The sequence below is a fragment of the Megascapheus bottae genome, chromosome 12, assembly GCF_031878675.1.
Source record: "Megascapheus bottae isolate mThoBot1 chromosome 12, mThoBot2.hap1, whole genome shotgun sequence".
NCBI lineage: Eukaryota > Metazoa > Chordata > Mammalia > Rodentia > Geomyidae > Megascapheus > Megascapheus bottae.
Window position 1 is genome coordinate 9,553,567 of NC_143520.1, and position 60,948 is coordinate 9,614,514.

At 38.5% G+C, this 60,948-nt stretch overlaps 1 protein-coding gene and 1 pseudogene across 1 annotated transcript; one reads left to right on the top strand and one right to left on the bottom strand.

The window, feature by feature from the left end:
• Positions 1 to 7,040: 7,040 nt before the first annotated feature.
• On the top strand, positions 7,041 to 60,344 carry Sp3 (Sp3 transcription factor). Its single transcript, XM_090342618.1, has 7 exons — positions 7,041 to 7,389; positions 7,971 to 8,134; positions 8,599 to 8,727; positions 16,633 to 17,992; positions 47,646 to 47,838; positions 54,299 to 54,495; positions 58,622 to 60,344. Exons 1-7 carry the CDS (start codon positions 7,383 to 7,385, stop codon positions 58,936 to 58,938), a joined length of 2,367 nt encoding a protein of 788 aa, XP_090198744.1. The 5' UTR covers positions 7,041 to 7,382; the 3' UTR covers positions 58,939 to 60,344.
• On the bottom strand, positions 34,665 to 34,911 carry LOC150056193 (small EDRK-rich factor 2 pseudogene; annotated as a pseudogene).
• Positions 60,345 to 60,948: the final 604 nt, after the last annotated feature.

Genomic DNA, 60,948 nt, shown 5'->3' on the forward strand with positions numbered 1-60,948 from the left:
AAGGCTTTCAACTCCACTAGCACCAAGATTATGAGGTTAAAATGAGTAGCATGTGAGACAAAGAAAGCAGTATGAGAATATAATAAAATAATCACAATGTAGTCAAATCTATTTTTTTTGTATCAAGGGTAATTGCACAATTTAGCATTTGTCTACCTGGAGGTATGACTTGGGGGTAGGGCCTGAGTACAAAGATGGGAGACCAGAAGTGAGAAAAAAGTATTTATCATTGCTTTGAAAGACATTACTAGTGTGGCTACACTTTTATATCCCTGTATAATATGGGATATAACTTGATCTGTTTCAAGACTTCACATAAATGATACAGTTATCATTCCATAGCTAGATTTCTTCAGTTTTTCAAATATTCTTGAGAGGATTATCACTCATTTCAGTTTAAATTTCATTTGTTTATGCCAAAATTTGTCAGTTCACAATGGATTGTATGATGCATATTTATACACTCATGTATTTGTTGTTTGTATATCACGCATATATAGGTGGAATGATTTGAATGATTTGAATATGGTTCAAGTAAGTCTTCCATAGGTTTACATGCCGGAAGCTTGGTTTCTATTGCTGTACTATTGATAGGCAGTAGAACCTTTAAAAGTTGGGAGCTGGGAGTTTGGCCTAGTAGTAGAGTGATTGCCTAGCATGCATGAACACCCAGATTTGATTCCTCGGTACCACATACATAGAAAAAGCTGGAAGTGGTGTTGTGGCTCAAGTGGTAGAGCTCTAACCTTGAGAAATCCCAAGGACAGAGCTGAGGCCCTGAGTTCAAGCGCTACGACTGGCAAATAAATAGATAGATAGATAGATAGATAGATAGATAGATAGATAGATAGATAGATAGTGTTGCTCTTTCTGGGAGTTTGGCCTAGTGGTAGGGTGCTTGCCTACCGATGCACAAAGACCGGGGTTTGATACATAGAAAAAGCTGGAAGTGGTGCTGAGGCTCAAGTGGTAGAGCTCTAGCCTTGAGAAAGTCCCAAGGATAGTTCTCAGGCCCTGAGCTCAAGCCTAGGGCTGACAAAAAAAAAAAAAGTTGGGAATGGTAGGAAGTAATTAGATCATAAGGATGTCACCCTTAGAAGAAATTAATGTTCTCAAAGGGGAACCCAATTAATTTCCTGGAGAAAGGATTGTTACAGATAGAGTCTGCATATCTCTATCTCTCTGGATTTTTGCTTTATCATATGATCTCTTCTGCACATAGTTCCTCTTCCTCTTTTCTGCTATGTTGTAACAAAGCAGGGGTGAGACCAAAAAGATAAGCCTGTCCAATCTTGGATTGTCAGTCTCCAAAAATATGGACTAAACAACCTTTTTCTTTATAAGGTGCCCAGTTTCAGGTATTTTGTTTTAGCAATAAGCAAATGAAGGGCCGGAAGTTTGGCCTAGTGGTAGAGTGCTTGCCTAGCATGCACAAAGGTCTGGGTTCAATTCCTTGGTACCACATAGATAGAAAAAAGCTGGAAATGGTGATGTGGCTCAAGGGGTAGAGCTCTAGCCCTAAGAAAGCTCAAGAACAGTGCACAGGCCCTGAGTTCAAGCCCCAGGACTGGCAAAAAAAAAAAAGCAATAAGCAAATGAAGACAATAGGTATATATACATACACATATATTTTACTGTAGCTCTTGGGTTGCAGTGGAGCGATGACATAATGTAGCATTTTAGCTATTTTGGGGGAATGAGAAAAATTCTAGTCCTTTAAAGCAATTTTAAAAGCCATATTCAATACTATCTAAAGTTTAACATGATTTTCTATTATTTTATTTTATTTATTTATTTATTTATTTATTTATTTTTTTGCCAGTCCTGGGCTTGAGCTCAGGGCCTGAGCACTGTCCTTGGACTTTCTCAAGGCTAGAGCTCTACCACTTGAGCCTCAGCACCACTTCCGGCTTTTTTCTATATGTGGTACTGAGGAATCGAACCCGGGTCTTCATGCATGCTAGGCAAGCACTTTAACCACTAGGACAACTCCCGGCCCAAGAAGTGAAGAATTTTTTTTTTTTTTTTTTGCCAGTCTTGGTTTGAGCTCAGGGCCTGAGCACTGTCCTTGGATTTTTCTCAAGGCTAGAACTGTGCCACTTGAGCCTCAGCACCACTTCTGGCTTTTTCTAAGTATGTGGTACCAAGGAATCGGACCCGGGTCTTTGTGCATGCTAGGCAAGCACTCTACCACTAGGCCAAACTCCCGGCCCCTTTCTATTATTTTATTAAAAATTCATCTAGTGAGGCTGTGGCTATGACTGGGCCATTTTATGTGTCTGATCATAATTAAAAGAAAAAAATACATTTTAACAGAGATTGGATCATGGACTAAAATATGAATATACTCTATACTGAAAGTTGTTCTTCATCATGTAAGGACTTTATACTTTAAGATTGTTAGGCTATATTATTATTTAAGTAAAGTTTCTTCCTGAATTTGCTAATTTACAACAGGATTTTAGTTTTCTATATTCTTCTAAGACAGGTGATTAAAAAGTTAGAAATATAAAACACCTTTTCTTAGAAAAATATCCTGAATTAGAATGCTAGTATTGACTGAATCACTGCATGGGTGATGTGTGTATGTATACATACATATATATATATATATTTAATTTTTAATTTAATTTAATTTTGTCAGTAGTGAGGCTTAGACTCTGGGCCTTGGCGCTATCCCTGAGCTCTTTAACTCAAGGCTACTGCCCTTCCCCTTGAGCCACAGCTTCACTTCTGGTTTTCTAGTGGTTAATTGGAGATTTGTAGTTTATTGGCACTCACTTTAGTGCTCAGGCTGGTTTTGAACCACAATCCTCAGACTTCATCCTCCTGAGTAGCTAGGATTACAGGCATGAGCCACCATGCCCAGTGGTATAGATAATTTTTTATCCCATTGCTGGGGTTTGAACTCAAGAGTTTCAAGCTTGCTAGTCAAGTGATCTATGGCTAGATCCACACCTATGGCAATAGAGAGCTTTGAATACAGAGGAATGTCAATGTCAATAAAGAAAATGAGATCCCTTAAATGCTAAGAACATCACTCCTTTTGCATCATAGTTTAAAATCCTTGATGTGAAGCTTGAATGGCAATGAGGGTCTAACTCATTTGAAGAAGGTGATCTTGTAAAAGCTGAACTACTACAAGGTTAGAGGAATTTGACTTGAGTATTTATCAATTAATTTTAATTTGCATTCATCATTTTCCCACAAGAAAATTGTCTTGTCAGTTTTTCTACTTAATATTAAACATCTACAACATGTCAAGTATTGGTCAAAGGTTATGGCTGCTAACACAGGGAGCTCATGTTCTAAGGAAGATATACTTGAGGTAGGTACTGATTGCCTTTTTTATATTTCATTCTGGTGAGAGAACCTAAGGTGTCTGTTCTACCACTGAGCTATAATCCTACTGTATTTACCTCTCATTTATTTTTCAGACAATGGGTAGTAGAATCTTTAAAAATGATCATTTGGGATTTATGTTGATTGGCGAAGTGGATTTGAATTCTTTTTGCCACTTATCGAAATGATATGACCTTGCTGAACCTGTTTCCTCATTTGTAAAATGAAATATATCTCTAATATTTATCTCAGAGGTTTTTGAGGATTAAATAAAATTAAAGATGTGAACTACTTAGCCCATAGTAAAAGCTCAAAAAAAAGTCACCTCAACCTTTCTTAGATTTAAAAATAGATATGGAGTGCTCAGGCCCTGAGCTCAAGAAAAAAAAAAAATATATATATATGGTTTCTGAGGTATGTTCTTGAGAAAATAGGAAAAACATGAAATATGAACGGAAAGAATACTCAAAGTTGAATGCTTCTGAAATGTGACAGTGATTATGTAAGTAACGAAATGAATGGTTCCTGAACATGGTTAGAGATCTAGGCAAATGAAAGTAAGAAACCTGTAGCCTTGTTCTCATCTGTAATCCCAGATCTGAGGAACAGGATTTCAAGCCAGCCTGGGCAGGAAAGTTTGTGAGACTCATCTCTAATAAATGACCAAAAAAGCCAGAAGTGGAGCTGTGTGGCTCAAGTGGTAGAGCGCCAGCTTTGAGTGAAAGATCTCAAGGAAATGTTCAGGCCCCGATTTCAAGCCTTAGGATTGCTACAAAAAGAAAAAAAGTAGGAAACCCGTCCTAACAACAAAGGTTATGTTCATGAGATATGGAGTTAGATTGAGCTATGTAAAACTGCCACCTTTTTGGATAAAAACAGTTGAACTTCAGCAACTTTCTATGGTAAACTTAGATATTCAGAACTGAAGAAATGTAGAAGTAGGGACTGTGCCTGGAAGGGAATAGTCCCACCTGTGGTCCAGTAAATCTGGATGGCCTGGTTTTTAGTACACAGTGGGAGGTCCTTTACAGATGCAGATCACCTCTTGGTAAAGGAGAAAGCAGTTAAAGACTCTTGGTCATTAGGTGCTTAGATACCTTCCTTTCTGTGACAATGAACCCAGGGCACCAAGCTTGGGAGAGCAGTATTATACCATCTGAGCTAGGCCTCAGCCCACCTTTAGGGATTTTCCACTTTTATTACATTCCAAAGAGTTAAAAAAAAAAAAACAAAACTTATATTAATACTTAAAGAAGATGACGGTAAGGTAAAAAAATCAAGTAACACTATATCTCTTTACATGAAGTAAACAAATAATGGCTCAGTCACAAAGCTTTCTGAAATTATCTTGGAAAGAATATATCAATAAACAGCATTTTGCTTCTTAAGCAATTTTGATTTCCTATGTAGATATAGCAGCAGGTCCTATTGAAAGCAGCACTCTACTAAGAACAACTTTTTCAACTAAAGTATATTGTTTCTTTTAAATTAATATATATGTATGTATTAGCAGTGCATGATCAAACCTGAGGCCTTGTGCCTGTTAGACTGGCATTCTATCTTGAGCTACATGCCCAGCTGTACTTAAAGATCTGACTCCAAGAGTTAAGAAAACTTATTTTTTCAAGAATGTATTTTCATTTTCAGTTACCTTTGGATATTCTAAGGAAATTGCTCTTTCTTGTGTGGTCTGAGGAAGTTTTTGGAATCTGACTGTAGTGAGTGGTGCTTTTGCTATGTGTATGACATACACACACATGTATATAATATCTATCCTAAGGGTCTTGCATCCAAATCCCAATAGTTAATTCAGGTATGTTATTTTCTTTTTCTAGGAAGAAATGTTTTTGCATGTCGCAATGGTCTACAGACCAAAGAAGACAAAAATAATTTCTTCCTGTCACTGCAATTAGCTTCAATAAAGAGATGAATTTAATTCTTAGGACCAAGTGGTTTGTTTACTATGATGACTGGAATGACCCTTTGCAAAATGGACATGCTATATCCCTACTCCTGGAAAAGCACATGAAAATTCCTGACATCTCTTTCAAGGAATGAGCTACCAGCTGTCCAACATTAACCAGGCCAACCAGGCCAGAACAGAGTGATCATAGAAATATTAACCCCCTTTCTGTGGGCCTATTTATTTACATCTTTGTCCTATTTTTTTTTTTTGCCAGTCCTGGGCTTAAGCTCAGGGCCTGAGCACTGTCCTTGGACTTTCTCAAGGCTAGAGCTCTACCACTTGAGCCTCAGCACCATTTTCAGCCTTTTTCTATGTATGTAGTACCGAGGAATCGAACCCGGGTCTTCGTGCATCTAGGCAAGCACGCTACCACTAGGACAAACTCCCGGCCCCTTGTCCTGCCTTTTAAACCAGCCATTCCCTTTTCTACCCACCTGAGGCCAATTTCTATTAAAAGCTAGGAGCTCTATTCTTGGTCTTAGAATTTCAAGTCTTATTGTGCATGTTTGTTGTGTTTTTTTTTTTTTTTAGGTCAGCTCCATGGTAATCTATCAGGTAACCATACTTTCCCATCCACTGAACCCAGATGACAAATTTAAATGTTTTGGAACTGAGAGGCAAACTTAAGTCTTACAAATGGACTAAGACTTTTTTGGTACACACAAAATCTAGTTTAAGTGCTTAGACAGCAAAACCTCTTCTTGGGCACAACCTCATGTATTACACAAAATAGACTTATAATAATGGAACACTAATTCTTGCTTGAATCAGATTTCTAATGAAAGGGATATTGTGGACTACCACTCACATTCAACCTCTTTCTTGGCAATCAGATCTAAAGGTAATAGGCAGAGATGTCTCTTACTTGGCAGAACACAACTAAAATAAAACTTGCACATCCCACTCCGGATTACAGCAAGATTAGCGAGGATGCCAAAGGAGGAAGGAATGTGAAACTTAATAAATGAAAAAAAAAAAAAGGGATACTTCCATGAGATCCATTGTCTTTAAAAAAAAATATTGGCAATTGCTGATGGGCTTTTCCTGGGGATACCTACTTGCTATCAACAAGGAATCCTATGTGTGCAACAAAATTGATGGATTAAAGAAATGGACTGATCCTGCCCCACTGGCAGGATCATATAAAATCGACTTTAAATCTGCCTGGGGTAGAACGACAGCTTTCGGGCTCCCAGGCTCTAAGTGCCATCCTCTGGTGGGGCAGGAAACCTGGGGGAGGGGGAGGGGAGGAGATGGCTCCGACCGTGAATCCGAGCTGAACCCGAGGAGCGTGTGAGAGAATATCCTCCTCCGGCCTGGAAGGGGGTGTCTCCCCCCAATACCAGCGCCCTCCCTCCGGGCTCGTGGGGCGGGTCTGCTTTGCTCAGCGGCGGCGGCGGCGGCGGCGGCGGCGGCAGCCCCGGGGCGGAGCGGCGGCGGCCTCCGGGCAGAGCCGGGAAGCTGCAGCTTCGGGAGCGCGAGGCCCAGGGGAGATCCCGCCGCGATGGAGGGGGCGACGACCGCAGCCCTAGCTACCCGGGAAGGCTCTCTTCCCCAGCTCAGCTCCCCGACAGCCTGGAGGGGCCGGCTCTGCAAACCAGGGAGGAAGAAGAGGCCTGCGCTTTGGCCTGACAGCAGCAGCCGGCGACCTAGGCCGGCGCAGCGGGGTAACGCGCGACCCGTAGCCGCTGACCGAGAACGTACTCCGCCTCTGCCGCTTATTGTTTCTCTCCTTCCACCCAGGGGGCAAACAGGAAGCGCACTGCCTAGCGGATCGACGGACAGGCGTCCGGACCAATGAGAGCAGCCGATGGAGAGCGCGGCAGCAAATAAGAGCGGAGAAGAGGGGCGGGACTTCCGGGCGGGCTGTCACCCTCTTCCCCCCTTTTGGGCTGGAGGCTCCACCTTTTGTGTTTCCCGCACAGTCAATCAAAATAGGAAAAAAAAAAAAATCCCCGGACCGCTCCGGCCGTGTCCGCCGCCGCTTCCCGCATCCTCTCCCGTCGCTGCCGCCTTCGCTCCTCACCATGTGTAAGGCGGCGGGGAGCCCCGCCTGAGGTGCCCTAAACACACTATGACCGGTACGTAAAGCCGAGAGAGCAACCCTGCTGCCTCCGCCGCCGACCACAGCCTGCTCGGGGCCGCCGCTTCCTCCCGGCCCCAGTGTGCGACCGAGTGTCTGAGAGGCAGAAAGCCGCACTCCCCTCCGCCTTCTTGCCCTCCCCGCCAGCCACGGCCCGGCCCTGAAGCTCCGCGACGCCTTCTCCCCGCCGGGTGCGGGGCGGGCGGCGCGGTCCGCCGGGAGCGCGTCCCCCAGTGTGCGGGCGCGGGCGGCGGGCGGGCGCGTGTGAGTGACTGACGGTGCGAGAGGAGCGAGCGCCGCGGAGGGAAAGGGGAGGAGAGGAGCGGCGAGGAGAGGGGGCAGGGGCAGCGCGGGGAGGAGGGAGGAGGAGGAGGAGGGTTACAGCCGCGGCGGGCGGGGGCAGCAGCAGGAGGGGAGGAGGGAGCCGCCGCCGCGCCGCCGCCGCCGCCGCCGCCGCCGCCGGGGGCGGAGGGGGAGGGAAGGGGCCTGGGCCCGGCGCGGAGGAATCGCGCCCGGCCCGCGGGCCCCCTCCCTCGCGCGCTCCCGCCTTCCTCCCAACCCCCCCTGCTGTGCCTGCAGCTCCCGAAAAGCCCGTGAAACAAGAGGAAATGGCTGCCTTGGACGTGGACAGCGGCAGCGGCGGCGGCGGCCACGGCGAGTATCTGCAGCAGCAGCAGCAGCAGCAGCAACAGCAGCAGCAGCAGCACGGAAACGGCGCGGCGGCGGCGGCGGCGGCGGCCCAGGTGAGGCGCGGCGGAGCGCGGCCCGGCTCCCCCCTCGCGCCGCTTTCTCCTCCCCTCGCCTCTCCCCTCCCTCCTCCCCTCCCCTCCCCGCGCCGCCCCTCCCCCGCCCCGGGAGCTGCCCGCCCGAGGCGCCAACGCTCCGACCCCGCCCGCGCTCCCCCGCCCGCCGCCTTTTTGTGCGTGTGTGAGTGTGCGAGTGTGCGCGCCCTCCCGGGGTGGGTTCCGGGCGGAGGGGACCCGGCGCGCCGCTCGCCGCCGCCGCGGGCCGGGTGCGTGCCAGCCAGCGGGCGGGCTGCCGGGCGCTCGGGAGCGCGGGCCGAGGAGGTGCGGGAGCGGAGCGCGGGCGGGCTCGCCGGGGCGGCCGGGCTCGACCCTGCCCGGGCCGCACTTCCTGTGCGAGCGCGCCGGGCCCTAACCGCCACCCCCTCCCTGTCTCCCTCTCTGCACCCGCCCCTCGGGGGTAGGACACTCAGCCGTCACCGCTCGCTCTGCTGGCCGCTACCTGCAGCAAGATAGGGCCGCCATCGCCGGGCGACGACGACGAGGAGGCGGCCGCCGCCGCCGGGGCCCCCGCCGCCGCCGCCGCCGGAGCGGTAAGTCCCGCGCGCGGCCTGCCCGCCTTTCCGCCCGCCATCCCGGGCCTGCGCCGCCCGCCCAAAAGGACGCCCGCGCGCGCCGCGCCGCCGCCACGCGCGCCCTGCCCGCCCTGCCCGCCCTGCCCTTGCCCGGCCCCGTTTGGATCTCGAGCCAAGCCCGGGCTTTCTCAGAATTGTCTCGGCGGCCCTCGCTCCGAATTCCCCACAAAATGAGGCCCGGGAGGGCGGGGGCGCGCGCTCCAAAATGGATGTTTGAGCAATCCCTGAGCTGGGCTGCAGGGAGCCCTGCGCGCTCGAGCACAGCCCGCCGCCCGCCGCCCGCCCGCCCGCCTCCGGGCCGCCCGCGGGCCGCACAGCCGCGGGCCGCACAGCCGCGGGCAGCGCCTGCAGTTTCTTGGAAGCTGCTGGAGCTGAGTCGAGTCGGAGGTCCTTCAGAAAAGGGCTTGTTCTCGGGAGGAGGCCTTCGTAGGAAGGGATTGGCTTTTTACCCACCGTGCAGAATTGTTGAATTGTACTGTGCACACCACTACGACTTTGCAAGAATTTCCCAAGTAAGGTGAACGGAAACCTTTAGAGGCTGCTGATGTCAGTACAGTAACCATGCTGACACAAAGCACGTTAAAGCTCACACTTTTACTGTGACTGCTACTCTTCTTGGAAGTCTTCTCACGGAGTGAGTGTAGGGGACCTTAAGACAAAGTGAGTAGCGGATGGTAGATTTAATTGTGGATTTTATATCGGATCGTTTAGCAGTGTTCGCCCAGTGAAGTTGAAAGCCTTGTTGAGGTGGAGGATGGGAATTGGTCTGTGTGGTGAGGGTTTGTGTAGGCACTGTGGTCAGCCTGTGTTTGATATAGCTTTGATGTTAGACATAATAGCAAATACTTATCGTGTCTAGGCATTAAAAGTTAATTTTTGGTGAAGCTGTATTGTTGATAGATGTGAGTAGTTTTAATATTTTAATTGTGCTGTGGTAAACATTAAAATATAGGGTATGACGTTTGAGAAGAAACTATTTTTTTTTGTGCCAGTCCTGCACTTGATCTCAGGGACAAGGTCCGTACTTGGGATTTCTCAAGGCTAGCACTCTACTACTTGAGCCTCAGCACCACTTCCGGCTTTTTTCTATGTATGTGGTACCAAGGAATCGAACCCGGGTCTTTGTGCATGCTAGGCAAGCACTCTACCACTAGGCCAAACTCCCGGCCCCAAGAAAAGTGTTTTTAATCTAGAAATTAGTAAACTTTTAATAAACTCCCTTTATTCCCCAAGTTCCAAATACATGTTTTGGTTATCTTAATAAACTATTGCACAAGTCAAGTTGAAAAACATTTTTTTTGCCTTATTTTTTATGTTTCAAATAGAACGAAACTTTTTTATAACTTAATTTACTAGGTTTAGGGATGCCTTTATGAATGGGGGAGGGGAGATGTGAAGAAGGAAAAGGAACTTAAAGTTGAAAATGTTTTGTATGTGAGTCTCACAGCCAGGAGTAGAAATACTCGCCAGTGGTAGCTAACTATATTTATAGCCACATGTATTTTTGAATTACCAAATCTCTACTGACATTACATTTCTCAGATGGACATGAATCAGTCTAAGAAAGTGAGATTTATCAAACACCTTATAATTTGTCAATCAAAATTAAAATACAATGCCACAGAAATCCTATAAAGTGTACATTTGAAAACATGGTACTGTGTACAGATATTTTCATTGTGAGTGAAGATGGAAGATCAGCTTGCATCATTTCCCTGAACTTTGGTGGGGAAAAAGTTGTTTTCTGGTTGAAAAGTTAATTTCTGACATTTTTTTCATTGTATCTCAAAATGTAATGAGGTGAGTTTATTTTTTCCATTTAAAAATGGACTTAGAGAAATTACTGGGAATTATGAGAGGGCAATTAGGATTTGTTTTGTAATTTGTTAAAATTATATTTTAGAATAATTTTACAGTGAAGTTGGAAATACAGAATCAAATTACCTTATATCCTTCATCCAGCTTCCCCAATGTAAACATTGGGTAGTGTTTGTCCAAGCTAGGAAATTAACATTGATTAGATACTATTAACTAAAGTAACAAGTTTGCTCGTTTTTCCATTAATGTCTGTTTTCGAATTGAATTCAGGATACCTCATTCTAAGTAGTGTGTGTTTAAAATACATGCAGCTCAAATTTATGCTGATTTAGTTTGGTAATCAAGAGTAAGAGGTCTTAAAAAGCTAGTCAGTGACACTGAAGATGGGGTTTAAATATTTTGAATTTGTTACAGAAATATCCTAGCCAAGGATGCTTGTTTACCCTTAGTGTAGTGCTTAAGCAGCCCAATCACAAAAGTCTTACCTATAATGTCCTGCAATATAGACTCCCAAAGGTGATGTTACAGCAAGGTTTCTTTATACTTTATTACTAAAAGTTGTGATTCTTTTTTGTGTGTGTGATAAACCAGGAAATAGAGTAGCAGTTATTAATTTGCCCAAATTGCATGTGTGAACTTGTGGATAAATTTATTTCATTTGTACTTACGTGAAATACTGAGCAAGCAAACATGAAAATGATTGCTTAATGTTTGTTATAAATTTGGTGTTCATTAATTTAGCAAGTAAATGTGAACTAAAAATGGACATTCTTATTTTTAAAAAGGGGCATTTTGCAGTTCCTGGGCTGTAGCTCAATGGTTGAGTTGCTTGCCTTAGCATCCACAAGGCCCTGAGTTTCCTCCCTAGCCTTGCCAAACAAAACAAAATAAAAAAGCCCTTCTTTCAAGTCAGCTAAAATCTGAGTTCTTCTAATGTTTCGTAGAGCTTTTACTTGAGAGTTTGCTTAAGAATGGTTTTTTTAAAAAGTTTGATTCTACTTTTTAGCTTCATGCTTATTGTTCCTGTCTTTTATAAAGTCCATTTGTGGGGGCTGAAAGTTATCCTTCCAAAATGGTGTACAACTATTATGAATCCTTACCCCGCCCCCCATGTGTATTAAGAAGACACACTCTTTTTTTTTCAACCCCACAACCATTTTTATAACCAGTTGTATTGGAGTCCGCTCTTTTTCTGTAATGAATTGTTAGAGCAAAATCACTGCTGGTGCCACCAGCCACCCAGGACTAATGTAGGTTCTGGTCCTTTGTAGGTTATGTTTTCATATGTAGAGGGAGAATTGGAGTGCCTTGTTACAACTTTTTACAACATCATCAGCTTTCATGATAGTGTTTTGTTATTTACTTTTTTGTTTTGTTTTGCTTATAATCTTTTATAAAGGGTTGTCTTGCTCTTAAACCAATAAACACTTGAATTTTTTCCTGGGTCGTGTGTTTTTAATGTTTGTTTTTATTTCTATGAAGTTTCCAATAGTCAGCATTTTCATAACTTTGTCAGGTAATTTCCTAGCTTACCCTTTCTTTGATATGCACTATATTTTGTTCCATTAGTATATTGCTGATAAAATTTCTGTTACAAATGGGTGTGCTTAGAGTTTTATAGTTTTGAAATATCTAGGGCTTATTCTCTAGAGGATTATGGAAGCAAATGGGTTTAATTTTTTAATTTTGTTATTAGGAGACTCTTACTACCTCCAAGTCAGTTTTATTGTATTTCTATCTGCCATCTCATTTTTTATTTTCCTTGTTTAAAAATGGCATATCTTCATTAAGTGTGTATTGAAATTATTGTGTTAGGTTACAATGTTTAGTAATTATAATGTCATCTTGGGAGTTATGTGGTGCTTCATTAGTTTTCTTTTTTGGAGGCAGAGTCACGTTCTGTGGCCTAAGTTGGCTTAGCACCTGAGATAATCCTGCTTCGGCCTTCTGAGTACTAAGATTAAGATTATACCTGTGCACCATTCTACCTGGACTTGTTTTTTTAAAAATTTATTTAATTTGCCCTTTACTGTATGTTTATTCACAGAAGTTCAGAATACATAATTTTATCTTAGATTTGCTTTTTTCTTTTTCTTTTAATGGCTCGAAATGCTGGAAAAAATGGTTTGACAGTTGAGATCTGGGGAGGGGATGACTTGGGCAATATTTATTCACAATTGTTAGTTAAAATAGTTATTTTTGAGGAATTTATTGAGTAGACAGCTATGTTTGTACATGACTAGATATCCACTTTAGTATTGTTTCGTCAGAAAATCCTTAGGTACTGTAAGTTTGATTTTTGTTTTTTAAAAGGAAGAGGAGGGGCAGGGCCGAGTTTGGCCTAGTGGTAGAGTGCTTGCCTAGCATGCATAAAGACTGGGGTTTGATTCCTCGGTACCACATACATAGAAAAAAGTTGGGAGGTGGTGCTGTAGCACCAAGTGGCAGAACACTGGCCTTGAGAAATTCCAAGAACATTGCCTAGGTCCCGAGTTCAAGCCCCAAGACTGGCAAAAAAAAAATAAAAGGAAGAAGAGAGGGAAAATGTCATTCTTGTTGAATTTATATAGAAGACACTTTTTTGGATCAAAAATTTAGAAATTTAAAGCAGGCTAGAAAAATTTTAAAAAGTTGGTTTTCTAGTTGAATAATACTTAATATAGATCTTGATTTACATAAAGTATACTTTAAATCTTTGTTTAAAATGCCAAATGACTGAAAAGTTTATACATTTTTTGAATTAAAGACTTCCTGTTGTAATTTTAATACCAAACTTAAGTGGAATAATGACAAGTGACTTTAATGTCTGGTGCTTCATTTCTAAAACTTAAGGTGACTAAGTTCTAAGTGTTTGGATTTTATTTTAGGTTTAGAGATTTGTATAGGGTCTCTGCGTCTGTGTCTCTTTTACCTTTTTTTTTTTTTCAGTCTCCACTGGGCCTTAGTTTATCTATAAAATACAGATGTGATTGCACCATTCATTTTTATAGCTTTTGTTCACTGTCTACAGGATAAAGTCCAAACAATTTAGTGGGATCTACAAAGCCAAAGCCATTTACAAGTCTCAATAAAAATGTCTGATGCTGTTCTCCATTACTTTTGTCTATGAATATGAGCCTTTTCTGGATCAAATTGAACTTCAGACTGCATATTGTTCTAGGATTTCTGTCACTGTATTGTTTGTGTGCTTTTTTTGTGTTTTTGTTTTTTGGCCAGTCCTGGGCTTGTGCTCAGGGCCTGAACACTGACTGTCCTTGGACTTTCTCAAGGGTAGAGCTCTACCACTTAAGCCTTAGCACCACTTCTGGCTTTTTTTTCTATGTATGTAGCACCAAGGAATTGAACCTGGGTCTAAGTGCATGTTAGGCAAGCACTCTACGACTAGGCCAAACTCCCAGCCTGTTTGTGTGCTTTTATTAATCTATTTTATTCTGTTACTTCAAATGTCTTTTATGTCAAATTCTCCTCTCCCCTTTCCAATCTTCTCTGTTCTCACATAGTATTTGTATCATACAGCTACAATATATGACTTTATTCATTGTACTAGGGTGTATGCTGTGTTTGCTTGGATAGAGTCTGAACCATTGAAGAATAGGGATTGTATTGTTTACTCATACTTAATTTTGGCAGAGATACCCAATTTTTATTGAGTCGGGGATGAACAATGGCTCATCTTTTAAAATACAAACTTTTCAACTACATGAAAATTAGGTGAAGAATCTCTTAAGTGGTTTTATGAAAATTAGAGAGTTGTTAAGAAATTTAAGATCTTTTGGTTTAGTATTTGCATTAAATTTTGTGGAATGGTTAGGAGAATAATAATTGTTTTAACAACTCTTTTATGGTCATAGGCTATTTTGGGAATAGAATGAAACCCTAGGTTCTCTGCCCTCTTTCTCAAATGATAATTTCTCAAAAAGTTAATATGTTATTTTAAAGGATACAAAAACTCCATCAAGCTATTCTATATCCTTGGTTGACATTGTTGGGCCAGATGTTTTCTTTGTCTAGTGGAGCTATAGAAAATCACATACAAAGCAAGAAATAATAGTAAATCATTTATGGTCTCTTCCTGGGGTCTTTACCTCTAGCGTTAGTAAGGGCATTAGAATGGCCTAGGTTTTAGAGATATGCTTAGGCTTGGGTTTTTGTTTTGTGTGTTTTCATGTGTTCCTGAGTGACCCAGGAAAACACACACATACACACACACACACACATTCAAACTCAGAGCCTGGATGTTGTTTCTGGACTTTTTTACTCAAGGCACCACTAGAGCTACAGTTCTACTTCTGTTTTTCTTTTCTTTTCTTTTTTTTTTTGGTGGAGATAGAGTCTCATGGACTTTCCTGTTCAGTCTAGCTTCGAATCATGATCTAAGTAGCGAGAATTACAAGTACGAGCCATTGGTACGAATCTTTTTGTTTTGTTGTTTTGGTGCTGGTCCCGGTACTTGATCTCATGACCTGGGCATTGTCCTGAGGTTTTTTTTGCTCAAGGATTGTGTTTGTTCTACTTGAGCCACAGCTTCTATTTCTGGCTTTTTGGTAGTTAACTGAAGATAAGAGTTTCACAGACTTCTGCCCAGGCTAGCTTTGAACTGTGGTTCTCTGATCTTAGCCTTCTGAGTAGCTGGGATTACAGGCATGAGCCATGGTGCCAGGCTTATTAGTTTCAAGTATTAAAATCTTGTCTTGGTCATGCTATCTTGATAACTATATGACTTTGCCCCTCAATTTTCATGACTGTGAAAAAGGAGTGATAGTAACCCCAGCCATATAGAGTTAATTTCGTAAGCCCTTTGTCATGGTATTTAGCATGTATAAGAACAAGATAAAAGTGTTAGGTATTGCAACTATTCCCTTAAAATGATTTTTTTTTTTCTGCCAGTCTTGGGCTTGGGCTCAGGGCCTGAGCACTGTCCTTGGACTTTCTCAAGGCTAGCACTCTACCACTTGAGCCTCAGCACCACTTCTGGTTTTTTTTTTTATGTATGTGGTACCGAGGAATCGAACCTGGGTATTCGTGCATGCTAGGCAAGCACTCTACCACTAGGCCAAACGCCCGGCCCCAAAATGATTACTTTTTAATGTTGACTTGCAGGCTTTTATTTTCTGCTTTCTTGCATTGGCATTTTCCCAGACTCACATAGTCTATAAACTATGGGATGACACGTCAGATTCTATCAGGTTACAGAATGTAAAAACACCATGTCTAGTATTTTACCGCCATATTAAAATAATAAATGAAGCAAGTATATCCTGCAACTTTTAGATGCGAGAAAAAAACTTAATGGAGCGCCTTTGTTGTTATCATAGGACAGCAACCTTTTGCACTAAGTTGTTTTTAAGGTTTCTCTCTTTCTTTATAATAGTTGAAGAGAAAAGTAAAAAGTGTTATGGCTTGCTAATGGAATAATTTATGTATTATACCATAAAAAGAATTGTTTGAAGATTTACAGCAATATTAAACAAGTCTTCCTTTCCTAATTCACCAATAATATGCACATCCTACTTTCCTAACTCCTAACATTGTGCTAATGTTTCTTTTTTGAATAGAAATATAGTATACCTGATTTAGTCATATTTTTAGTGGGTTGTATACTACTTGAACTCTCCAGTAGTTGAGGTTTGTTTGATTTGAACTGTTCATAATTTTGTATGGCCACCTCCACCTTTTAAAAGGTACAGCATTAGAAGTTATAGATGAGTCAGAGATGAGTTTGTGTAGCTAGACACTACACACTACAGTTCCAGCTTCTTGTAGGCTAGGCAGAAGGATCTCTTCTTATGTACATGAATTCAGGCCCAGTGATATTTTGTCAAACACTCCCATCTCTGAGTATTTTACCGTATTCCCATTAGGACAATCCCTTCTTCCTGTTTAAATAGGTAAGGCTGTCCTGGCAAAAATACTAACAACCAGGAAGTGATAATTCTTATAGGTGGTATAGTACTCCTTTTGTATTTGAACCTTATTTGCAGGTAGCAGGATTGAGGATTGCTTTAAATATGCCACAAGCATCACATTTTTGTTTTCTTTATCCAGACAGGTGATTTGGCTTCTGCACAGTTAGGAGGAGCACCAAACCGATGGGAAGTTTTGTCAACCACACCTTCAGCTATAAAAGATGAAGCTGGTAATCTAGTACAGATTCCAAGTACTGCTACTTCCAGTGGGCAGTATGTTCTTCCCCTTCAGAATTTGCAGAATCAACAAATATTTTCAGTTGCACCAGGATCAGACTCATCAAATGGTACAGTGTCCAATGTTCAATATCAAGTAATACCACAGATTCCGTCAACAGACAGTCAGCAGGTTCAGATTGGTTTCACAGGCACTTCAGATAATGGAGGTATAAATCAAGAAAATAGTCAAATTCAGATCATTCCTGGCTCTAATCAAACCTTACTTGCCTCTGGAACACCTCCTGCTAATATCCAGAATCTCTTACCACAGACTGGTCAAGTCCAGGTTCAGGGAGTTGCAATTGGTGGTTCATCTTTTCCTGGCCAAACCCAAGTAGTTGCTAATGTGCCTCTTGGTCTGCCAGGAAATATTACCTTTGTACCAATCAATAGTGTTGATCTAGATTCTTTGGGACTCTCGGGCAGTTCTCAGACAATGACTGCAGGCATTAATGCCGATGGACATTTGATAAACACAGGGCAAGCTATGGATAGTTCAGACAATTCAGAAAGGACTGGTGAACGAGTTTCTCCTGATATTAATGAAACTAATACTGATACAGATTTATTTGTGCCAACATCCTCTTCATCACAGTTGCCTGTTACAATAGACAGTACAGGCATATTACAACAAAACACAAATAGCTTGACTACTTCTAGTGGGCAAGTCCATTCTTCAGATCTTCAGGGAAATTATATCCAGTCGCCTGTTTCAGAAGAGACACAGGCTCAGAATATTCAGGTTTCTACAGCACAGCCTGTTGTACAACATTTACAACTTCAAGAGTCTCAGCAGCCAACCAGTCAAGCTCAAATTGTGCAAGGTATTACACCACAGACAATCCATGGCGTGCAAGCTAGTGGTCAAAATATATCACAACAAGCTTTGCAAAATCTTCAGTTGCAGCTGAATCCTGGAACCTTTTTAATTCAGGCACAGACAGTGACCCCTTCTGGACAGATAACTTGGCAAACATTTCAAGTACAAGGGGTCCAGAACTTGCAGAATTTGCAAATACAGAACACTGCTGCGCAACAAATAACTTTGACTCCTGTTCAGACCCTCACGCTTGGTCAAGTTGCAACAGGTGGATCCTTGACTTCAACTCCAGTTAGTCTAAGCACTGGTCAGTTGCCAAACCTACAGACAGTTACCGTAAATTCTATAGATTCTACTGGCATACAGCTACATCCAGGAGAGAATGCTGACAGTCCTGCAGGTGAGTGTTAAATGATGTCATGCTGTAATAAGTGTAATAAATAATTAACTATCATTAAGTAGTTGCACAAAGGGGTTTCAGTTCAAAATGTCAGTTTATGATTACTGTGTCTTAATGTCACCAAATGGAGATTTTTATTTTTTTATTTTTATTTTTGGTTGGTTGTGGGGCTTGGACTCTGGGACTAGACTCTCTGTCCGTGAGCTCTTCAGCTCAAGGCTAGTGCCCTACCACCTTGAGCCATAGTACCAGTTCCAGTTTTCTGGTGGTTAATTGCAGATAAGAGTCTCACAGACTTAAGTGCTTGGGCTGGTTCTGAACCATGATCCTCAAATCTTAGCCTTCTGAATAGCTAGGTTTACAGGTGTGAGCCACCATCACCCAACTAAATTGAAAATTTTTTTTACTTTAGGAATTAATTAGCATCTGTGTAACTCAGGTGATATTTCTATGTGTATATAAAAGTACACATCAGCTGTCTTCCAAGTTTGTAGGTTTTTTTTTTTTTTTTGCCAGTCCTGGGCTTGGGCTCAGGGCCTGAGCACTGTCCTTGTTTTTTTTCTCAAGGCTAGAGCTCTACCACTTGAGCCTTAGCACCACTTCTGTCTTTTTCTAAGTATGTGGTACCGAGGAATCGAACCCCGGTCTTTGTGCATGCTAGGCAAGCACTCTACCACTAGGCCAAACTCCCGGCCCCCAAGTTTGTAGTTTTTGAAGTTAAGGATTTATTTTTGTATGCCAGTTAGATTTCTTGTTTTTCTCTTATAATAATTCTATTTTGACTGATATTGTCAAGTAGTATAACATTTTTATTTGTATAAAGAATAAGATGTCTTGGGGTGGGGGCTGGGGAGCATAGCCTAGTGGTAAAGTGCTTGCCTAGCATGCATGTAGCCCTGTGTTCGATTCCTTGGCACCACATACAGAGAAAAAGCTGCAAGTGGTGTTGTGGTTCAAGTGGTGGAGCACTAGCCTTGAGCAGAAAGTACCAGGAATGGCAAAAACAAAAAACAAACAAAAACCCAAAAGAATAGGATATCTTGATTGGCTTTGCTATGATGATATAAGTTAAACATTTTATTTTATTTGGTTGGGGAATTAGGTTGGCATAGTAAAAATACAGCACTAGGAGTAAAGAGTACTTATGTAGTTACATAGTTATCTCAGCCACTAGTTGTCTGACTTTTTCGTTTTTTGGTGTGGGGGTGGGTGGGTTATTTTTCTCTTGCAAATTCACTTGAAATGGAGGTGTTGGAGTTGGACTAGGGTACCTTTTACTGAAGTTCTCTTTACTTTTTTTTTAAATGATAGTAACTTAAGCTGTGCCACAATGGTTATTATTAGTAAGTATGGGAGGTATTTCAAAAGTTGATTCTTTAAATGTTATACAAGAATTAAATAATAAAATCTTAATGGGGCACTGGTTTCTCCTGCCTGTAATCCTACTTAGGAAGCTAACATTGCAAGGATTGCAGTTGGAGGCCAGCCTACGCAGAGCAGTTAATGTGAGACCCCTTTTTAACAGATAGCTGGATATGAAGCTGTTTACTTATCTTAGCTACTGTGGGAATCCTAAAATAGATAGATTACAGCCTAGGCAAGGGCCCAAGCAGGAAATGGAACTGTTTTGTAAATAATTAACACTGTAAGGATTGAAGATGGGGCTCAGCCTATTTAGCAAGCATGAGGCCTTGAATTTAAGTTCTACTTTGTATTTGGATTTCTGTGAAGATTGTACTATTATTATTAGGTAATAAAGTTGGACTGGTTGAAATAACTTCCTATTGTCACTTAAAGATTACTTTTAATTCTATCCTTCAAATTCCCTTCCCCTTCTTCCCTTTCCTTTTCCTGTCCTCCTTTCCCTTCTCTCTGTCTCCCTCTCCCTCTCCCTCTCCCTCTCCCTCTCCTCCCCTCTTAAGAATTTTTTTTATGTAATGCTTAGAACAGTACAATTGCCCTGGAATCTCAGATCTGTATTTGGAAATTCTTTGGTTGCATTTCAGTTTTGTGAAGTTGTGGTTTCGAATAACAGTTCTCAAAGTGATTTGTGGATCTTTGGGGATCCTTAAGACCCTTTAAGGGTCCTTTGCATCAAATTGCTATTTCTAAAAATGCTAAGAATTTGATTTGCTATTTTCACTGTGTTCACGCTTTCAGTGATGGTAGTATACCTATAACTGTATTAGTAGTTGCTGTACTCTTAATGACTATGCACTTATCAGATAAAGTAAAATTCCAGTTTCACTGAAAAATAACCTGATGAGCCAGTGAAATTAATTTTTACCAAATCTTAAATAGCATATCTTTAAAAAATAAAGTTACTAGGATATAATTTGCATACTACAAAAATCATACTTTAAGGTATACAACATAGTTTTTAAATGTAGTCATAGACTAGTAGAGTCATAAACGTTATCTCATTTTAGAGTACTTTTATGCCCTTAAAAACAAGCAACTCATACCTTTTAGCAGTAATTCTCTATTCCCTCCTCCCCTTAGTTCTTGACAACCAAAATCTACTTTGTATCCTTTTGGATTGGCCATTATTTCATATTAGTGGGATTGTACAATGCATGACCTTTTGTTCCTGGCTGGATTTAAAAAAAAATATTTTCAAGATTCATCCATGTTGTGCCTTGTATCAGTAACTCATTGATTGATTGATTGAACTCTGGGCCTGGACATTGTCCTTGAATTCTGCAGCTCTAGGCTAGTGCTCTATCACTTGAGCCGAAGGTCACTTCCTTTTTTGTAGAGGTTTAATTGGAGACAAGAATCTCATGGATAAAGCCCAGGCTGGCTTTGAATGTTGATCCTCAGATCTTGGCCTCCTGAGTAGCTGGCATTATAGGTACAAGCCATTAGTGTGTGACTCTCAATTTATTTTTCTATTATATTTCGTTGTATTTCATTTAAGTTCTTTGGACTTTTTGACTGTTATGAATAATGCTGTAAATATTTATGTATATATAATTTTTTGTTTTTGACACAGTTTCTTTTGAATATATCCACAAGATGGATATATTTGTAGTTATTCTATGTTTAACTTTTTGGGGAATTACCCAACTTTTTCTAGAGAGACAGGAACAGTTTTTGTTTTACCAGCAGCAATGAGGGTTCTAATTTCTCTAAAGCACCACAAATGTATATTTTAACCAACTTTTTAAAATTTTGACCATCCAGTTGAGTGTGAAGTGATACCCATTTCCATATGTGTCTTCATAATGATCTTTGTGACAAAATGGGAAATAGGACTTAACAAAGCATTCCTGCTGCATACCATAACAAGTGTTGGAAAAATTGCTGAATTTTACTCTTAATTTACATAAAATATTTTTTCCCTTTTGTCAGAACTACAGACAAATTATGGTTTTTGATATCTAATGTATTAAGTGACAGATATTTTTGAAAAAAAAATAAAAAAGAAGTGAGCTTGTCACTTGACTGGCAACTCTTATCTTGCCAATGATAAATTTGAGCTTTCTATGGAAAAGAGAGTTTTGGATAGCTCTGATCTACACAAGATTGATAGCTTCTTAATACTTAAATTTTTTCTGATGAGATGGATGGTGCTATTAACAAATAGAATTTTTTGATATTGTAATAAAATGTGCCAACACTTGGAAGATCTATATGAAAGCTCTTATGAACCAGAAGTTTTCAAATGATTTATTGTGTTACAGACTCATACATGTATGAGTAAATTATCCATTTAAAGCTCAATATAGACCCAGCAGTATGGAAAGTTTGAGGATTTCATATTTAAACTGACTTTTAAGAAATTGCTACTTGTCAGAATTGATGTAGTATTTATCCACAATTGATTAAATGGCTATTAAATTATTTCTTCTTTTTCCAGCTATATAGCTCTGTGAGATTAGATATTAACATCTTTCAGTCTAAAGCACCCATTCCAAGAGTAGAATTCTCAAACAGATCTAAAACTTTACTTTCTCTTTACCTAGGCATTGATTTGTGAAAATGTAAAAACTTGCTTATTCTTTTAATTGAGCTGTATTGTTTTGGTCAGTAGTTTTTCATAAAATGTAATATATAGTAACATGCAAAACCTTAAATATTACTATATATTAACATGCAGTGGATTTATTTATTTACTTATTTGATGGAAACTAAATCCAGATCTTTACATATGCTAGGCAAGTACTATCTTGGACTTATTTATTTATTTGTCTTGCCAGTCCTGGAGCTTGAACTCAGGGAGTCTGAGCACTGCCCTTGGGCTTTCTCAAGGTTAGCCCTACCATTTGAACCGCAGCATCACTTTGCAGCCTTTAAAAAAAATTTATTTATTATTTATTTATTTTTTATTCTCGAGGAAATGTATAGAGGGGTTACAGTTCCATTTGCCAGGTAGTAGGTGCATGACTTCTCACACATTGATACCCCTTCTCATGTTTTTGTCTCTATTTCCCTCCCCCCACGCCCTCCCAATCATCTTGTTTTTCCCCCTTCTCTTTCCTATTTTCAAATAAACATGTATACAATATACCAAGTAACAATGTCAGATACAGTAACAATATGAGATTAACCAAAGGGCAAAACAAAGGAGAAGAGAAATAACATAGTACATTAAGAACAGCAATCATACAAGATAAAGCTGTTTCCATCTTTTTCTCAGAATTAAAACTGTGTGTATGCATGTATGTTTGTATCCTTTTAGTTTTTTATTAAATTTGAAATTTCTTATTAGATACCCAAATTATTAGTTTCAGTAAACAATTAGATATCAATATCTGGTGGTTAGGTTGGTCTGGAGATAAAATAGGAGTGTCATTAGTATATGTTGAGGTGATTAGATTAAATTATAAAAGTCATTTAAGTCAAAGTGTTTTTCCCCCCTGCTTGGCACTAAGATTTGAATTCAGGGCCTCATGCTCCCTAGGGTAACACTAAGGCACATCTCTATCCCTGTCCACTGGTTATATTTAGGATAGGGTCATCTTAACATTTCACCTTCATGCACACCTGAGCTGTAATACACCTACTTGGGACACTTGGAGCTAGGATCACAGGTCTGACCTACTGTCTTTCTTGTCAGTCGTTAAGCTTGAACTCTGGGCTTGGATGTTGTCCCTGAGCATTTCAGCTCAAGGCTAGTGCTCTACCACTTGAGTCACAGCACCATATCTGGTTTTCTGGTGGTTAATTGGAGACTTTTAGTGCCCAGGCTGGCTTTGAACCGTGATCCTCAGATCTCAGCGTCCTGAGTAGCTAGGGTTGCAGGTGTGAGGTACTGGTGCCCAGCGAGATTTGTATCTTCAAAATAACCAACAAAAAGCAGGGTTGGCGGTGTGGCTCAAATGGTAGTGTGAAAATGCTCGTTAGCATGGAAAATTAATTGAATGGAAGGAAGCAACATCTTATATTATGGAGGGTAGTGATGTGTCATTGGGTTAATTATGAAGAACTACTTTGAGGAATGCTGTTAGTATGAATAGTAATCTGAGCTAATTGGTTAATGGCTGACATAATTTGAATAGTTGGGATAAAAGTATAGAGCACTGAATCTTAGTGAGGATTTTAATATTTAACCTTAGAAGAGGAGGAAATTTTTTTCTAAGAAGGGTAACACGATTAAGTAGTGTTGGAAGATGATTCAGGACTAGATTGTAATTGGGAATAGCACTACAGTAGGTAGAATGTTACTTCAGTTGTATAATGATAGTAATAGTGCTAGGTACTTCAGTGAATTATAGGATTGCTCATTAATAATACCTAGAAATTAGGCAATCTGTTTTTAAAAGAAGGTCATATCATTGACAGAGTTTAAGGAGAATTTGATCAAGGTGGGTAAAGTTATTTTTTTAATAGATTGAATTGAGTTTGTAGTAAAGATAGACTAAACTCAGGATGTAAGATGTAGGCTACAGGTTTTAGACACCATTGAAGTCAGGAGAGTAGACTGAGCAAGGAAATAATATGTTTTGGGAAATTTTGAGGGTGGTTGGGCCCTATTAATTGCATACTATCTGAAGTTAGTAAAACATGAAGGAAAAATATTTTTGTCATCCTGAAGTATGTAAAAAATGATAATGTTTTAGTGAAAAATTATTTCTTTAGCTAATAAGATTTCTATTTTCCTATTTCTTTAGTTAATAAGATTTCTCTTTCCTAGACATCTGGCATTAGAAAGTTTAGAATCAGTAGCCTTAGTTTTTGTTTTGTTTTCCTTCAGGAAAATATCTGCAAAATGGGCCGGGAGTTTGGCCTAGTGGTTAAAGTGCTTGCCTAGCATGCACGAAGACCCGGGTTCGATTCCTTGGTACCACATACATAGAAAAAAGCCGGAAGTGGTGCTGAGGCTCAAGTGGTAGAGCTCTAGCCTTGAGAAAGTCCAAGCCCAGGACTGGCAAAAAAAAAAAAAAAAAAAAAAAAAAAGAAAATATCTGCAAAGATTCCCTAATCAGTTTTAGATATCCCTGCTTTTTTTTTGTTGTTGTTGTTGTTTTGCCAGTTCTGGGGCTTGACCTCAGGGCCTAGACTCTTTGTCTTCAGCTTTTTCTTAGTATATGGTACCGAGGAATTGAACCCAGGGCCTTTTTAAAAAAAAAAAAAAAAGTTTTTTTAATCTTAGACTGGTAAGTTAGAGTATCCAACTTTTAAGATTTGCTATTGTATTTATGTAAAGTTCTTCCTTCTGATGTCTTTTTAAATTAGTATGCATTAATTGTACAACAGGGGTGTACTGTGCTACTTCTGTACATTACAAAATGCATTTCAATCAAAATTTCTCATCCTTAATCCCCTTCTATCACTCTTTCTGACCACATCTACTCAATTTCATGAAGTTTCATTGTTCTGTTTTCATACATGCAAATAAACTACTTTTAACCATGTTTATCCTTATTCATTCTCCATTAAACCTCCTCTGCCCTGCTAAGACCTAGCCCAACAAGAATGTTTCACTTTCCTGTCATTTTTCTTCCCTTTTTCTTTTGTTTTTCAGTGCATTACTTATATCAAGTGGTTTCACCATAATATTTCATGTGCCTATTTGTGGTGATGCTTTTTAATTGACTACCACTTACAAATAGTTAATTCCTAGTACTTAATAAATTCTCAAATATGCCAAAATTCTTTTATGAGTGTTTAGTGAAGATAGAATAGCATCTAATGGAGCCGAGAGTTTGTCCTAGTGGTAGACTGCTTGCCTAACATGCAGGGAGACTAGGGTTCTACATACATAGAAAAAAGCTGGAAGTGGTGATGTGGCTCAAGTGGTAGAGCTCTAGCCTTGAGAAAAGTCCAAGCACAGTGCTCAAGCCCTGAGTTCAAGCCCCATGACTGGCAAAAAAAAAAAAGTGTCTTTAAGACTTTTCTGTTCTTTTTTTGTCAGTTGTGGAACTTGAACTCTGGGCCTGAGCACTGTCCCTGAGCTCTTCAGCTCAAGGCTAGCACTCTACCCATTGAGCCACAGTGCCACTTATTTGTGGTGGTTAACTGGAGAAAAGAGCCACGGACTTTTGTGTCTGGTCTGGCTTCGAACTTCAGATCTCAGCCTCCTGAGCAGCTAGAATTACAGGTATGAGCACTGGCTTCCCGGCTTAAGACATTTTCTTTTAAGGTAAAAAGAGGGTTTAGCTTTATACCTGTGAAACAAAACTGATTCCAGATACTACTTTTTATATTTTAAGTAGGTTAGAAGTTGGTTTTTAGCATTAAATGGCAGAGGACTTAAAAAAAGCATCAGAAATCACTTGAAAATTGGTTTTAAAAAAAGTACTTTTAGTTTTGATATTTTTCCCTTTTCTCTCGCTCTCCCCCCTCCCTTTTTTTTTTTTTGCCAGTCCTGGGCTTGGGTTCAGGGCCTGAGCACTGTCCTTGGACTTTCTCAAGGCTTAGCACTCTACCACTTGAGCCTCAGCACCACTTCCAGCTTTTTTTCTATGTATGTGGTACCGAGGAATCGAACCTGGGTCTTCGTGCATGCTAGGCAAGCACTCTACCACTAGGCCAAACTCCCGGCCCCTCGCTTCCCCTTTTGAGATAAGTTTTCACCATGTAGCTTAGGCTGACTTTGAACTTGGGATCCTCCTGCCTCAGCGGCTCAAGTTTCGAGATTCAGATTAATATCACAATGCTCAGACATTTCTTTATTTCCTTCTTTAAGTTTTCTTTTGAGGAATTAATGTGATTTTTTTTCCATCTTATTTTTCTTTAATCTGCAAGTGTAGACTTAAGTGTAGACTTGTTGCACCAACAGTAACTATTCCTCAAGTCTGTAAGAGAAGTTTTAAAGAGGATTGAAGTTCTAACTGGAATAAGATTTGAGCTCTACTTACATGTTTTTAGTTACTTTTCCAAATCTTAGAAATGTTGTTAAAAGGAAAATTATGTTCCATGGTAAAGAAATTTTGTCATAGAATTACTGTTTACTTAGCTATAGAATAATTTTATCCAAATGGTATAGCTTTATAAGTAATTTCATTTGCTTTGTGTCTGTTTTTGTTCTTTTTGGGTGAAGAATGTCCTGGGTATAGAACCTTGTTTCATCCCTAGCCCTTTCTTTGCTTTTAAAAGCATATTTATATGCGGATGAAAGAAAGAAAACTTTAAATACCATGAAAACATGGTTAATAAAAATTGTGATTGGGGAGGGGTCAGTATTGGGTCCAAATCCAGAATCTATATAGTCACTGATGCTGCTGCTTATTATTTCTGGTTTTCTTCGTAGATATACTTAGTTGAATAGAACTGTGTAGTTGAATATTCAACTTAAGTTGAATAGAACTTTGCTTTGGTCACTGATACATGTTATAGTGACAGCTCTATTACCACTAGTCTGTAAGTGAGGAAAGAATGCAGTATTTCTTTTTTCTTTTTTGGGTGGGTCATGGGGCTTGAACTCAACCTGGGCGCTGTACCTGAGCTCTTCAGATCAAGGTACCTCCATACCCTTGAGCCAAACCCCACTTTCTGTTTTCTAGAGGTTAGTTGGAGATAAGAGTCTCAGGTCCTTTTGTGCCCTGGCTGGCTTTGAACCTTGATCCTCAGATCTTCAGATCTCAACCTCCTGAGTAGCTAGGATTACAGGCATGAGCCACTGTGCCCTGCAACATTTTTTTCTTTGTTTGTTTTTTGGCCATTCCTGGGCTTGAGCTCAGGGCCTGAGCACTGTCCTTGGACTTTCTCAAGGCTAGAGCTCTACCACTTGAGCCTCAGCACCACTTTCGGCTTTTTTCTATGTATGTGATACCGAGGAATTGAAACCAGGTCTTTGTGCATGCTAGGCAAGCACTCTACCACTAGGCCAAACTCCCAGCCTGGAATGCAGTGATTTCAGGGGTTATGGTAACTGTTGTGGTTAAACATTTCAGTTGTGGTTAGGCTGAATTAATACAGGCATTAAGAATAATAAAAAACCAAATTCATTTCCTTCCTTCCTTCCTTCCTTCCTTCCTTCCTTCCTTCCTTCCTTCCTTCCCTCCCTCCCTCCCTCCCTCCCTCCCTCCCTCCCTCCCTCCCTTCCTCCCTTCCTCCCTTCCTCCCTTCCTCCCTCCTTCCCTCCTTCCTTCTCCTGGAGCTTGAACCCAGGGACCTGAACATTGTCGTGGGTCTTTCTCAAGGCCAGAGCCACAGCACCACTTCTGGCTTTGTCTATGTATGTGGTGCCGAGGAATTGAACCCAGGTCCACCACTAGGCCAAACTCCTGGCCGGAAAAAAAAAACCACCAAATTTTAAGGATTTTTGTATAAAATAGAAAGTAAGTTATCTGTTTAGCAATTTTGTATCAATTACTAGTTAAATGAACTGTTATTTTTGCCTTTTATTTCTTAAAGGAAGTGTGAAATTATATGTGACTTGTATATTTAATACCTCTTAGCACCTGTAATTTATCCCATTATAATTAAATAAAAATTTATACTAGGAATATGTGTTGTGATACAAAATCATTATAAGCCTGCCTCAAAAATTAGGCAATATAGAAACTTACTAGAGGGTAGGAAGATAGGATTCAGAGAAGCGTTTGGTGAAACTTAGAAGGCAAGTAATTTACTTTAGCTTTATGGGATGTGATTGGAAAACATTGTATTTTTAGCTTTTGTAGGCTCTAATCACTAAGGAGATATTGTACAAAAGAGATGAGCTAGAAAATAATTGGCTGGTTTACATGTAGGAATGAGAAGTTTGAAAGTTATGATATTTGGGAATTGATAGGGTTAGAAGAAGGAATTGCTTCTCAGCTAGTCACTAATGCATGAAACAGAAGGCATTTTAGCAAATAATTAAAAAATAAAGGTTTTGGAAAGAATCCTTTATTATCACTCAGTTACTAAGACTTAGGAGAAAGATTTAAGGGGACTGAGAGTAAGGTATAGTTAGTGCCTTTAGTTGGAGAAGGGAAAAGAGACTAAAAGTATCCATTGGCTGTCACAGGTAAGCATGATGAAGTAGAGAAAAAATAGTCTGGGGGCGTGAAAATAGAAATGTAGTAAACTAAGAAACATGCAGAGGGAAAAGTGGTGGTTCTAGATACTGGAATTTGGGACTGATTAAAACAAATAGATAAAATGTCCTAAGTTTTTCGTACTTGTACCGCCGCACTGTATATATGAAAGTTGGGAAAGTGTATTTTTGAGGTTTAATGATCTAGCTCTTACTTGTAGCCTGAGAATTCTGCTTAGCTGTACAGACCCTATCTGATATGTACTTCATTAGTGGAGGAAGAGGATAGATAATAGGTAAGGAAAACCTAGAGGAGGCGCAGAGAAATAGTGCACCAAGAGATTCCTTTAAAGGATCAATCAGAATATTCCCTACCTACTCTACAGTATCTTGTTCTCCATGTGTGGGATTTGAGGAGTCAATCTTCCTAAATACTTGGTAGAATTGCCTTTTCTAGTAATCCATAAAGTTATGTGTAGCATAGCATATCTTTTTGTGAGCTGTAAAATGTGACTGATAGGTAAAGTGTAGGTTGTGATTTACCACCTACCCTTTTTATCTTTCTTGTAATCTTGGAAATGTTCTCAAGTGTTGCCTAAGTACCTGAGAGGCTCCTAGGACCAGATCTTCTCTGCCAATCAATTGTAAAACTAATGGAAAGTAGACTTGTAATTGACCAACAGAGAAATAGAGATTCCTGTTGTTTGTGTGTTTGGTCTTAGGGATTGAACTGGGCTATGTCCCTGACCTTTTTTTGCTCAAGTCTAACACTCTACCACTTGAGCCCACTGCTCTACTTCCACCTTTTTGGAAGTTAGCTAGAGGTAAGTTTCAGACTTTCTTGCCCGGAGTGTGATTGATGATCCTCAGATCTTAGCCCCCTGAGTAGTTAGGATAATGGGGGTGAGCTGTTGGTGAGCTTGGGATTCCCCCTGCAGGCTATTGATTGGTGTGTTACAACTAATTTTGGGTTCTATGTAAATGTTCAGATATTTGGGGGCAAAGGAAAGTAGACAAACTCCTTAACTGCCAAGATTCAGCCTTTTTGCCTTATATCTTTTAGTAGCCAGCTCACAAGTTGATGGAATGTCCACATATAGCAAAGAGATGACTGGGTAAAAGGAAAAGTGGGGCAAGGGCAGAGAATAGTGAAGCAGCCAGGTGCCAGTGGCTTGTGTCTGTAATCCTAGTTACTTAGGAGACTGAGATCTGAGGATCTTGGTTGGAAGCCAAGCAAAAAGTTTGGTGTAAAACACCAAAATAATCTTAGCCTGGCCTGGCAGCCTTACTCATGCCTATAATGTCAGCCCATAATCCTGGGCAAAAGTTAGTGAGACCCCATCTTAACCAATTAAATAGCTGGGCATTGTGGTACACTTTTGTCAGCCTAGCTACATGAGAAATGTTAGTAGAAAAAGCGAAGCCCAATGTCAGTATGGGCAAAACTAAAGCCAAAAGGCTGAGAGTGTTCAGCTCTAAAAAGCCCAACTAAAAACTTGGGACATTTTTTTTTTCTTGTCCTGCTTTGTTTGTGTTTTTTTGCTTTTGTCAGTCCTGGGGCTTGAACTCAGGGCCTGAGCCTTGTCTTTGGGTTTTTTCAAGGCTAGAGCACTACCACTTGAGCCACAGCAGCACTTCTGCGTTTTTCTATGTATGTGGTACGTAGAAATTGAACCTGGGCCTTCATGCATGCTAGGCAAGCACTCTACCACTAGGCCACATTCCTGGTCCCTTGGTTTGTTGTTATTGTTGTTGTTTTTCTTTTGAGAGGTGATTTGAGACCCAGGTTGGCCTTGAACTTAATTCAGATTGATCCTCCTACCTTCGACTCCTGAGTGCTGGGATTACAGCTATGTGCTGCCATGCCCAACTAAAATCTGCTGGTTTTTTTTTTTTTTTTTTGGAATATTTTAAGAAAGGACTATCATAGAGTAGAAAAAACTCTTAATTGACTTCTCTAGTAAAGAGTAAGTAAGATGAAGCTAATGTTTCATTATCCATAGTGTACTAGTTGCAGATTACATAGTCTCTTTTGTACATATTTGTGATTGTAAAATGAAATCTGTAAGGCATTTTAGAAAACTAGTTATTTCCAGGTGTGTACCTAAGTTTGTGTTCATGTACTGAAGAAGGTTGTGTATTGTTTAGGAAGAATATTTCTGATAACATCTCCAAAGTATCTGAAGAAAGAAGATGAATAAAAGATTTATTTTAATCCAGGAAGGGAAGCATTGACAAGTAATAATTTGTGTGTAAGGTGTTTTGGGAACAGATTATTTAATGTTAAAGCAGAAAGTGGTGTGTGTGTGTGTGTGCGCGTGTGTGTGCGTGTGTGTGTGTAAGAGAGAAAGAAAATAAATACTAAGGAAACAATTTAGTTTAAAGCTTGTTTTCTAAAGTACTAACGTTTTCTTTCTTTCTTTTTCTTTTCTTTTTCTTTTTTTTCTTTTGGTCAGTCCTGGGCTTGGGCTCAGGGCCTCAGCACTGTCCTTGGACTTTCTCAAGGCTCGAGCTCTACCACTTGAGCCATAGCACCACTTCCAGCTTTTTTCTATGTATGTGGTACCAAGGAATCGATCCCAGGTCTTTGTTTTCTTTCTTTTTTAAAGCATCAAGTGATGCCATATTTTTAGGAGCCCCTCTCTATAATTTAGAACTAACCCTTTAAAGGCTGGAAAAAATATTTCCTGGTAGACCTGAAATGCCCAAAGGAATCTGAATAGTTATGAAAATCTAATAAATAATATGTGAGATTTATAGGACTATCGTGTAATTCTGTTTAGGTGGTTTTTATGACAGGTGAAATGTAGTAAAGAGAAAAATGTACATTTTCAGAATCAAATGAAGTAGTTTCATTTGCTTAAAAATTTGAAGGCAGGGGCTGGGAGTTTGGCCTAGTGGTAAAGAGCTTGCTTAGTGTGCACAAAGACCTGGGTTCAATTCCTCAGTACCACATACATAGAAAAAAACAAACCAGAAGTGGTGTTGTTGCTCAAGTGGTAGAGCTCTAGCCTTGAGAAAACCCATGCACAGTGCTCAGACCCTGAGCCCAAGCCCAGGACTGGCAAAAAAAAAAAAATATTGAAGGCAGAGAATATGAGAGACTTTTTGATAAGAAGAAAATCCTAATGATATCTATTGATAAAGGAGAATGTCTCATTATTAACAGTACTGTAATTCATATTTACCCACTATTAGCTACTTAAGTATGCTTATTCTAGATTTCATGTCAGTTAAGAATTTACCTTAAATATTCTGTTTTAATTCTTTCTTTATTAAAGAATTTATTAACATTGATTTTTACATCATATTTCAAATGACATATTTAACAACTGTTTTAATTCTTGATAAATAATTGGTAGCTAGTTTTAGAAAGATATTTTTTAGGATTTTTCTGGTAATGCTTTTAATAGAAATCAAGGCACATTCCGAGTTATTAGTTCTTAGTATTGAAATTAGTATCTCTAATCACATTGTATGCTTTTGTGTGTTTGTGTTTTATCACTTAAATTTTGTTTCCCTTTAATTTTAGCTCTCAGGTGTGCAGGAATTTTTTTCTTGTGAAATAATTGTTTTATATCTGCACTTGATAAGCTTGTTATACATATTTTTGTGTTTTTTTTGCAGGGGGGGGGTAGTCTTGGGGACTTGAACTCAGGGCTTGGGTATTGAGCCTCTTTGTGCTCAAGGCTAACATTCTACCACTTGAGCCACAGCATCACATCTTTTTCTGAGTAGTTTTTTGGGAGATGAAAGTCTTACTGACTTCACTGCCAGGCCTGAATGATCCTCAGATCTCAGCCTCCTGAGTAGCTGATAGAAAATAGACATTATGCAGTGAGACAGTACTTGTGTTTTATAAGTTGGTTCTGGGCTTTATAAGGTGTTTAAATGTGATACGTAGTCATTTTTTTAATTTCTATTTCAGTCACTTAAGATTTGTTGGGGTTTTATTTTGCTTTGGAATAGTTTTACTTCAAAGATGAAATCAGGTTATGTGCTATTAGCATATATTAATAGTGAAAAAATTCTTAGCATAGTTTTATAGATGTTTACAGTATATTTTGAGCAAGTTCATTTTCTCCATTATATATCCTTTTAACTGTTTCAGTGGGTTTCATAATACCGCCTTCATAAATATATATACACAATTCCCTTCTCCCAGCTCCACCAATTTCTACCCCCACAAAATCCCTTTCCACTCACTTCATGTCATCTTCCTCTTCCTTATTATCATTTTAAGTCTAGATTTCCTCACATGAACAAAAACATGTACCATGTGGCATCTTGAGCTTAGTTAATTTCTCCCAGTGTGATTATCTCCAGATCCATACATGTTTGGGATCCATACATATATGGACCATACATCCATAATTTCATTCTTCTTTGTGGCTGAATAATACATCATGGTTTTATATATATTTTCTTTATCCATTCATCAGTTTTTGAGTACCTTTGCTGATTGACAGTTTGACTATTGTGAACAGTGCTTCAGTAAATATGGGTATGGTATCTGTTTTGAATGTTGATTTGTATTCCTTTCCATGGCTATATGCCCAAGATTGAGCCATGAGGTGGGTCTATTTTTAGTTTTCTTTCCCTTTAGTACCAGCGGTTGAACTCAGATCCTTGAGCTTCCTTTGTGCTCTACCATTTGAACCATGTATGTGCCCCTGCTTTTTGCCGAGATGGAGTCTTTTCTGTTTGAGTTGGACTCAATTTTTGGTCCTATTGGCTCAGTCTTTCCTGAGGTAGGATTACAAACATGAACCAGCATACTTTTAGTTTCCTGATAAACATCCATATTGAATTCCATAGTGGTTGTATTGGTTTTTATTTCCATTAACAGTATATGAGAGGTCCTTTCCCGTGGTCTCTTTGACTTTTTGATTTGCATTTTGCTTTATGGCTAGAAAGAATGAATATTTCCTCATGTATTTATTAGCCATTGTGCTGCTTCTGAGAACTGTACTGTTCATTTGCCCACTTATGACTTGTATGATTCTTTCTACTGTTTTAACTTTTTGATTTCTTTGTATATTTAGATATTAACCCTTTATCTGTTGAATACCTGAGGAAGAGTGTCCTATTCTGTAGACTCTCTAGTCTGGAAATTTTGTAGAAACTTTTTTATTGGATATAATTTCAGTTACCAATTCTTATTCCTATTTCCATTCAAAATAATTGCCTATGCCTGTATGTTTCAGTGTTTTTCTGTAGTTTGAAATCTTACATTGAGATCTTTGGTCTATTCTGAACTTGAGTCTAGCTTCACTCATCTTCATTTAGCTAACCAACACCATTTGTTAAAGATGTGAGAAAAATTATTTACTATCAAAGTAGATCGCTTCCTTTCTGTCAATCTTGTAAGAATGGTTTGTCTGAAAAGTTCCTGCCTTGGCATTTCACTTTAAGAATCCTGTTAAAAACTCTTTGACTTTTAGTTACATCCTGTTGATGAAGCCACATCCTTTTGCAGATTGTGAACCTGAACTCAGCCAATCTGGCAGAGGGTCAGGGCCTGCTGGATTAGTGATAAAAAGGAAGCAAAGAGCTTGTATGCCCTACGTCCTTGCTTGCCAGATTTTTGGCTAAATGGCACACTCTTCTGCAGAAGTAAACTTTGCCTTGTTGACGTGTTTATCTGAAGCCATTTCTAACAAAGAAGCCCTCTTCTCCAACATGTTTTTATCTCCTTTGTCAAACATCAAATGTGGGTTTATTTACAGGTCTTCTAATTATGATCCATTGGGTTTCCTTTATCAAGCTGTTGTTGTTTCTGTGGCTCTGAATTTTAGGATTGATTCTTTTTTTTCTTTTTTCTTTGTTTTGGCTAGTCCTGGGGCATGAACTCAGGGCCTGGGCACTGTCCTTGAACATTGCTCAAGGCTAGCACTTTTCCACTTGAGCCACAGCACCACTTGTGGCTTTTTCTTAGTATGTGGAACTGAGGAATTGAACCTTGGGCTTTGTGCATGGTAGCGGAACCCTTAACCACTAGGTTACACTCCTGGTCTGGATTGATTCTTTTTTTTTTTTTTTACAAAGCTACTTTTAATACTTTGGGGTATGCCCCACAGGAATAAAAAACACCGGGAAGGAGTAACCCCCTCACCCCCAAGTGTGGCCCAGGGGGAGAGAGGCTACCTGAGGGGAAGGAAGCACAAAAGGGACCCGCTGCAGACTCAGGGCAAAGGGAATGCCCTCGGTGCTGGGACCTGTGAGCGCCACAGGAGGAAACGCGAGCATGGTGGGACTGGCTCCAGGCACACAGCCGAAGGGCAAGAGGGTTGGACACAAAGCCACAAAGCTACTTGGGTTCCTCCTCCTTCTCGTTTGCCTTTTTCTGCTTCTGCTGCATGATCTCGAGTCCCTCTGCTTGCGGGCGGCTGCAGAAAGCCCATCGTCTGGGCGCTTTCCCTTAACCGAGTCGCACTGCTTTTTCATATTCTTCTGGCGGGCGAGCTCACGCTGGTTACGCGGGTCATGGCGACAGCAGCGGCTCCGGCCTGCCTCCGTTGCGACCCCTCGCTCTGTCCCTGGATTGATTCTTTTCTGATGAATAGCATTGGAGTTTTGGTTGAAATTGCATGGAATTTGTAGATTGTTTTCAGAAATATAGCCATTTTTACAATATTTATTCAGCCAACCCATGAAAATAGGAAGTTTTGCTATCTTTTGATGTCTTCAGTTTCTTTCTTCACCATTGTATTATTTTTACTTATTAGATGTCTTTGACTGCCCTAGTTAAGTTTCTACACACGCGCACACACACACACACACACACACACACACACACACACATCTTTTTTTTTTTTTTTTGCCAGTCATGGGGCTTGAACTTAGTGCCTGATCACTGTCCATGGGCTTTCTCAAAGCTAGAGCTCTATCACTTGAACCATAGCACCACTTCCAGCCTTTTCTATGTATATGGTACTGAGGAATCGAACCCAGGCCTTTGTGCATGCTAGGCAAGCACTCCACCACTAGGCAAAACTCCTGGCCCAAGTTTCTTCCTACATATATTTTTGAAGCTATAGTGCATAGAATTGTTTTCTTGATTTCTTTTCCAGCTACTGACTTTTTTTCTCTTTGTTTTTGGGATGGGTGGTAGGGATTCAAGGCCTGGGTACTTTGAGCCACAGTTCCATTTCCAGTTTTGGAAGTGGATCTGAGATCCACTAGGGTTATAGGCGTGAGCCACAGCTCATTGTTTTTTTTTTATTTTTGTTAGTTTTTTTTTAGCCTCCTATATTGTTAGAAGTGTTTAGTAAATGTAGGAGGGCTTTTCTCCTCCCCCCCCCCTTTTTTTTTGGCCAGTCCTGGGCTTGAGCTCAGGGCTTGAGCACTGTTCTTGGACTTTCTCAAGGCTAGCACTCTACCACTTGAGCCTCAGCACCACTTCTGGCTTTTTTGCTATGTATGTGGGGTACCGAGGAATCGAACCCGGGTCTTCCTGCATGCTAGGCAAGCACTCTACCACTAGGCCAAACTCCCGGCCCCCACTCCCCCCTTTTAATTACTTAGTTTGCGCGCGTGCGCGCGCGTGTGTGTGTATGTGTGTGTGTGTGTGTGTGTGTGTGTGTGTAGAATTTAGGATTTAAGTATAGGCTTGCATCATATGTAAGTAGGGGTGGTTTGACTTTTTCCTTTTCTTTTGGAGACCTTTTCTTTTGCCTTATTTCTGTGACTAGAAGTTTCAGTACTATATTGGGGCCAGGAGCATGCCCTAGAGGTAGAGTACTTGTCTAGCATACATGAAGACCCGGGTTCGATTCCTCCATACCATATACCTAGTAAAGGCCAGAAGTGGTGCTATGGCTCAGTAGAGCACTTAAGGAAAGCCCAAGGACAGTGCTCAGGCCCTGAGTCCAAGCCCCAGGACTGCCCCCCCCCCAAAAAAAAGTTGGTACTATTTGTTTAAGAGGGGGGAAGAGTAGACTCCCATGTTTCTTGTTCTTGTCTTTAGAGGAAATAATGCCAGTTTTCCCACATTTAGTATGGTGTTGTGTTTTACGTTCAAGTTTGTCATATAAAAGCTTTTATGTTGAAGTTCTTTCTTCCCAGTTTCTTCAGAGCTTTTAAATGGCTTATATTCTCTTGAAACAGTTTTTGAAGGTTAGAATAGTCAGAAACATATCCATTTCTTTTAGAGTTTTCACTTTGTTTAGATAAAATTTTCAAAATATTCTCTAACAAGCTTCTATTATATTGATACATGTTTTGTTGACCCCTTTTTTATCTGCAACAATTAATTGAGACTTTCCTTTTTGGTCTATTTGGCTATGTGTTTGTCAGGATTATTTATAAAGCACCAATTGTTTTATTGATCCGGTTTTCTATTTCTTTTTTATTGGTTGGTTGTGGGGCTTGGAAACTCTGGGCCTGGGCGTTGTCCCTGAGCTCTTTAGCTCAAGGGTAGCACTCTACCACTTGAGCCACAGCGCTACTTCTGATTTTCTAGTGGAGAATTGAAGGTAAGAGTATCACAGCCTTTTTGTGCCTGGGCTGGCTTTGAACCACGATCCTCAGATCTCAGCCTCCTGAGTAGGTGGGATTATAAGAGTGAGCCATTGGCACCTGGGTAAAAATTATTATCCTCTGGGCCTGTGTGCTGTCCCCGAGCTCTTCAGCTCAAGCCACAGTTCCACTTCATTGTATTTTTTTAAATCTATTTTCTTAATTTTTGCCTTGTTTTTTTTTTTCCTTAAGGGCTGCGGGTTCATCCTTGACATGAGAGTTCTGTTTTTTTATATAGCTATAAACATCTTTGCTTTACAGTTTAGCTGTATCCTAACATTTGTATTTTTATGTTAAAGATTCTAGGACCCCTGATCCCATATATGTTTCTTGAGTGGCCACTATTATTCAGCAACATATTTTTCAGTTTCTAAGTACTTGAATGTTTTCTGTAGTTTCTTTCTTGGTTGATTTCTGATTCCATTGTAATCTGGTAAAATGTGGGAAGAAGTTTTGATTTTATTTTCACTAAGACTCGGTTCATATCCTAAAATACAATTATCCAGGTGAAGCTTCCCTGGGCTTCTGAAAAGAATGTGTATTGTGCAGCTCCTGGATGAAATATTTGGTAGTGTCTGTTAAGTTCATATGGTCCATAGTGTCAATTCTGAAGGTGTGTGTATGTCTGTATGTGCATGTTTGTGGATTGCTTCATGTATATGACTTTTTGGTAAGAGTGAGATATTGCAGTCTTCCACTGTTACTGTGTTGTTGTCTTTTTATGCTTGTAAGTCCAGGAGTAGTTGTTTAATGAAAGTAGGTATGCCAGCATTTTATGTATATAATAAACAGTTACTTTTTTCTCAAGATGGATTGATCCATTTATTAATATGAAATGAGTGTCTTTATCTCTTCTGAGTAGTATGTATGTGCATACCAGTTCTGGAACTTGAACTCAGGACCTGCACACTGTCCCTGAGCTTCTTTTGCTCAGGGCCAGCATTCTATCTCTTGAGCCACAGTGCTACTTCCAGCTTTTTCTGTGGATATGGTCCTGAGGAATGGAACCTAGGGCTCATAGCATGCTGGGCAAGCATTCTCTACCACTAGGCCTCATTCCCCGCCCAGTAGTGTGGTTTTGAAGTTTTTTTTTGTTTTGTTTTTTTTTGCCAGTAGGCTAGAGCTCTACCACTTGAGCCTCAGCACCACTTCCGGCTTTTTTCTACGTATGTGGTACTGAGGAATCGAACCCGGTTCTTCATGCATGCTAGGCAAGCACTTTAACCACTAGGCCAAACTCCCGGCCCTGTTTTTTTTTTGTTTTTTGTTTTTTTTTATAATCCGATATGAGTATAGCTACTTTTGCAGCTGCTCTATATAGCCTGCTCTTAAGGTCAGTTTATTTGGAAAATCTTTTGCAATCTTTTTGCCTTATGCTAATGACTTTACCTTATTCTTTTATTCATTATCTTGTCCTTGTTGGTGAGGTATATTACTTGTAGGGAATACATGGTCAGGTCTTTTTAATCCAACACTGCTATTGTTGTCTTTTTTTTCCCATTTTTTTTAATTAAAAGATTTTATTAACACTTTTTTTTACATCATATTTCAAATGTCATGTTTAACAAACAAGCATTCAAGAAGGGGTCTTCTTGTCTTTTTTTTTTTTTTTTTTTTGTGGTCAGTCATGGGCTTGAGCTCAGGGCCTGAGCACTGTCCTTGGACTTTCTCAAGGTTAGAGCTCTACCACTTGAGCCTCAGCACCACTTCTGGCTTTTTTTTCTATGTATGTGGTACCGAGGAATCAAACCCTGGTCTTCATGCATGCTAGGCAAGCACTTTAACCACTAGGCCAAACTCCCGGCCGGTTGTTTGTTTGCTTGATGCCAGTCTTGTGGGGTTTGAATTCGGATTGGGTACTGTCCTTGAGCCTTTTTGCCCAGGGCAAATGCTCTACCACTTGAACCAGAGCTCTACTTCTGGCTTTTTTTGGTGTTAACTGGAGATCAGTCTCACAGACTTTGCTTCTCCAGACTGGCTTTGAATTTAAGCCTTGATTCTTGGATCTCAGCCTCCTGAGTAAGAAGGATTATAAGCATAAGCAACCAGTTCCCAGCCTGTTCTTGTCTTTTGATTGGAGAATTAAAGCCATTTAACATTCAGTGTTAAATATTATATACCACTAGGCCAAACTCCCGGCCATCCTCTTTTTATCTTTGCCCATGATACTGTATTATTTTTTTAAAAGCAAACAGCCAAATGTTTACTGGGGACTGCTTTTATACATACAGAAAAGTTATAATACAAAAAGGAATCCCCTGTATTCTTTATTCATCTTCCCTAATGCTATCATTGTCTTACAGTTATACTACATTTGTGTGATGCTGTATTGTTCCATTCTATTAGGTTGAATTTTTACTTTGTTTATTGAGCTTTTCAATTCTGAAATTTTTACTTGGATTCTTCCCTCCCCCTCCCCCCAGGATTTCTAGATTTTTTTAGTTGAGTTTTTTTGACAATTTTATTTTTATTTATTTATTTTTTATTTACTTTTTTTTTTTTTTTTTTTTTGCCAGTCCTGGGGCTTGAACTCAGGGCCTGGGCACTGTCCTTGGACACTTTGCTCAAGGCTAGTGCTCTGTCACTTGAACTACAGTTCTACTTCTGACTTTTTCTGTGTAGGTAGTACTGGAGAATTGAACCCACGGCTTTGTGCATGCTAGGTAAGCACTCTACCACTAGGCCATACTTCCTGCCTGGATTTCCAGATTTTATTCAATTCTTGTCTCATATCCTGCATTGTCTTCCTATAACATTCAGGTGCTTGTTTTCTCTCTGAATTCATTCATGTGCTTATATACATCCTCTAATTTTAGTGATCATTCTTATATCATTGTTCTTTTGAGTTCATTGTTTGAAGTTTCATGGGCTTCATACTTACTCATGTCCTTTATTTAAGTGACATTACTGAATTTTGAATGAAATATGGTATGTGTTTTTATTACTTCTGTGTTTATACATTGAGATTTATACATACGAAGCCCATGCTATTGGGAGTTTTAATCACTTCTAGTCTTTTCATTGAAATAGCTCCAGTGTTCCAGCAGGACAGTTTAGTGACTGGGCTAAGGTGTTATAGCTTGTTACTGGACTAAAGAGTATGACTCAGTAGATAAGCATTTGCCCAGAGCTTAGGACACAAGGCCTGATCCTCAGCATAGCCAAAATTGAGGTAAACTTGATATTCTTTTATAGAAAGTAGATTGTCTGCTTCTCCTTTTTGTGTAGTATTCTGTCGGCTGCAGGGCGTTTTACAGTTTGTGGTTGGCAGGTTCCCACTTGCCCTTGAATGTCCCCTCCCTGTACCCCCTTTCTGCCCTCAGGAGAAACAAGTGTCCAGCGCTCAAGGTGACTCCCAAATGCATCAGCATAGGGATGGGGAGGGGCTGATTGGGGATATTTGAAAGATTGTTTCATTCTGCCTATTTCTCTCAATGCTCACAGACCCTATCCAGCATTTCACTTCCATTTTTTGAGCAAGAGGTAATAGAAATTTCATGATTCAGGTCTGGACTCAGTCCTGGCTGTCAGCAAACACATGCTAAGCTGCAGTATGTTCAGACCTTGCTCTTCACTTCCTTGTGTGGGGAAGAGACAGTGAGTATCATGTGATTCAAAGGGAAAAGGTCTTTGAACCACCCAGCAGTGAAGACAGGCAGTCAGGAGACTGCTTCTAGAGACCTTCTTTTTGGCTTGCCAGTCCTGGGGCTTGAAGTCAGGGCCTGAACACTGTCCTTGGGTTTTCCTCAAGGATAGCACTCTGCCGCTTGAGCCACAGCTCTACCACTTGAGCCACAGTACTACTTCGGCACCTTTCTGGCTTTTTCTGTGTATGTGGTATCGAGGAATTGAACCCAGGGCTTCATGTGCATGCTAAGCAAGCACTGTACCACTAGGTCACACTCTTGGCCCCTGCTGACCAGATTTTAAGAGAATTACAGGCTTGGTACTTTGTTTCTATTGTTGACTCAGATGATATTTATTTACTCTTGACTATGGCACACCTCTGTTGTACCCTGTGCTGCTGGTGAAATTCCTGCAGCTTGAAATTTTCTATGGGATCAGGTCAGCCTTTCCCTTTCCTCTCACACAGACTATGGCTGGTGTTCTATGACTTTGAAACATGATGGTTCCTTGTTTTCATGCCCCAATAGTATCCTAATCGTAACTAATGGGCATTTTGAAGATGAGACTAGGAAAGAGACAATGTCTTTATTCATTGAGGTTACTTGCCTTTTGCACTGATGCACTGAATTTAAGGGGTTTGAGAGGCATGAGATAATTTTGCATTTTTAGCTAAGTCTGTAAACAAAGCTGTCTGTTTTATCTTGTGATGATGTCTTCAGCTTTTATGGGGATGGGTTTGGAATGGTTTGCTGACCTTGGTTTCTTGGTGGGGTTCTGCTGAACTGCTGTATTTATTGTGATTCCTGATGCTCTTTCTCTTCTCAGAGTGTAGTCTATCCTGCGTTACCTGACTTTATTCATGGAGTCAAAAAAAGTGAATGCTTTTGATCTACCATCTTGCCCTGCTTCTTCCCAAAAGTCAGATTTAAATAAACACATTCATTTTTTAAATACTACTAGTATGCATAATATGGACTGCTACTCAATATAAAGGTTAGTTTACAATATTTCTGGTAGTCTTTATATGTGAAATCTACTTTTGTGGGCTAACCTAGGAAATTTGCTACCACTTTATTATGTTTGCTTTGTTAGTCAGTTTTTACTCCCTGTAAACAAACACTTTATTTTGGTGGTTTCAGTCTTGCAATCACAGCCCAGGTGGTTTGGATAAGATAGCACATCATAGTCAAAGTGCACAGTAGAGCATAACTGCTGACATCATGGGCTGGGAAGTGAAAAGAGAGAGAAGTATCTGGACCCCACAAGTGATCTAAAAATCTCCCCAGGACATTTCTTCCCCCACCCCCAGCCCCTCCCTGCCAAGGGCTGCCAACATCCCAGTTATGCTTTCCAAGGGAGCAAACTCAAATCATGTGGACTTTGGGGAGACATGTACGGGCCAAACTCTCTAGCACAGCAAACTCTTGGAAAGAGTTTGTTATTCACAAAAGTGAGGTTGCCTTCTTATACTCAATTTTGAAGTATGGTTTTAAAAAATAACCTGGGAACCAGTGGTGCATATGTCTAATCCTAACTACTCAATGAGGATCCTTGTTCAAAGCCAGCCTGGCTAAGGAAAGTCTGAGATTCTTACCTCCGATCAACTCCAGGTCTTACATTCAAGCCCCAGGACTGGAACAAACAAACAAACAAATTAATTAATAAATGTTAAAAATAAAAAAGAAATGTGAAAATATTCCCACACATGCATTTCATTACACAACTCAGTTAACATGAAGAAATTTTCAGTCCTATAGTAATTGTCAGTTGTATTTAAGTCATTATGTGTTTGACTGTTTCCTAATTTTTTTAAAAAATATTTTACTGGTATTATAAAGGAGTTAAAGGAGTTCAAGGAAGTTAAAGTTACATAAATCAGGTAATGAGTCTATTTCTTTTTGGATAGTGTTCCCCCCTTTCCTGGCTCTCTCCCAGTTTTTTCCCTTTCTACCCACAGATTGTATAGTTCATTTTCAACATAGTATCTACAGAATACCACTGTTCACCCTCTGTCCCACCATTATTATGCCTATTCTTATCCTCCCAAAGACAGATAAACGAACAAGTAAGACACAAAGGAAAACAAAGACAACAAAGAAAAATTTTGTTTCCATCTCTTAGAGTTTATTTCAGTAAGTATTGTTTTATGTGATCAGAAGCACATAGGCATTACACCTTTGTGCCTGTTCTTAATTTTGTGAATCTGCCTATCCGAAAGCAAATGATGCCCCCAAAGTAAGTAAAAGTGAGTGTGCTTAAGTGATAGAGTGAACATTTGAGAGATTTGTTGAAAGGTATATCTTTTGCAAAAATTGGTGTGCGTTACAGGAAAATTGAATTAAGCATCCACAGTGTAGCACTGAACCCTGTATATCTTGGTTTTTCTGAGGTACTCACCTCAAGAATCATCTACCTATGGATATCAAGAGTCTATTGTATTTGTCTTGTCATTCTCTTGACTTCTCTAGGTAATTTTCTCCTGATTTCATAGAAATAGCTCTTGTGAGGTTAAGATTGCTATTAATTACCATGTTACGTCCCAGGGTCATTTCTTAGCACTCATTTACTTACCAAGTATTTGACCAAGTATCTGGAACTGATATTCCTTCTTTAGTTTCACTGTGTGTGAATGCCTAGAGTCCTGCTATCATGTCCTGTTGTATTTTATTTTAGATCTACCTTCACACCAGAGAAAACATAATACCGTCTCCCTCAGCTTGCTTTACCTCATTTAACATGATTTGCTGTAGGTTCATTCATTTCCCTGAAAGGACATAATACAGTACTACTCATTGTAGGGTATCTGGGCTATTTTCATAACTTGGCTATTAAGAGCAGTGTTGCAATGACCATGGGTGTACAGTTGTCTTTATGGTATCCTGGCTTGTGATGTTCTAGGTATGCCCAAGAGTGGTATGGCTGGGTTATCTTTAGAATGGTTATATTAATTTCGAATTTCTATCAACAGTGTAATAGGGTTCCTTTTCCCCACATCCCCACCAATATTGGTTGTTCTAATTCTTGATGTTTGTCAATATAACTGGGGTGACATGATGTCCATTATGGCCAGGGATATTGAACATTTCCTCATGTGTTTCTTGCCATTGCTACCTCTTTTTTTTTTTTTTTTTTTTTCTCTTTTGCCAGGCCTGGGGTTTGAACTCAGGACCTGGGCACTGTCCTTGGACACTTTTTGCTCAAGGGTAGCATTTTGCGGCTTGAGCTGTAGCACCCCTTCCTGCCTTCCCAGCCCGTTACTTCTTTTGAGAAGTCTCTCCTTAGCTCCTTTTAGGAGGAAGTAATCTCTTGAGCTCTTTGTATATTTTGGATATTAGGCCTTTGTTGGATGTATTGCTAATAATATCTTCTCCTAGTGTGTTGGCTGTTTTTCTAGTTTAGTAACTGACCTTTGCTCTGTGGAAAATTCATTTTGATCTAATCCCATTTGTCAAGTTTGCTATCTGCTATGCTCCTAGGACTCTTAAAAGTTTTTTGCTTATGTTTATAAGTTCTAATGTTTCTCCTCCCTCTTGCAGTAATTTCAGTCAGGTCTTATGTAGAGGTTTTTGATCCACTTTGAGTTGATGATGCAAATGGATCCATTTGGATACCAAGTTTTCCCAGGACCAATTATTGGAGCTATCTTTTTTTCACTGTTATAAATTGGGCTCCTTTATCAAATATCAGATAACTAAAGGTATGGTTTTAATTCTGGGTCTTTCTAGTCTGTTCCATTGATTTTCAGGTTTATTTTTATCACGCTGGTTTTTTTTTTTTTTTTTTTTTTAAATAATAGCTCTTGTAGTAGAGCTTGAGGTCTGGGATTGTGGAAACATCAGCATTAACACCCCCCCCCCCTTTTTTTTGGTCTGGAATTGCTTTAGCTATTTAGGTCTTTTGTCATTCCATATGAATTTTTTGATTGCTATTTCTCTTTAAAGAATGTCATTCATTTTTTGGGGGGTGGAAGGGGAGAGTTGGTCCTGGGGCTTGAATTCTGGGCCTGGGCGCTGGTCCTCAGCTCTTCAGTTCAAGCCTACCACCCTACCCCTGGAGCCTTAGCACTACTTTTGGTTTTTTAGTGGTTAATTAGAGATAGGAGTCTTAGTCTTTAGTGCCCCTGCTGGCTTTGAACCGTGATCCTCAGATCTCAGCTTCCTGAATATCTAGGATTAGAGGTGTGAGCCACCACACCCAGCTCGTATTTGTATTAAATTTGTAGATCACATTTGACAGTATAGCCATTTTCACAGTATTTTACCCATATGTGAACAAGGTAATAAGTCCATTTCCTGATGTCATATTCAGTTTCTTCAGATTTTTATAGTTTTCACTATGAAGGTCTTTTGCTTCCTTGGTTGGGTTTATTCTCAGATTGTTGTTGTTGAGGCAATTGCAAATGGAGTTATTTTCCTGATTTCCCTTGCTCCCTGCTTATACATTGTTGGCATTGTTGGCTACTGATTTTTGTGGGTGAATTTTGTATCCTACTATTTTGCAGATGGAGTCTTTTGGGTCCTTCAAACAAAAGGATCATGACTGCAAATGTGAATTCCTTTTGTGTCTTTATCTTGCCTTATTGCTATGGCTACGACTTAAATCGAAAAGAAGTGGAGAAAGTGGACATCCTTTCTTTGTGACTTTAGAGGAAACCATTTTAGTTTTACAGCTTAATATGTTCCATTTGTGTGTGTGTGTGTGTGTGTGTGTGTCTATCTGTCTGTCTGTCTGTCTGTCTTTGATCTTAACATTCTCCTTTTTTATAGTCGTTCTGCTCTTGCCACACAGGCTTCCTTTTCCATTGAGCCCAAGCATGCATCCAGCTTGTTTTTCTTTCTGTTTTGACCACATTTTCTCCTTCAGGTTAAACATCACCACATCGGCAAAAACTGTCTATCCCTGCATACTCTGGTAAAAACAGTAACAAGCAAGTCCTTTCCTTTTATTCCTGAGCACTTCAGGCAAAAACTGTATCTCTGCATACTCTGGTAAAAACAGTAACAAGCAAGTCCTTTCCTTTTATTCCTGAGCACTTCAAATACTGTGTAATTTCTTGTTTGTCTTACAGTTCAATAGTAAACCTAATGAAGGCATGACCTTTACTCTTTAACTGCTTTCTTTGTAATATCTAGGATAGTGCTTGAGTTTATTTGGGATATAAAATTATATTCCAAACTTCGAATTACATGTTTCTGACTAGATTTAGTTTATGTCTTATATATCTTGTCCATGTGTAAAGAACTACCTATGAAGCCATAATAAATTGGCCATAAAAGTTTGTAAGTAATCTGTAGATTATCTCAAGATTATTCAGAATAATTTACCCTTACCTTGAACCATAATATTCAGGAAATGTGTGTAACGTGTACAGCAGAACTACTGTACAGATCAGGTAGTTGATTATTACCAGCGGCCCAGAAATTTTTCTGTACTCCTTTCACCATGGAGTGGATCCTCTAGTTCCTCCTTTTAAAGACTTAATTTAACAAAATTGAACTGAAGGTAGAGCAATGCCTCATTGATCCCCTCCTACATTCATAGCCTCCCCTATTATCCTATCCATTTGTTACACTTGATGAACCTACACTGACATATTATCTTCCAAAGCTCATACTCTTAAGGATTCCTCTTGATCTCCCCCCCACCCATCTTTCCTCCCTCCCTTCCTCTTGGCAGAACAAGGGGAGTTGAACTTGGAGCTTCATAGTTGTTAGGTAGGGAACCTACTGCTTTTCATGTCTAGTCTTTTTTTTAAAGTAATTTCTATCTAATTGAATGGTACTATCATCCATCTTTCTACCTTGGCAAGAATCCCATGTTTTCTCTGCATGTACTTATTTTGATAAAATAAAAAGTAATTTTAAAGTGTTTGAGAAAATTTGGGGATATTTTTTGATGCTTATTTTTTGACACACTGGAGTTTTGAGTTCAGTACATTATACTTGCTAGGAAAGGGTTCTTGAGCCACTTCCAGCTCATTTTGCTTTTTATTATTTTTTGAAGAGTCTCACTTTATTTGGGCAACAAACCTGGGCTGCTGTCTCCTAGTTTTGCTTCCCATGTAGCTAGAATGATAGGTACTTAACCACCACTAGCAGCTTTTTATTTCTTGAGATGAGAGAGGTGGATATCTCATGAACTTTTTTTGCTAAGGCGGGCTTGGAACTGTTACCCACCCAATCTCCACCTGTTGTAGCTAGGATCACAATTATTAGCCACTTAGCAATTTCTATCTTTGACTATTATTTTTCATAGTGCTAGAGATTGAACCCAAGGCCTCACATACCTTCTACCACCAAATTTTATCTCAGGCCTGTATAGTAGGTTACATAAATTAAAGATTTGTGGGAATATGCGTTTTACATAAAATATAGAGGATTATATTCAGTGTTTGTTCAAAATTGCTTGCTTGTTTTAAAAGTTTCTTGGGTGAGAAAAACCCTCAGTTGATTGGTTCTTAGTTTTACTTAAGAAATAATGTATTGATTTATAAATAAAAATGTTTGTGGAGAAATTTGTATAATTTACCATACTCATAGTTGTACTTGCCATATCTATTTGCATTTTTATTTCTCAGTCTGGTTTACAATAAAACACAAAAATACTAAATATCTTATGTCTGTGAATATTTCTCTAGTAATTAGCTATTATACTTTAATAATAATTGACTTTAAAGCTTCCATTTATAACAGTTGCAAGTTACTTCCTTTTCTTTTAGTTTCCTTTTGCATTCATGTTGTGTAAGCAGATAGAATAGATACAAGTTGTTAGAGACTAAAGGCCTTAGAATTTCCTCCAGTCTGATTTTGTTATTGGACTTGATTACTTAAACATCTGTTATTGAAGTTTCACTTATTGAGTCCTTTAAAACGCAAGTTCTCTTGCTTAGCCAAGAGGATTTTATTCCCTTTTGCGTAATTTTTTATTTAGAACAAAATGTAAATATTGTCTTTTGAAAGGAATGAAACCATAATGATTATACCTTACAATAGGTGATGCTATGCCTTTTTTATATAAGTACTTGAGATTTAGCTTCATGTTATCCCTCAGAACCAGTGAGCTGCTTCTCATTTCTGTTTTGTTTTTTTTCTTCAGACATAAGGATCAAGGAAGAAGAACCTGATCCTGAAGAGTGGCAGCTCAGTGGTGATTCTACATTGAATACCAATGATCTTACACACTTAAGAGTACAAGTGGTAGATGAAGAAGGGGACCAACAACATCAAGAAGGAAAAAGACTTCGGAGGGTAGCTTGCACCTGTCCCAACTGTAAAGAAGGTGGTGGGAGGTATGCACACACAAACATGCTTTTCTAATTTTTTTTGGAAGAGGTAATATTCTAATTTTTTAAAGTGCTGCATGGCATGTTACTAATTATGGGAATTTATCACATGATCCTTTTGTATGTATGTGTGTATGAATGTGCCAGAAGTTAGCAAACAAAATATTTTCAATTCCATTTTCAGATCTGAATGCTTTTTAAAATGAAAAGTTTTTTTAAAGACATGAACAAAAGAATAAAATATGGAATTTTAAAAAACCGTGGATTTGTACAGGCCCACTTCAAAAATCAGCAAATTAGCAAGGCATTTTGTCTAAATAGAGATAAAAACTTGATTGTTAGACTTGAGAATAGCAGTTTCATAAAAGTATACATTTATTGGACAGAAATGGGAGAAAATCATTAATAAGATTAAAAAAGTGACATAATAGTATTGCATTTTGTTTTTGGAAATAAATACAGAGAAATAATGTGACAAGAATAAACTCAAAATGATCAGTAATTATGTTAAATATGGACAATATTTAACAGTATTTTAGTTAAATATATAGATATATTTTTAAAACTATATATATTTTTTAAACTAGAATAGAGCTGGGCGCTGTGGCTCATGCCTGTAATTCTAGCTACTTAGGAGGCTGAGATCTGAGGATCGAGGTTCAAAGCCAGCCCAGGCACAAAAGTTCGTGAGACTCTTATCTCTGGTTAAGTTAACCACCAAAAAACTGGAAGTGGCTCAAGGGGTAGGGTGGTAGTCTTGAGCTGAAGAGCTCAGGGACAATGCCCAGGCCCAGAGTTCAAGTCCCATGACTGACCAAAAACAAAACAAAACAGTAGAATATATCTCAATGTTGATTTAAAAAGGAGCACCTCAAATAATTTTGCATAGAAATGTTGGTAATGAGAAGTGACAATATTTGTTAGGCAAATGTTGACAATAAGAAAAATTGAATAACTGTTAATACCAGGCAAGGTAGGAATACAGTAGAAAACATGAAATGGAAAAGTAGAGAAATACTATTTATTGTTGACAATAGGAAATTTCCATCAGGACAATTTAATAGTTATAGTACCTTTCTGAAACACGAGTAAAATGAGAACTCCAAAGCCAGATTAACTAAATCACTAATCAAAGTGAGAAGTATTAATACACCTTTCTCATACACTAAACATGGTAAGCAATATAAGCATTATATGTAAATACACAGTTGATAAGCATGATTATCTTACTGCTTTTAAGTTTGTCTTATTAGCTGATTTTCACATTGGCCAGTCCATTTCCAGTAATAGCTAATTACAGTTAACATTAAGAACTTTCTGTGTTACAGACTAGCACCGAGACCCATAGATTGAATCACTTTAGAACACATACTACTGAGATTTGGACTCAATTATGGTTTTAACTAAAATACTGTACTAATTCCCAATGGACGTGCTTTTGCATCTTATCTGATCCTCAGGATAATTTGTAATTATTATAATCACTTGTTTAAATTTGTTTTAAGTGTGGAACTTGACTAGGCAATAACTTTTCCAGAACTTACTCTCATTGTCAAGATGAATTATTTATGCAAATCAAAACGAAAGCCAGAGCCTGGTCTTTGTTTTACTCCTTCTTTAAAGTAACATCATTTTAAAGATTAATTTGTTATAAATCTAATAGCCCCTAGAAATACAATGAAACACACCACCTTGAGGTTACTTCCTATAACATTTTTATGTATATCTTTTCAGACATTGCATATATTTTAAAGTAGAAGAGACATTTTATTTTCACTGTGAACATTTCTCTCCTTGGTTTGAAAATTTCTGTGATCATATTTCCACGTCTAGTCTATGTCATTCCTTTTGGCATTATAATATTGTGCATGGATATGTAATTATCTCCTTTTGTTGGGGACTTATTAGAATTCTTATATATCCTTGCACATATGTCTGCTTATCTACTTTCTTTGGTGTCAGTTGACACCAAATTGTCTGCCGAAGGTTACATTGATTTCTGTTCTTACCAGCAGTGTGTCAAAATATCTTCTTTCCCATGTTCTGATCATCTATGGATTTTCATCATTGTTTCTTTTAACATTTTAAGTTTGATAGAACAAAAAAAAAGGAGTGTGTTGGGGGTGGTCATATCTCAATGTTGTTTTGTGTATTACTATATTTATTTACTTTTTGCACTGTCCCTTAATGTTCAAGAGTAGCACTCTACCACTTTCTTTGAGTCACAGCTCCTGTCACTTCTGGTTTTGGGGGTTACTTGGAGATAAAAGTCTCAAGGACTTTGCTGCATGCACTGGCTTTGAACTCTGATCCTCAGATTTCAGCCTCCTGAGTAGCTAGATTATAGGTGTGAGCAGCCAACACCCTGCTGTTTAGTGTATTTTAAAATTACTTGGTAAGGTTCAACATAATTTTGGTGTATCGTTTTATCATTTAAATTTTTATTTTACTATTTGTCATTTGTGAATGTTTTTTTGTTAATATCTAATGTGCAGATATTTTCCCCAGTTTTATATTGTCTTATGTCAGTGGCATGCAAAATGTATTTTTATATCAGTATAAGAATTCTACCATTTAGGGTTTACAAGCATTTTTAACATAAACATTTTCAAATTGGTCAGTTTTCCGTTGTGTGCCTTGTTACCATACTATTAAAAAGTAATCTCTTGGGAGCATACCTCAGTGATAGATTAGACTCCCAGAAAGGAAAACCAAACACCAGTTTCTATAGGTACATTAGCACAGACATAAAATGTCAACACCTGGGAGGTGGAGGTAGTAGTATCTTGAGTTCGAGGCCCATCTAAGTCACAGAAGGATCTGTCAATGAAAGTTATCCCTATCCCACAAATTATTAAAAATGCTATATTTCTTTATAATTTTCTTTTAAAAATAGCTTATTCTGGGCCGGGAGTTTGGCCTAGTGGTTAAAGTGCTTGCCTAGCATGCACGAAGGCCCGGGTTCGATTCCTTGGTACCACATACATAGAAAAAAGCCGGAAGTGGTGCTGAGGCTCAAGTGGTAGAGCTCTAGCCTTGAGAAAGTCCAAGGACAGTGCTCAGGCCCTGAGCTGAAGCCCAGGACTGGCAAAAAAAAAAAAAAAAAAAAAGCTTATTCTATTAGAATAAAATTCTATTATTATTTTATTGTTGTTGTTGGTCATGATACTTGAACTCTGGGCCTGGATGTTGTCCCTGAGCTCTAAAGCTCATGGCTGCCGCCTTACCCCTTGCCACAGTGCCACTTCCTAGAATAAAAATTCTAATGTATAACAGTTATGTAATAAATAAAGGAAATGAGATTTTGGGGAGAATGCTACTGGCATTTAAAGTCTGAGCCATGTGCTTGGTATGCAAGTATTCAACCATTTGTGTGCCATGTTCCTCAACCCTTTTGCTTTCATTAATTGAAAAAAAAAATCTTGTTTTTTTTTTTGGAGGGGGGCTGGAGCATCCCAAACCATGATCCTCCTAGCTAGCTAGCTAGCTATTTATTTATTTATTTATTTATTTATTTATATCCTTCTATTTATCCTTTCCAGGTATCTGAGATGACAGATAAATACTATTCTGCTCAGCTTTATGTTGTTGACATAGGGTCTCCCAAACTTTTTCCCCAGACTGGCCTTAATTCCATGATCCTCCTAATCTCAGCCTTCCAAGTAGCTAGCATTACAGGTGTGGGTCACCTTGCCTGGGTAAAATTAAGGTTCTTGACAAAATATAATATTGCTTTTTAGAGCTCATTTGAACAACTGGTTTGTAGGGACACTTAAATAACAGTTTTGGCAACTTAGAAGTATTGACATATATAGCAATTCAAACATTCCAGTATTAGGCAGATAGGGAGATAGATGACATTTAGATTTTTAAAAAATATAATCTTGGCTTTTTTACTTTGGGGTGTTTTTAATATTCTTAACACATTGGCACTATAGCATTTTCAGAAAACTAATTTTATTCATCTAGACAATACTTTTTTGAATAAACGTTAAAACAAACAAAAATTGGGTTAAGTTAGTATTTACTAGCAGAAACAACCTTCAGACTATACTGTATAAGAAATGATTGTAAGATAGTAAAATAAGTCTAGAGGCATTATTAACTATTGTGTAGGGTTTGTGGTGATTTACTCTGTGTTTTCATTTTCAAAATCTGTTTTGCCAGCATTTTATTTTATATCTTGTTCCTTCCATTCTAAGCAAAAGATATGCTTATCTTTTCTTCTCTACCCCAAATTTAGTTTTATTTATTGTCACTTATATTTTGTCATTCCTAAACTACTGGAGACAGGATAGGTACTCAGAAATAGAAAGTTTAAAGCTTAGGGTTTTGTTTTTTTTAGTTTATAAATAGGCATTAGTGGTGTGATTATTTTGATAAATCAAGACTGAAACATGATTAAATCTTTTATCTGAAGTTTTTTGAGAAATTGACTTTAGTTATTAGCATATCTAGATCTTACCGTGAATTGAATTTCTTTAATAGATTTTCCTTATGTATTAGTTGTGTACAACCCTCTTGGTTTTTTTTCTTTGATGATACATTCCAGTTTCAGTGAATATTTGTCACTGCCACCACCCTCTTTTGTTTACATAGTTAAATTGAAAATACCTTTCTGTAGAAGTTTCTTGGTCCTTTGAAGACACTGATTATGCTCGGGCTAATTTTTGTTAGGGTTTGTTGTGCAATAGCACTTTTGAGTTTAAGAAAACACATTGATTCACCTGTTGGTGATAACCTTAGAGGAGAGGCAAGAAGTTAATGAGCCTATTAGTGAACTTAATTGGGTTTCTTGTGAAATTGCTATGGTGAACGCAATATGTAAAATTGATTTGTACACCTATAGCCACAAATATTGCTCTTTTCTTGAGACTGTTCAAGACTAAAGCAAAATTTTAGAAGCTAAATTAAATGAAAATAAGACTTTGGCATTACATGTGAGCCAGAAATACCTGTTTTACTCAACGTAGCTCTTTGGAGAGACTTTATAGAAGTTGGGGGTGGACTGGAGCAAAAATTAGTGAATTGTGTTAGATTATGACGTCCTTGCCCTTGAGACAACAGCATGACTCCTCCTTGTCTTTACTTATGCTATTCCTCTGCCTGGAATGCCTTCCCTCCTTTCTATCTAAATTCTACCCACCTCCTCCACGAAGCCTTCTCTAACTACTGGAGTCCACATTGATGTCTCCCTGTTCAGAACACCTTAACAGCCAGCACTGCACCGTTTAGCACTGTTTGTCCTATGGCAATTTCACATGCTACTGAGTGTGAGTACATTGAAATATAAATGTGGGGAAATATGCATTTTTGAGTAAACTTTGGAAAACGATAGGTGTATTATGTACAGAAAGATTTAGAAGCTGTAGAAAGTTTACAGGTTCCATCTTGACTATGAGATTGGGGGTGGAAGGCATTTGGGGAGGGGGTTAGATGTAAGAAACTGTAAATTTATGCAATGTGATTTTGTACTTGTTAAATGCCTTGTTTTTTAAACTTTACATCAGTAACCTAATTTTTATTTTTTTAAGAAACAGTGCTTTGGGGGAAAAATACAGAAGTTGACTGAAAAATAATGCTTTTTTAAAAAAAAGTAAATGATTTTCAAATATCACTTCAGGAATAAAGTTTTCTTGCTTAGGCTAAGATGCCTCCCTGTTCATTCATCTAAGCATGTCTCAAATTCTTCTCTGCATCAAACTTAAATGCAAGGTCAAATTTTGCCACATGGAAAAAATGATACTTTGTTTTATCTGTGCAAAATTCTGGATATATTTGTAAGATTAGCAGGTGTATTTTAACCATGAAGATAATGTAAAATCATTTTGGTATGTATGTTTCATGGACTGCTAAAAGATTAAGACCATAAAGATTGACAAAATGAAATCTCCCACGTCATTGTATATTCAGGGTATAACTGTTTAAATATTTGAGTAAATATGCTCACATCATGTTAAAGTCTGTTGAAGCTGCTGGCCTACTTTTTAGTTGTACCTGCAGACAGATATATGTAATATAGTTGTGTGTTCATATATATATATATGTTCATATATACATGAATATATGCATATATCTCCTCTTTGATTTATATATTTTAAAATTATATGACATTATGACTTTGAATAAAGACCTGTCTTACTATTAACTGAAGTTGAATTGGTTCTTTCTATGCATAGTATTTGTGAATGGTTCCGATGGAAAAGTAAATAACTTCAATATACATTTTTTGTTTCAAATGTCCCTTTATATTATTTTTGAGAATATTTATAGCTGGACAGCAATAATTAATTCTGGATTAAAACTTACATACTTAAAACAGGTAAATTTCCTTATAAATAGACTTAATGACTGCTTTCTGATGGACTTCATGGTGATATCTTGTGTTTTGAAATTCATGAGAATATATAAGTGATATCTTTTTGAATACTTTTATGTAAGTGTATATTCTTTGTGTGTTTTTTAGAGGTACCAATCTTGGGAAAAAGAAGCAACACATTTGTCACATACCAGGATGTGGTAAAGTCTATGGAAAAACCTCACATCTGAGAGCGCATCTGCGTTGGCATTCTGGAGAGCGCCCTTTTATATGTAACTGGATGTTCTGTGGTAAAAGATTTACTCGAAGTGATGAATTGCAGAGGCACCGAAGAACCCATACAGGTTACTAATACTTTTGATTTGTTCTGTATTTTTCCCCCCAGTGGGTGGTAGAGATTGAATTTGGGATCGCGCAGGCGCGCGTGCGTGTGTGTGTGTGTGTGTGTCTGTCTGTCTGTCTGTGTGTCTGTGTACATACTATCAACTGTATATGGTACCATTGAGCTACATACACCCTGACCTCTGTAAAAGTTGCTTTTAATGGATTGGAGGCATTGCTCAGTTGGTAGAACACCTAGCCAGTGAGCAAAAGTAGGTGTGGAGTTGGAGGTCCCATCTTTTTTTTTTTTTTTTGCCAGTCCTGGGCTTAACCTCAGGAACTTAGCACTGACCTTGCACTTTCTCAAGGCTAGAGCTCTACCACTTGAGCCTCAGCACCCCTTCCGGCTTTTTTGTATGTATGTGGTACCAAGGAATCAAACCCCAGTCTTTGTGCATGCTAGGCAAGCACTCTACCAGTAGGCCAAACTTCTGGCCTGTAAGGGGGGGGGGGTGTCCCATCTTTTGCTTTTAACAGATGAAAATGTACTATAGAGTATATAAGGTGCCTTGAATTTCTTTCTTTCTTTTTTTTTTTTGCCTCATTGAATCTTTAAAATATGACTTAAGGATATCAAATTATTGCTTTTGGTAATACTAATTTAAAAACAATTCCAAAGAATAAGCCAATGTGGATTGTCTTATAAAAAAGTTTCAATTTTTGCAAACTTTGGCCAGCTTTTGTTGACATTGTAGAGTATCTTAAATTACAGATATACTATTTATTTTGTTCACATTTTAATGCTTTTACTTTGATCTATCCAATTTGGTTCTACCATAACTTAGAAACAAGGCATAATCTTGATACAAATTTTGACATTTTATCTTTTCTATTATAGTATCTATATATTAAAAGAAAGACATTTCATGGAAATATTGTTGTCGACATTATAGTTTCATTATTTTTACCCAGTGTCATGGGTATATGAGATGGATACAGGACTGACCCAAACTAAATCTTAACAATATAATCTGAAGATTGTTTTCTCCTCCTACCATGTAAAATTAAGTAATCAAAGTGCCCATAAGTATGTGTTCAACTTTGGAAAAAAGCATGGTGAAATGGAGAACAACATAGACTTTGAAAGTCTTCCTTCCATATCTGTAGTTCAGTTCAAGTTCTTTATTAGATTAGTCAAATAAACTGATACTGTTTCATACCTCTTAATTTGACTTTAAATATTACCTCTTAATGTGACTTTACATATTATACGAACTATTGTAGTACTAGAAGCTCTACTAGTTTTAGTTCTTCGCATTTCATCAGGTAGCTAGATACTGCCTATAACAAATAATAATAAGCTAGATAATAAAAAAGATTTTGTGTTACAAATTATGTTGTACAAAATGTACTTTTTTTTTTTTTTTCCAGTCCTAGGGCTTGAACTCAGGGCCTGAGTGCTGTCCTTGGGCTTTCTCAAGGCTAGAGCTCTACTACTTGAGCCATAGCACCATTTCCAGCTTTTTTCTTTTTATGTGGTACTGAGGAATTGAACCTGGGTCTTCATTCATGCTAGGCAGGCACTCTACCACTAGGCCAAACTCTTAGCCCCAAATGTACTTTTATTTGGCCCTCTTAAAGTACAGTTTGATTAGTAGGGTATAAAAAAGAGTAATATGCAGAGCACCTGTAATCCTATATACTCAGGTGGCTGAGATTTGAGGGTCACAATTTGAAGCCAGCCTGGACAGACTGGCTTCAAATCAAAGAGATCTTGTCTCTAGTTAATCAGCAGAAAGCCAGAAGTAGAGGCATGGTTCTAGTGGTAGACTGTCAGCTGTGACTGGAAATGGCTGAATAAGAGTTCAGGCACTGAGTTCAAACCCAGGCCCAGGTTCTCCTCCCACTCTCCCATTGGAATATGTAAATGGGAGAAAAAGTTTCTAGTAAGTGTGAGTTACTCAGTAAACCCAGATGAGTACTAGATTAAAGAAGGTACCTATAAACAGCATTTCTTATGGCTTTCACATTGAATGCATGCACCTTTAAGTCTTAAGACTGAAGTCTAGAATATAAGACTTCCCAATCTTATTTGATGATGATATCATTTTTTTTTTTTTTGCCAGTCCTGGGCCTTGAACTCAGGGCCTGGGCACTATCGTTGGGCTTTGTCAAGGCTAGAGCTGTACCACTTCAGCCACAGCACCATTTCTGGCTTTTTTCTATGGATATGGTACTGAGAAATCGAACCTGGGTTTTCATGCAAGCTAGACAAGCAGTCTACCACTAGGCTAAACTCCCGATCCCAATGGTGTCATTTTTTTTTTTTTTAATTGAGCATTGGTTAAAACTGATGCTCCAAAAGAAAATTTGGAATGGTTGTGTGTTGACAGCAGTGGGAGACCATTTTGTGATGACAATGACATGAGCAAAAAATGAGATATAACATAACCCTGATAAGTAGGACTCAGATATATTATAGAGATCCTTGTAAATTAGGCCCAGGAAACTCTGAGCTGTTGGTAATCTGTTAGCCTTAGCTTTTTATATCATTTGGTACAAAGGTAAAATTCTGTAATACAGAAAAATTGTGTTTTGTCGGACATGGATTGATTGGTGAAGGTGAAACTAGAACGTCATTGGTTCAGTTGAACCTTCCTAGAGTAAAAAGAAAACTTTGAGGTTAAAAAAAAGTTTATTCAGTTTATTGATCTCTCGGTTTAATTAAATTGGCCTTTTGCCTCGTGTAGATCTTAGATAACTAAAGTTCAGTCTCATCTTAAAAAACAAATGTGAGAAGAACATTTGCCTACTCGGAGGTTGAGACTACATTTGCAGTTTTTCAACCAGTGAATTCAGGTAGTGATGAAAAACTATCTGTAGGTGAAAACAAAGACTTTGGGTTATCAAAATAATAACATGCCTAAGTTTATATTGTTGGAACTAATCTTACAGAATCCCTTGAGTTTATCATGTCTAAAGACATGAGAAATCTATACTCTTGTTACTTGAATTTATATTTGAGAGTCAAAAGTTTAGTATTATGAATATGACTTATTAATACCTATATTGCTTAAAAGAATGAACTTTTATTTAGACTTTAAATTGATGTTACAATCTGGGTACTGATGGCTTATGCTGTAATTCTAGTTACTCAGGAGACAGATCTGAGGATTATGGTTCAAAGCCAACTTAGACAAAACACTCTGTGAGATACTTAATAGCTACCCCCAAAAGCTGCAAACAGAGCTGTGGCTCACATGGGAGAGCCCTGAATTGAGTGGAAAAAATAGAAAACGAAGGAACAGTACCAGTTCCCAGGCCCTGAGTTAAAACTCCAGTACTGGATGGAGGGAGAAAGGTAGGTAGGTAGGTAGACAGACAGACAGACAGATGTATGTTACAGATGATTTTTATCCCATATCTTTATTTTTTATTATTATTTTTATTTATTTTTATTTTTTTGAGGTCGGGGCCTGAGCACTGTCCTTGGACTTTCTCAAGGCCTCCGCACGTGAGCCTCTGCACCACTTTCGGCTTTTTTTCTATGTATGTTGTACCGAGGAATTGAACCCTGGTCTTCGTGCATGCTAGGCAAGCACTCTACCACTAGGCCAAACTCCCGGCCCCCCATATCTTTATTTTAAGCAGATAGAACAAGTTTATTTGAAAGTGAAATTGTTGGAATGGCGCCTTCTCTTAGGGTGCTTTTTTATGGTACAGAGCTCCTCTCATAGCTCCTTCCTTGAGTTTTGTATTAATTCTGGTTGGTGGTTTGTACACGCTCCATCCCAGATCTTCATTGGTAGAACAGACATTCTGGGCATTGTGGGAAGAAGTGTTTGAGCAGGAATCTTAACCTGATACCTAAAACCTGGAGGTTTCAGACCAAACATAGCATGAAGAAATTAAGTCTTACTTGGGTATTAGTATGTCATGGTGTATGTTTAAGGATTCATCAGAAAGCAAAAGTGAGGTGTTTTGAAGAAAACGATTCTGTAAGAGGAGACTTGAAGGGGAAGCTTGTGAAACATACTTTTAACTGTAGACACCTGCCTCTGAATTGTTAGTGTTGCTTTCTTTGTCAGGACAATACTTGTTCTATTAAAGTTGAATTTTAAAAACTAAATAACTTATTTTTTTTAACAGGTGAGAAGAAATTTGTTTGTCCAGAATGTTCAAAACGCTTTATGAGAAGTGACCACCTTGCCAAACATATTAAAACACATCAGAATAAAAAAGTTATTCATTCTAGCAGTACAGTGCTGGCATCTGTGGAAGCTGGAAGAGATGATACTTTGATTACTACAGGAGGAACAACACTTATCCTTGCAAATATTCAACAAGGTTCTGTTTCAGGGATAGGAACTGTTAATACTTCTGCCACCAGCAATCAAGATATCCTTACCAACACTGAAATACCTTTACAACTTGTCACAGTTTCTGGAAATGAGACAATGGAGTAAATATTACACAAATACTTATTCATTGTGGTTATTTTTATACAGTAGTGAGAAGAATATTGTTCCTAAGTTCTTAGATATCTTTTTATTGATGTGCAAAAATTTTTGGATTGACAGTAACTTGGTTATACATGACACTGAAATGCCTTACTTTGTATGATATTCCATAGTATATTAAAAAATGGTAAAATTGCATGGGTTTTGTAGGTACTTTTGGAATCTAGAAGAAATGAAATTTTACCAAGTTATATAAAGAGAAATTGAATTTAACAATGCGAATGGTAGTCTAACCAAATGCATCAATCCTGTGTGGTTTAGTGTAAAAATGAGAACATGTTGGTATTTATCTATTGTAAGATAAAAAGTTGATGGGTGAAAGAAATCATGTTATGATAAAAAAATTTTTGTAATTTTCTTGATGACTGGAATTTTTATTATGCATAACTGACAAATCAAGTTTCCAAGCAAATGTTACATAGTGTAGGCTTTACTTAGCTTATCAATTTGTCATTTTGAAGCTAATTATTTTAATTAGGTTAACTATGTACAATATTTTAAGCATTACTCTTGTAAGATTTTGAAAACTACATTTTAACATGGAACTCTAGGGATAGTCACCTTTTAAATCCTGTTGAAAAGCCATGTTTAAGATTTAATTTGCCAAAATAATGTCTTGTTAATATTCTTTCAATAATGAAGTTGGGCAATATAACCAATGTTTAAAAAAGTTTCAGATGTATAGGTTGAGGCATTTGGGTGGTAAGAAAATGTTATAGTGAATTATCCCTTTTCTTGAATACTGGAGGACCAAAAATGAGGTGTATTGCGTCTTAGCAGTGATTTTTATCCAATCTTGTTTCCAAAAACCATGTCTGCCAGGGCCTTAAAAGCCATCATGTAAATTACCAGTGAAGTATAACATATGCAACACATAACAAAATCACTTCAATAGTGACAATACTCCAAACATATGGATATTAGTCATAGAAAACTAGAGGTTTTATGATATTTTTTAAGCCTTTTTTTTTTTTGTCTAGGTAGTCAGTCTGCACTTAAATATCAACCATTTTCCTTTTTTTGCTTGTTCCTTAAAATTTATATGTATCCAATACATTTAATTGAGAAAGGTATGTTTTTTATTACGCTATATTTTCTTTTTATTTTTTAATTATTGTTTATATTTTCAATTAAAAGTGTACAAAATAAAGTTACATTGCTGGTCTTGTAAGAGCTATACAATTTTCCTAAATGTATACCTATAACTGCAGCAGTTCACCTATTTCAGAAATTTGGAATTCTGTTCATTTGTTATCTTTAAGACCACCTCAAATTTAAAGGCTACCTTATTGTACGTTTAAAGTGTATTATAACAGTGTGGTAGTTAATAAAACACTATTTTTTTCTTTTGAGTTTGTTGTATTCCTATGTATTTACGGATTGCAATGATATGGGCAAAATCTGGTTTATTTTTCTTTGACTTACTGCTTTTTCAGATTCTTTCAGACACTAAAATTGTAAACAAGTCTATGTAAAATGAGATGTGTATAAGTACTGGCAGTCTTAATTTTTAACCTTAGGATGAATTTACTTGGTGTAACTTTAAAAAACTTAGTTAATTTCTTAGCTTACATTGATTCATATCCATTTTATCAGTGCCATCTAGCAAACTACTGCAAGGCATTTTGACTGACCATAAATTTGAATTTATGTAAGTACTTCTAACAATTTTAAGATAAGCTTTAGTAAACATGGCAGGCAGATAGAGCTATGGTATCTGTCTAATGATGAAGGCAGGGTAGGCAGGAAGGAGAAAAATAGCAAGACAGTCTTTTTTTTTTTTCATACATGTCTGTTACCAGTCCCAATGTCCACTCCACATGTAACTGAACAGAAAGTTTCTAAATGTAAGACTTAAGTTTGTTGTGTGGAAGTGGCTGTATTTCTTGGAATTATACAAGTGGATTAATGGAATGTACTTTGAAGTTACAAGGATTAGGATTTGAATCTTCAAAT

Bases quoted from the DNA above. Each gene is read 5' to 3' on its own strand.
- Sp3 (XM_090342618.1), top strand. The intron at 47,839-54,298 runs GTATGCACACAC...TGTGTTTTTTAG, and splicing joins TGTAAAGAAGGTGGTGGGAG to AGGTACCAATCTTGGGAAAA. The intron at 54,496-58,621 runs GTTACTAATACT...TTTTTTTAACAG, and splicing joins GCACCGAAGAACCCATACAG to GTGAGAAGAAATTTGTTTGT.